Here is a 72,089-nt window from a genome sequence, read left to right on the forward strand (position 1 = left end):
CCATCTGGCCACTCCGCCAATCAGGCCTGTATGGTAGAGTGCTGCAGAGATGGTTGTTCTTCTGGAAGGTTCTCCTCTCTCCACAGAGGAACGCTGGAGCTCTTTCACAGTGACCATCGGGTGCTTGGTTACCTCCCTGGCTAAGGCCCTTCTCCCTCGATCACTCATTTTGGCCAGGCGGCCTGCTCTAGGAAGATTACTGATGGCTCCAAACTTTTTCCATTTACAGATGATGGAGGCCACTGTGCTCATTTGGGACCTTCAATGCTGCAGAAATTTTTCTGTACCCTTCCCCAGATCTGTGCCTTGATATAATCCTGCCTCCGGGGTCTACAGACAGTTCCTTGGATTTCATGGCTTTGTTTGTGCTCTGACATGCACGGTTAACTGTGGGACCTCATATAAACAGATTTATGCCTTTCCTAATAATGTCCAATCAACTTAATTTCGCACAGGTGGACTCCAATCAAGTTGTGGAAACCTCTCAAGGATGATCAATGGGAACAGAATGCACCAGAGCTCAATTTTGAGTGTCATGGCAAAGGCTGTGAATACTTATGTACGTTTTTTTTTTTTTTCGTTTTTTTATATTTAATAAATTGCAAAGATTTCAAAACAAAACTTCTTTCACATTGTCATTTTGGGGTATTGTTTGTAGAATGTTGAGAGAAAAAAATCAATTTAAACCAATTTTAAAATACAGTTGTAACATAACAAAATGTGGCAAAAGTTAAGCGCTGTGAATACTTTCTGGATGCACTGTAGATGCCCACAATCTTATTCCTGGCTGTGCTCTAGCATGGAATGGTACACTTAGTATTCATCCTAAAACAGTGAATGAGAGGCAATAGGATTGATTTACTAAAACTGGAGAGTACAAAATCTGGTGCAATTCTACATAGAGAGCAGCTTCCAGGTTTTAGTCCTCATGCACACTGGACATTTTGACAACGCTGGTAACGTTAGCTGTGTAAAGTCACATTAAAAATGTGAGGTTTTCAGTTTTTTGTTTTTTTTTTAGAATATTTGCATTAGCGTTTAGTAGAGTTTGTTTTATTTTTTTTTTTAGTTAAAAAAAAAAAAAAAAAAAAAAGCTATTTTTTTTACAAAAATAAATTAACATCCAAAAACACCAGTTTGTGGCATTTTACCACGTTTTTCAGCCTTAGAGCATTTTTACAGCTAAAAACACTCTAGAAACCCACTGGTCCTGGGTTTTTTTCCTGCCAAAAACAGTTAATTACAGTCTGTGTGTACATGGACACATAGGATAACATGATGGGGGGCTTACTAGCTGTAGAAAAAAAAACATCAAAAGCCAAAAACAGCAGCTGTAAAAACATCAAGTGTGCATGAGGACTTATTGTCAAAGTTTAATTGAACAAGCTGAAGTTAGAAGCTGATTGGGTACCATGCACAGCTGCACCAGATTTAGCAATCTCCAGTTTTAGTAAATTATTCAATGTCTCCTTAGACTGCATAGTAATGTTCCGTGGCTCCAAACACCTACATTCAGAACATGCATCTGCCAGAGTGGAGGCAAAACGGACATTTTTCCTGTCTCCTCATATCACCTAACATGGCCTAGTCAGGCACCTGTTTTGGCAGGAGGTATGAGGAAAGGAGAGTTGGGAGTACATATAAGCATTAGCGTTTCACAGCTCAGTATTCCTGCTGTTATGGTTTGTACTAGCATTTCAAGCAACTTGTCGGTCACACGCACACACAAATTTAGATTTGCAGGTCCCTGCAATAGAAGAGCTATTATACTCAACACTCTTTAGTGGCCTATGGTTCCCAACTTCCTCCTGTCAAAGCACTACAGCCTTTTTCAGATATTTCAGAATTCGATATTCAGATGCCGGTGTCCCCTGCCAACTGCTGTGGCTTCATTCTCCAACACCTAAATTACTGCCATGTCCTGTAGTGAGGTAAGGAATAAGAGGAATGGCAGGGGACACATGCACCTGACACTCTTGAAAGCGAGAATGTTGAAGTGTCTGATGGAGGCTGCATCTGGACAGAGTAGAATAGCTTTTCTATTACAAAAGCTGCCAGTCAGGATCATTTAAGGTAACAAACATGAAATAGGCAAACTGTACCATTAGGTTGGGTAAACTGATGTAATCAGAATGTGAAATGGCATGCATTAAAAAAAAAAAAAAAAAATCAGCCTGAGTGTCTTACAACATATAAAATTTACCAGTGAATGACAGGTAGGGTCAACTTTGCTGTTAAATGTCATTCATTAAATCATGCCCACTTTCTGACACCATGTGGCACCTTAGGGCATTCTCTGGTGGAACCAAGGTACTTCAAACACTGCTGCCACATGTAAGTCCCAGAAACCCATTTTTTTTTTCAAATAAGGGTACCAGCCCATTAAAGTTGCACTTATTCTTCCTTCAGTCAGTGTCTGCAGCCTGGTGTGGAAGAGCAAGACTTCATTCTCCACAGTAGAAAGCCCAAGGAATTTGTGGTGTTTCAGATATATGAAGGATGAGAAAATGTATCAGCTTTTCTAAAACCATTGAAACCAAATAGTTTTAGGAGAACTGACCCAGTGTGCAGTGTTACTCCAACTTAAGTAGCTATTAAACATACAGAAACAGTGAGATTTAGTTCCTGCTTATTTTTAAAGGCCACCAACACTGAACCTTTGTAAAATGTGAGTGGTTTCTTCTACGTTTTCAGACAGACACAAACACAATATCAGATTTTTTTTTTTATTTCATGAAAATTTTGGACCAAAATATACAGTAGAGAAAGTATCAAAGCTGACATGTCTTTTCTGCTTGTTCCACATGCTTGTATATATAAACCATAGCCCAGTTTTCAAGTACTATAAACAAGGGATTTTGAGATTTATTTAAATAGACCAAATTTGTGAATTAGACCTCAACTGATTCACCTGTGGCAGTGCATTTGGCAAGGATCTCAAGCCTCAAACAACTTACGCTGCATTGGCCCAGCTCTCCTGAACACCTGTCTCCTGGCAGGAGAAAAGCAGCATGAAAAACATGCCTAAAGCCAGGGGTGTATTTACCACAAGGCAAGCAAGGCATTTGCCTAGGGCGGCATTTTTCAGGGGGGGCAGAACCACTCCCCGAAAGAAGGGACAGAAGAAGGGACACACACGTGGCATGGGGACCAGGTGGGAGCCGAGAGAGGCTGCGGGCTGCTTGACGGTATATGCAGAGCCTGACTCTCATTCCAGGGGATGTCTGGAGCTGTGAAGGTGGATGTCTCTCTCTCTTGCTGGGGGAGGGGTGTGTGGCCGGTGTATGGAGGGTGGTGGTAGTGGAAGGCTTTCTTGGGTGGGGGGAGGGGGGGTTGTTGGTTGGTGTCAGGCTCTCTCCGGGAAGGGGGTGGGAGGGACCAGCTGATTTTTGTGTTGCCTAGGGCAGCACAAAACCTAAATACACCACTGCCTAAAGCCATGGTTTTGTAAATGCATTTTGGAATGTCAATCACTTGGGCATTATTTCACTGACTAGAATAAGAATTTACTCTAGCCATTGAAAATAATCAACGTTCAGGTGCATGACTAGTGTTTAAAGTCCGTTAAGACGCACCAAGTGGGTTTTCTGCTAAAACTGCACTAGCACGGTTTTTTTCCCCCACCTTACCTGGGATCTCTAGTGACTGGGAGGGGCCACATGCTCTGAATTGGACCAATTAGATTACAATATTCAATTTGAAAGCTTAAAGTGTTACTAAACCCAGGACCCTGCATTCACTCTATCTTGTCTCCCACAGTACACAGAACACGGAAGTGCAATTATTTCAGTAGATATAACCTGCTAAATACCTTTTCTCATCAGCAGTTAAAGCAGTCTTGTGACTTCTATCAGTGTTTGGCCGAGCACATATTAAAGCTTGTAGGAGGAGTTTGCTTTCTGCTCTAGAAGGATGCAGAACCCCTGAACTCTGTCTGGACAGTGCTGATTAGCCATGTGCTGATCACATGCACTCTCCCAAGAAAGAAAAAAAAAAAAAACACCTCTAGTAACACACACCAACCGGAGCATGAGCAGAGTAACTCCACAAAATATGTCTTATCAGGAGATGAGGGGGACACTGGAACAAAGGGAGGATCAGAGAAGTCAGGATTAAACCACATTTTTACACAGTGCAGAGGATTACCCCTTAGGTTCCACAGTGAGTATAACATGCATGCTTTACTGCATATACAGACTGATGTTACTGTTGTAGGTTTAGTAACACTAAGACAAAAAAACCCAAAAAAACCACAGGCCTTCAGGAGGCAGCAGGGTTGCCTCCTGAATGCCTGAGAGCGGCTTAGATGCATTCAAAAAGTGATCCACTGATCTGCTTTCTAATAATCAGCATGTGAATCTAGGCTGAGACCTGTGCCAAATACAGCCACTAGCAGTGGTGTTCATTGATCTGCTGTGTCCCCTGCATGGAGGAGGTCTGGAAAAAGTGTGCAGAGTATTACTTTTATTTTGGAAAAATGCTCTAGCAATTTTGGGTGAAGATGCAGGTGAAGTCCTACAATTTCATAGATTTTTATTTCTGTTTGTGACCCAATTGAAAAGAGATTTATTTCCACTTTCTCTTCCTGTGATTCAAAAGCAAAAAATGAGGGGTGAGGTAGACAATGGGACAGGGCAGCATAGGCGGAAATATAAACCTTGTCATAATCCTTCCCCACCCTACTAAAAATGTTTTATTGTTTACGTCTGTTAGACAAAACAAAAAAAAAAATCTCTCTTCCACTTCCGCCTTCCCCACTATACACAGTGCACAGTCTTGGCTCTCAGTTTACTCTTTGGATCTCTCTCTCTTATTGCCGAACAAAGAGCCATGAAAGCTAAATCATTTTTAAGGAGGAACTGGCTCTGCGTTGCAGGATTATCATTTGTAGGTATTTGTTTTGGGACATATTTTATTCAGAAGGTGGCAAAATACTCTGCCCAGGAAACAATGGCTATAAAAAAAGGACAGTAAGAACGGCAACTGAGCCCACTAAATGTTGTACTTTTTTTGGTTCCACCACAGGAACTCTCATCCCAAACACCATTTTCAGTTCTGATGTTGACACTCGCTGATCTGCAGTTGTGATGTTTTACATTTTGCCCATCCTCACATGAAATAAATAAAATTATTTGTTTTAAATTATAAAAACAGAAAAAAAAAAAGACAAAACAAAAAAATTGGCTGCAGTTATGCTTTGGGCTTCATACACATGACATATGTGCCTTTTCTGCATGGAACACTGGTTCCTGATGCAAGACCAAGCAGAAAATCTTGCATAAAATACTATTGTGTACACGTGTTTAGATGTGTACAATTCCTCTAATTAGGGCTCTGAAAACAGCTGTGTCCTACATTCTTGTGCACCAAATTTTCACTTGAAAATGCAGTTGTGCATATGGCCCCATTAATTCCTATTGTGCTGCGTTAAGATGCAAACAGAATGATACACTGTACTCCTCAAAACTCTGTTTTCGACATCCGTGCAAATTAGCCCTTTAGGTGGAAAAAATGCAATTACAATAGACCTGTTCTATAGATAAACAAGTCAGAGGATTTCCATTTACTCCAATCCAGATCCATGTTTCAGGGAATACACATCAGTGATTGTGCTGTAGCATAATCTGGGTATGAATTATTTTTGCCATCTGAGGATCTACAATTTATATGTATAAAATTTTAGAACTGGATTAAAAAAAAAAAAAAAAAAAAATGCACATCATTGCGTGAACATTACTTTTTGACAAAAAATAAAAAAAATACTTAATCAAAATGAAAACAAATATGGGGACCATAATTATTGCTCTAAGTATGCACTAAGCTATTCTGAAAATTAGTTTTAAAAGCAGGTCTGTATCTCTACACACAAAAGAGAAAAAAAAAAATTGTAATGTGAGTGCAAGTACAGCTGTAGATACAAAACACCACACGCATACATATTTACACATTAAAAAAAAAAAAAAAAACCCCACACATGCTTGCATTTGAGTACCAGTCAGCATCTGTGCAAATAAAAGTACGGTAATCAGTGCTAAAAGGAGCTCTCACTGAATCACTTCTGGCAAAAATTAAGTCTAACCACATTTTCACATTTCTTTATGTTTAGTGCCGGACGCCTATGTAAAATGTAATTAAATCCCTGAAAAATATCCTTTTTTGCTTTCTTCTACCTGGATGTGAAATGGTGGATTTCCCTGCTGCCCTTATGTTCATTAAGGGAGGGGTAGCAAAATAAATTCAGTCAGTCATTCATTATTAATATTTCTCACCAGGTCTTCAGCAACAGAGTGGGAGTACAAAAAAAAAAAATTAAAAATACACTCACACCCTGTTGCGACACACTGAGATTAAAAAGGCAGAAGCTGGCACCAATATTAACCTGAAATATGCAGCATCTCTTAAGATCAGGTTAGCCATTTCTTTGTGGAAAAAAATCCATAAAAAAAAAAAAAAAAAAAAACGCCAGTGCAATCACAAGTACTTCTTCTGGTCAGTAGATTTTTTTCAGACTTTTTAAAATCAGCAGACTCCTAATTCCAGGATACCAGAATGTGCTTCTTTTGTGCTTTTAAAAGAGGCAACTTCAAGGCCACATTATACAGATACTTGGTACAACCTGTAACTCACCAGCGACACAGTAATTCTTTAGTAAGGCATCTGGGCTCGATTGTCATGACACCTCTTTGAGAGGTTCATGGTTTTGAATAAATTAAAAAAAAAAAAAAAAAAAAAAAAAAAAAAAAGCTTTCAGCTTGGCTCTCTGCCAATGAGCACAGCAGTCCTGTAAACCTGCATTGCCTCTTCTTCTGACACACCCAAGGATAGGCAGCTTTCTGTTACACGTGCCTGATAGCTAGCCATATTCCAGAGTCTGGGTCCATCAGATCCAAAGTCATCCTCTGAACTCAGGTTTAAAAGATCTTCGGCGGAGAGACTAGCTCTCATGGATCGCATTTTTCGTCTTGGACGCTCCCTGTATCTGGTTGGAAAATCCAACAACTCAAATGACTCAGTGGAAAGGATACTCTCTTGGCTGACAGAAGATGGTACTTTCTCATGAGTAAGCATGCATATAGGTAACTTTTCATTTTTTAAAGAACAGTCAGCAGCATGAAAAGACAACTCAGGAGCTGCTCCAGCAGAAGAGAACTTGCCATTTCGCTTAAGAATACCTTTTCTGATTACTGGTTCTTTTGTGTCTGTACTGACAACTGGGGGAATACTTGCCTCAGTGGCAAAAAAAGAACAAGATTCATTATTTTCTTCACTCATCACTTCTCCCTCATTATGCTCTGGAGAAGAATAGTAACCAGATTCACGTTGTGGAGGCTTCTTTAAGATACCTTTTTTAGGAACTGGTGCCACAGAGGGGATTTTTTCCTGAGAAGTCTGTGTAGATATTATTTGGCTCATATTTTCCCTCTTCGAGCGCTTAAGTGAGCGCTGACGAGATAAAGCTGTCCCTGGAAGATGCTGGCGTAAGAAAGAGCGCATTTTAGAGCCATTATCCCACAGTGGACGAGATGATCTTCTAAACCATCCACCAACAATAGAAAACGGTGAATCAGATTCTTTTGTTTGCTCTGGTTCAGTTAACGGTTGTTGGTACCCCCAGTTGACCCACCAATGAGAAGCAACATCTGATAGTGTGGCTCTGCGCTCTGGATTCACCATCAGGAGCCAACGAATCAAGCCACATGCATCTGCAGAAAAAGAGTAAATTTGAAGTCAGCAGTGGTAAATAGACGGATTTAGATATAGATACAAATGTCTGCCAGTTGTTTGCTGTAGGAATGACTCACTGTTACAAAAATAACCTGACAGTGCGCGTCAGATACCAACAGGTTACTCACCAGATGGGTGGCTTGGCTCCTTGTAAGCTCCACAGGTGATTTGAGCTACCAGTTTCTTGTAATCCTGCCCATCAAAGGGCATACAGCCATGAACCAAAATGTAAAGAAGAACTCCCAACGACCAGCTATCCACCTACAAACACAGCATAAATGTTCTTTTACACACCTGGACACACTTCATGTATACATTTTCGGGTTTGCATGAATATTGCTTTAAACCCCAAATTATAAATTTTCATATTTTAGTATTTTCAGAAAGCAGAGGCCCTGTAGAATAAACCGGCTGTTGTACAAATATGCATAATAAAATTACAACTGTTTCTCAAATCCCTATTTGTAGGAAAAACACTGGAGGCCAGCAGTTCACATTTAGGATATCATAAAAAGTAGGGAAGAAGACACAATCTCACCTCAGGTCCTATATAAGGTCTACCATTGACAATTTCAGGAGATGCATAAAGGGGACTACCACAATATGTCTGCAGATAGCTACCCGAATGATAGATGTTAGAAAGTCCAAAATCAGCAATCTAAAAAAAAAAAAAAAAGAAACAAAAATATATATATTAATAAAATATAAAAGGAAATAAAGCTGCAAAAAGGAAATGAGCAAGGTGGCATAAGACTTAAACCGGTTAATATGATTCTGTAGAGCTGTACAGTATTTAGGATCCTGTAAATAACTGAACCAGAAACACCCTCCCTTCTGTATTTGCACAGATAGATAGTGGAACACTGCCAACATCAGACTTTTAAACATGTCTCCTACTGCAGGGTAAAGTTCACCAACGACAAAAAAACAGGGAGGATTGTACAGGACACATTACTGTGAAATCAGCACCTTAGAAAACATTTACCAAAGTACTTTGCTCTACCACTATAACCAAAATCCCTAAAGCTTGCAGTATTGTATCAACTTGTAGTACTGTATAAGCAAATTGGTTGGCATTTTTGCATTGTACATAATCTCTAGAGGCGAAAAAAACAACCATGCGAAGTAATGACTTTGACTTTACTTTTTTTTTTAATCAGTGACTAGTTGTCAAGATAAAAGTGAGCTAGCTATTCTAGTAGGGGAATTCCCAATCTCAGAATAATTCAGTTTTTACAGCTTTATGGCATCAATTGCATAGCAGGAAAAAAGATATTGCCAACATATGGCTCAGTTTCTGTCAGCAAATATACATCTCAATATACTTGAATCTTTACCCAAGGCATAATATTTAAAAGTAAATCATTGACAAAAATACTGAGTAAAGAAATGTGCGCAGAAGAAATTCTACCTTTGCAATATCAAACGAGGAAGGTAGGATTTTTTTCCCCTCCCACATACTAGTCTAAGGACATGTCAAGAACATAAAACTTTTGGTCCTGCCCAAAGCTCTTGGCATAATGTGCACATACAGACGTGGAGAAAATTTTTTTAATACCCTTCAAAGGAAAAAAAGAAGCACTCATTGTCTCTGAAATAACTGCCACAAGTAACCGACATAAATAAAATGACTTTTCTGATTTTTGGATTAAAAGAATATTTCAAATAATAAATCTAATGAAAATGGCATGTATAAAACTGGTGGGATCCTTGATCTAATATTTTTTGTCACACAACCCAGCAATTTCTGTAGCACTCAATGAAACTTTGGCACCTGCCAGCAGGTAGTCTGGCTCATTCTTATTGAGCAAACTGTTCTACCTGTCTAAGGGATTGTTTACACTTGCATTTGGGTGGCATAAAAACAGGTGGTTGAGCAGTTTTTACTACCCCTCCACACTGGGGGTACACGCATGCTGTGGCCACAATGCTTTAATTCGCAACCATAACAAAATTGACATTCTGCTGCATGGGGTCATGCCGTAACCAAGAGTAATGTATATGGTTGCGCAGCATTTACTGGGTTAGAGTAAGCAGTGACGAGGTGACATATCACCTTACTGCCTGTCAAATGCCTGTGAAAACCAATCCACCATAGATAGCTTTTCAGAGGTACAGCAAGGTTAGCCATACGTCTAAATGTAGTCCAAGGTTTAAAAAAAAAAAAAATTGCCTTCTCTGAATAGCATTTTTCAACTCTTTCCTCAGATGTTTGATAGGATTCAAGTCAGGCTTCAGGTGGACACTTCAGCCCAATTTTTTGTCCTTATCTGCTGGAGGGACCCATGACCTGCGACCTAGACTGAGAAGAAGTTTGTTTTTTTTTCCTTTTTTTATTTTTAATAAATTGCAAAGATTTCAAAACTAACATGTACATAAGTATTCACAGCCTTTGCTCAATACTTTGTTGAAGCACCTTTAGCACCAATTACAGCCTCAAGTCATTTTGAGTATGATGCTACAAGCTTGGCACACCTATTTTTGTGCAATTTCTCCCATTCTTCTTTGCAGTACCTCTAAAGCTCCATCAGATTGGATGGGGAGCGTTGGTGCACAGCCATTTTCAGATCTCTCCAGAGATGTTCAATCGGGTTCAAGTCTGAGCTCTGGCTGGGCCCTTCCAGGACATTCAGAGAGTTGATCCGTAGCCACTCCTTTTTTATGTGGGCTGCTTCGGGTCATTGTCCTGTTGAAAGATGAACCGCCGCCCCAGTCTATGGTCCAGAGCACTCTGGAACAGGTTTTCATCAAGGATGTTTCTGTACATTGCTGCATTCATCTTTTCTTCGATGCCGACTAGTCTCCCAGTTCCTGCTGCTGAAAAACATCCCCACAACATGATGCTGCAACCACCATGCTTCACTGTAGCGATGGTATTGGCCAGATGGTGAGCGGTGCCTGGTTTCCTCCAGACATGACGCTTGGACAAAGAGTTCAATCTTTGTTTCATCAGACTAGAGAGTTTTGTTTCTCATGGTCTGAATGTCCCTTAGGTGCCTTTTGGCAAACTCCAGGTGGGCTGCCATTTGCCTTTTACTGAGGAGTGGCTTCCGTATGGCCACTCTACCATACAGACCTGATTTGTGGAGTGCTGCAGAGATGGTTGTTCTTCTGGAAGGTTCTCCTCTCTCCACAGAGAAACGCTGGAGCTCTTTCAGAACGACCATCAGGTGCTTGGTTACCTCCCTGGCTAAGGCAATTCTCCCTCGACTGCTCATTTTGGCCAGGCAGCCCGCTCTAGGAAGATTCCTGGTGGTTCCAAACTTCTTCCATTTATGGATGGGACCTTCAATGCTGCAGAAATTTTTCTATACCCTTCCCCAGATCTGTGCCATGATACAATCCTCTCTCGGAGGTCTACGTACAATTCCTTGGACTTCATGGCTTGGTTTGTGCTCTGACATGCACTGTTAACTGTGGGACCTTGTATAGACAGGTTTATGCCTTTACTAATCATGTCCAATCAATTGAATTTCCCACAGGTGGACTCCAATCAAGTTTTGGAAACATCAAGGATTATGAGTGGGAACAGAATGCACCGGAGCTCAATGAGTGTCATGGCAAAGGGTGTGAATACTTATGCACATGTGTTTTTTTTCCGAATATATACATCTATAAATCACACATATACACACACACACACTATTTTTTCTTAATATATGAAAAAAGTTATGGTGAGTAAATACCCAACATGTCATGCTTTAAAATTGCACTGCAGCCATAATCCCGGTACAACCACTTCAACCTGAGGGCACACAAGTGTGCCCTTAGGGCATGAACTGGTTGCAGAATAAATTATCATCAATAAATTTACCCAATATTAAGGTATGCCAACTTAGTTTTATGCCTCTAGTTTCCAGGTAGTTTTTAGACCGGTTAGAACTGAACAGTCATTGTCCAATTTTTGCCTCCCTTAGATCATAGTATCCATGGGTGGCACAGTTTAGGGCACACAAGCGTTTGTGTCACAAGCTATCCTGTGATTAAAGTGGACAGAAATGCAGCTCATTTTCTTTTATGTGAAATGTTGCATTAAAAACAAAAATGCACAAAGAAGAAATACAGGAGAAAACTGTACCAAACTATGCAACAACCTGCTCACCTTCACATTTTTATTTTCATCCAAAAGTATATTCTCAAGCTTTAGATCCCGATGCACAATCCCATTCTGTCAAGAAAAATTTAATTTTTAGATCATGGTACACTGAAATAGTAAAACCGTGCAAACAGTAAAGTTCCCAATTGGAATTCATCTTGTACTGGTCTGGCTTCAGTAAAATGAAGGCCATTTACTATGGTTTATTGTACTCTTTGTGCTAGTAGCCTAATAAAGGCTGAAAGTACAGTCTATTTCATGCACCAGACTTAACAGAGTACTGAAATGCTTTGTTTACCAGCATATACCTACCGCATGACAATACTGGACAGCGGATACAATCTGCCGAAAGAATCTCCGTGCCTCTTGGTCACCGAGTCTCTGCCGTTCACTGATATAATCATACAAGTCACCTTGGCTTGCATATTCCATAACAATTACTATCTTGCTGCTGTTCTCAAACACTGTTGTAGAGGAAAGAATCAATTCAGTATGCAAAAATATAGGAACACATACATAAAGAAAAAGGACAAAAAAGGCCTTATTGATGTGAAAAAAGTTTGGGTACACTTAGTCAAACCATACAGCTGAGGATTTCTGTCAGTATAAGTAGTTAAAGGATAAGTTCACCTTTTTGAAAATAAATAAATGCAAATCTTTTTTGCAGGTAAAAAAATGTGCATTTATTATTTTTATCTGCAGGAGCCTGGAAAGGATTGCACCAGCGATCAGTAGATGGCTGATGTCATGCAGGTCTCCTGCAGACCTGTCCGAATATTTGCTTGCTGTACGGGATGTATGAGCAAACCAATATTCTAAAACGGAAGCTTCAATGAACTACAAGCAGACAGCCGCTAAGGCTTCCAGAACTTGTAGGCACTCATTCGCAGAACTCTGTGAATGACAGATGTGGCCTTGTGGCCGCTTGTCTTCAAATCTGATAGATAGTATGGGGAGAAGTTTCCCCATACTATCAGAAAGAGGGAGGGCGGCAGGAGCTATGGAAAAAAACGGGTGAAACATGTTCCCAAAAGGTTAACTTATCCTTTAACATTACCTCTGCAGAAAGCAAAACAAACATTAAACATGTCTGCAAGTCCTAATTTAACTAAATATAAAATGCAGGACTCTAATGTTCTCAGGCTGTCTTACGTGACGCACATTATTTTATTACAAATATGAAGTTATATGCCAAAGTTAACAAACAGCTATTGTGCAATAACATTAGCAAAAATCTGATCATTTAGATTTCTGTGACAAAATATTTTAGACCAATTTCTCTGTATAAAATTTAGGGTGCAATTAAACCCTGCAAACAAAAAAAAAAGTCGTCTTAGATGCATTTGTTTCTTTTTTTTTTCAGACTTTTTTTCCTTTTATTTTCACAAGCTAATCCTGTGAATAAGGCTTCCTGTCCCTTTATGTCAACACTTTCTTTCCTTCACTGTATTTATGGGGAAGCCATGACTGTTACACAGGATGAATTTCAGACAGGTCTGCATTTGTTCATCTCCATTACATAACGATCTTTGTGCTTTCTTTTAAGCTCACAGGAAGTGACAAACGACACTGCATATCGGACAAGATCAACCAGTGTTTTCTGTAGTAGTTGAAATGTAAAAAACAAATGCAGCTACCATATCCAAGGACCAGCAACCACCCACACAGAAAACATGGGACCCTCGGGTGGGTGTCATTAATCTTAATGGCACACATCCCGCACTGGAAATCGCACCTGCAATTTCTGAAAAGGTGTAGGGACCTTTTCCCTGCATTTTGCGAGGCAAAAATGGCAATAGTGTGAACCGAGGGTCATAAATTTTTGTTTTCAAGCTCATATACATTTTATAGATTTCACTGTGGGTCAAGATATATGGACAGCTGTGATGAGCTTGTATTTTAAATATACTTCTCTTTGTGAAAAGGAAAAGATATGATTGTGCCAGAAAGGTGCACTAAACACTTTGCATTACTGATTAGAAAGCTTATGTTACTTCCCAAATTAATCCAGTAGAACATGTCTCTTTGGACTTACTCTTCATGCAATTCTCAATACTTAGTTTAGTTCAGACTGTGGCCAACACATATATAAATAAAACCCATAATGCAAAGTATATTAAATTCCACTCCAGTGCTGGGAAATTGCCTTCTATGGAGTCCATAGATTTGCTCAACTTCCTCGGCATACTACACAGCTTTCTCCAAAACCATCTGTGTGAAAAAGGCAAAGCACTGGAGCTCACCCAGGTAATAGAATGTCACCAACCAGTGTATGCCAGGTGGCTGAGCTCTTTTATAACTTTATAGTCCTATGTTATCTTCCTTTACAGATAAGCATGACCCATGTTTGTTCTTTCTGTAGTATGCACTTTCGCTCTGAACCTGACTAGACAGCATAAACTGGCTTTCAACAGCTGCAATTTGCACATGTATAAGGAAGTAGTAAAAAAAAAAAAAAAAAAAAAAAAAAAAAGGTAAAAAACAAGCTTTAGCTGCTTAATATCCAGACTATGCACGATAATGTAACACATGAGTACAAAGGAAAGGTCTTATTAACGAGGATTACTACATTTGTCTCCTGTCTAAATTGACCCTAGTATGTGTATGAATGGGAGTTAAGGACCTTAAATTGTATGCTCCTTGAGGGTTAGGGACTGAAGTGAATGTACAATACATTGTTGCGGAAATGGACGGAACTATACAAGTACCTGTTATAAATAAACAATGGAAAAACTTATCTTTCTCAGCACAGGTTTCCTTTTTCCTGTTTTTTACCAAGTTATGAACCCTTTTAACATATTGGCTCTTTTTAACCAGTGCATGTGGGTGTATTACATATTTAAGCTGAAATGAGGTTAATTATTCACTTAGGTAATTTTGCCATGTGCTCTATGCCTCGAGGAAGTTTTTTTTTTTGTTTGTAAGAAAAAACATAAAGCAAGCAACCTTTATTAAGCTAGTGTGCGTCACACACAGATCTATTGTTCTGAATCAGACTAAGGGGCTGTGTCAGAACTGCAATTTTAAAACATGACTGATCTCAGTTTTCAGACAGTTCAGGAATTAAACTGGCTTGCTGGAGGAGAACTATACCTGCACAGCCATGTCCTGTATCCTGCAGCTTATCTACCTGTAAAAGCATGTCACTCTCTAATGTGTGCCGATTTCAAGAGGTGTGGCCTTATTACTAAAAATGGGAAAAAACATAACTCACAGCATCACTTATATAGTACAGTTAAAATGCTTCTAAAATGCAAAATCTGCATTAAAAAAAAAACAAAAAAAAAAAACAACTTTCAAAATAGCAGCTCTCTCAGCTACTCTCCTCTACCAAATACTTCCATTAGTCCAATCTCGATCCAGCAATGTCCTGTCTGCAGCAGTTTTCCCTTCCAATGTGAGGAGGGACGGGAGGGGGGGGGGGGGGGTCAGGGTCTCAGTTCTATAGATGAACACAGTCAAGGCCTGCAGAACAGCTTGCTTTGGGGGCATTCAGAGAAGAAGAGGAGCAGACAGCACCGCATAGGACCCCAGTAGAGGGGGTTTGGGGCTGCTCTATGCAAAACCACAAAGAGCATAACATGTTTTTAACTTTAAGGGAAAAAAAAAAAAACTGGTTTAGAACTGCTTTAATCAGCAAATGGCTCTTTTTGTCTGACAAACTTCAATAAAAAGTTTCTGTAAAAATAAATAATAAATTTAAAAATAAATAAAATCAGCAAACGGCTGTTAGCTACCGTTACGTTACAATTGATACATTATTTATGACTTATATAAAAGTAAAATTAATTGGTATTCTGAGCTACCGCGCTTTTCAATTCTTTCTGCTGAGTGCACTTCTTTACTGGACCTGTCACAGAAAAATCTGTTAATATTCTAAAATGGTTATCCTTACCTTCATATATTGATATAATATGAGGATGGCAAATGGAACTCATGATCTCAGTCTCTCTCCGAATGTGCAACATATCCTGTTCATCTTTTATACGATCTTTGCGGATTGACTTAATGGCAACCTAGAAACAAATGTATAAAAAATGATTATTGGTGTATTCATAAATGGTGGAATCCAGGTTTGGGCATTTTTATATAAAATAATGTCAACTACAGAACAACCACGCATCAAGGGTCAGTTTAGAAATTTTCATTTCCAAGGAATGGCAAAAGGGACAGGTTTACAAATGGAGACACCATACAGTAAAGAGAGTCTGTCAGACTGTATAACTAAAATTGTTGGCAATTACATTGTTTTCTACTTAAAAATAACATTTACAGCATATTTTTTTTATTGATTCACCCAGTCGTGCAAAATGGACTAAAGCACAAAAACTGAGCAAGTATTCCAGTACTATATCCAACACTTCACCTTATGTGATTTTAGAAAAAGTTAACAGTAGACTGTATCCAAAACAGATCCCAATTAAAGTAAAGCATTTCTAAGAAAAATGTGGAGGCTGTAGTTACTGCCTCCTAACATGTTTCCAAGCCACTGAACTGGAACACGTACACAAATCAGCACAAAGTCACAAGTCCTTATCTACACATTTATTTTGTGGTTTTGGATTAGGGGTTCAAAGTACTTAAGCCCCATAGAGTCAGCATAACTAGTGTTTGCAGAATAAGAACCAAGCAATGGCAGCTGACAGGAATGGTATCTTTAGTATCTTCAAATAATCCCATAGTGTCAAAACTGTCTTAAAGCCCAACTCTACTCTCAACACACTTTTTGTGTTCCTAGCTACCACACTGTTTACCAAAGAAAGAAGCAACTGGAAAGTATGGCAAAAGGTTCTCAAAAGCTTACATTGCACATGTGCTTCTTTGGATGCTCTAGTTCTTTACTAAAATTTTCATGACGCAGAAGACAGCCACCTCAGTAATTTTCATGGTCTGGGAGCCACAACCTTGTGTGACAGGAAATGGCACTCACCAGAAGAGCCAGGAATATGTGAGAAGTGCTTTCTCACACATTTTCATGACGCACACTTACCTCCTTAACCGCCTCCCGCCCGCCATAGAAGGAAATGACGTGCACAAGGCGGTTCTCTCGTCCTGGGAGGATGTCATATGATGTCCTCCCACTCTAACCGCGTGTGCGTGTCCCTAGCACATCAATCGGTGGTGCGCTGTGTCCCTGGGACACAGTGGATCAACGATCAATGGAAAGAGCCGATGACGTTGGCTCTGTCATGTGATCAGCTGTGTCCAATCACAGCTGATCGCATGTAAATAACGAAATGCTGGTTATTGGTATTCCTCTCCTTACGAGCTGTCACGCTGACAGCTTGTGAGGAGAGGAGAGCCGGTAATCGGCATTACTCAGAGTGGACATGTACACTGATCATCAGGGTACTGATGATCAGTGTAGCTCCATCAGTGCCGCCAGTCAGTGCCCATCAATGCCGCCAGTCAGTGCACATCAATGCCACAAGTGCTGCCTTTCAGTGCCCATAAGTGCCACCTACCAGTGCCTCCTCATTAGTGCAGGCTATCAGTGCCCATGTTAAGCAAAAAAAAAAAACCAACGCAGTGGTGATTAAATACCACCAAAAGAAAGCTCTGTCTCAAAAAAAAAAATGAAAAAAATTTCATACGAGTACAATGTTGCATGACCATGCAATTGTCATTTAAAGTGCGACTGCACTGAAAGCTGGCCTGTGCAGGAAGGGGGTATCCCCTGTAGGCAAGTGGTTAAAGACTCATCTTCAGTGGTTTCTCACACCACTCTTTGGATCTTAAAGGGATTGTAATTTTTTTAATTTTTTTTAAGAAACACAGTAAATAGGTTTATGCTTAACTGCTCTGTGCACAGAGCAGTCTCAGTCTCCTCTTCTTGGATCCCCCACTGGCTCTGCCTTTCTGGCTAATACCCCAATAAAAAAAATCTGCTTTCTATGGGAGGCACTTGTGCGGGCTTGCTCCTTAGCCCTGCAGTTTGCATCTACAGACACAGACAGTGGGACTCGACACTGCCCCCGCTCCCTCATCACTGACTTTGATTGAAAGCTAAGCCAGTGAGACCAGAAAGTGAGGGGAGAGAAGCGTTGTAGCTGGGTACAGCACTGGATTGAATGAGGGCTCCCACAAAGGGGGTGCCTAAACATTTTTTACCTTAATGCAAGGAATAATGAAATCATACCGCTGTGATGAAGGGTATCTTACTTCCCTCCATCCAGTTGCTAGCTCATCCTCACACTAGTGCAGGAAGGAATCTTCATCTGAAGGAGGCAAAAACGCAAGCAGCATGCTCTGTGTTTGGGCTAGTGGAGAAAAAAAAAAGCCCACAGGATTCACCCATCCACATCCAAGGTGGATGGAGGAATCATTCCTGCACCACCAATGTATTCTGAGAGAAGTACAACTCCACTGTCAGAGTACCATGATCAGCGCTGCAGCTGCTGATCGACAAAAGTTTTCCAACATTTGTTAGATCGAGTTCTGTCTAGTGGGAATGGCCATACATGGATCAATTCTTGTACCAAAAAAACCCCTTGTAGTCACATGGTGAAAATATAAGCTAAATTTTACTAAAAGCAATATTAATGTATCACTGTTCATCTCATGTGAGTATGTGGGACATATATATTTTGATTCTGAATTTATTACAGCTACAACCCAGCACATGACATTAAAGCTGGACTCCAGGCAAAAAACTAAATATGCAGTTGAAATGCATGCAAGAGTTGTTTTTCCTGTCGAAGCATTTGTATTTTGTGTCCATACAGTCCTGAGAGATTCAGCCCAGCCAGACAAAACAACCAGACAAATGACCTAACTTTTCTCAGCTTCAGTAATGCAGACTGGTGACTCACTCTCCTCCTGTTAGTAGTACACTGGTTTGACTCCGAGCACTGCCCCTCCTCTCTTCCTCCGACATTTTCTCTTAAGAATCTAGAATCAAATTCAGGTATTTTTATTAATTTAAAAATACCTGTAATGATTACATAGCTACATTAGCCTTATGGTTTTTTTCCAACTGCATTTGAATATCAATGAAAGTGGTAATCAACTGGCTAATTTGAAATCTCCTTAAACTGAATGGGACAGTGATGGGTGTGAACATTCGTAGATCCTGGGAGACAGCCTTTTTTCATAAAATTTCCTGACAAAGTCCCCAGAAAGTCAAAAAAAGTAATAAAGTATATGTTGTTGGTGGCTAGAATTACCATAGCCAAGTATTGGAAACTGTCAGTAATTCCACTTGACAATGTCAAGAATAAACTCAACTGGATTATGGTTAATGACAGACTCACCTGTATCCTCCGTAACAATACTAAAAAGTCTGATATCCTATGGAAGCTGTGGATTTGGTTTATTTCTGTTCCTTGAGGAGCCCTGGTTTGACCCTCCTTCCTTCCTCATCTATTACTCTAATATCACTACCCTTCTCTTTTTCTGGTCATACCTTTGTTGGTTGTACGATGTTCTTAATGCCTTAGATGACAATGACTTTATAGTCTCAAACTAGTGACCAGTGGTTTTTCCCTTTATCCTAATGTCTCCTACCTCTTCCCTCCTGGTTCCCCTCCCTTTTCCCAATCCCACCACTGTGCTGTGGATTTTTTTAGATTGGGTTTGCCTTCTTCCCACTATAAGGTGCTCCGGTCTTCGGTCACCTGGTTCTCATTACTAAGCACCCTTTTGTTTAGTTTAGGATGGCATTTTTGAGTGTGTGTAAGTGATGTACTCTGCTTTTTGGCAGGGTTTAAGAATTGCCTGTAAAGTTTTGTGTTCAACCCATGTTCTCTTTATCGCATTGAGACTACATATTGTGTCACGACTTTTGTTCAACTGTTGTCTGTTAATTTATAAAAAATCTTTTTCAATAAACATTGAAATATAAACTGAACGGGAGAGGAAAAAAAAAAAAAAAAAAGAAGCAGAATCTCTCTACAATATACAGACGTTCTCCAATGTTTTGTCTCTGTAAATACACAGGTACTGACAAATACCTGTTGATCCTGCTAGAAATCTTGCAAGCTACTAAAGCTGATCCCTGCCGCACATCACACTCCCCCCACCTTTTTTATGTTCAAACTTTACTGTCACAAGTGGCATTTCAGTAGCTTAAATTCAAACTGTAATGTTGGGATGTGTCTTGTGAACGAACACAAAATTTCTATGTCTTTGCATTGGGACTGTGCAGGTGTGAATGAAGCCCTATTCATGCATACTGACAACACCTTTAGATTGTAAGTTTCTTGAGCAGAGCTATCCTATATTGTAATTGTACGGTCCCCTTTTATATTGTAAAGCACTGTGTAAACTGTTGGCACTATATAAATCCTGTATAATAATAATAATCATACTGGAGTGCATGGTGATAATGTTTCAGCACAGTGCATGTTAGCTAAAAAAGTATTGTCTTTAAAAATAAAACAAAAAACAAAAAAACACAACAAACCGCCCCCACCAACACAAGAACATACAGCAGCACATACAAAAAACACACAACACATTAGGGAATGTCAATGCACACATTTTGCAGTTGCACATGTTTTCTTTGCCAAGTGGACCAGATTTAGCAGGTTTTATTGTGGTGCTGTGTGATGACGTCTAGAGAGTGTGTAAATGGCTCCATCTCTTCCCCCTTCTCCTTATTATGTAAAACACAAATAACAAAGAAAACAATGCTAAGAGCAGGAATGCAGAAGTAATTGAGTTTCACAAAAGAGAAATCTTGACTATCACCACTATGTTAAAGAAGCAGTTTGTGAAACCAAACCAAACTGAACCACTCAGAGAGCAACTGGTTACATAAGATGTGTAAGGGGCATGACAACAACCAGCACAAAAATGGACAGTGTTATTTCAGGTGGGTGGAAGGAGGGTGTGTTCTAGAGGAAATTCTATTACATCATTCATAGGATTCAATACCAGTTTTCCTATTTACATGTCAGTTATGTAGATATTTATTTTTGTTACATTTTATTTAGAAACACTCCGAAAAAAAAAACACCATAATGGGGACTGGCCCAGTCCTGAATGCTACATCACACAACCGATCACGGAGCAGCATCAAAAAAATCTCAAATGTTTCTGACACTATAAAAAATGAATGGCAGTCAATAGAAGGTCTGTGTCACAATGACTACAGCAAATTAAAACTCAAAAAGTATTCACTTTCAGCAAAAATTGCAAGCACACTACAAAATCCAACAGCTTCAGAAGACTTACTAAGCTTAGCCATATGACAGCAGCAACATAACAGCACGTACACAAACGATCTACAGCCAGCTAAGAAAATCAGATTTTTGTCATAATCATCATTGAAAGATGCATAACCTTGTACAGTATCTTCATACAGCATAGATCCCATCATTTGTCAAGAGAGACTGTGAAGCAGACCAGAGGGAAGTATACCAGTACTAAAAGACATATTTGATGTTTACACTATTAGAACGGCAAATTGCTGCAGAAATTTCAGTTCTGACTGGCATTATGACCAGCGGTTCATTGGGCTTCTGGACCCCAAACCATTGTTTTATTTTTTTCTACTTTATTGAAATGTCAGCATGACAATTCATTCATTTCTATGTACCACAGCTGAGCGGGTAGAAATGCAGACAGAAGCAGAGCTACGGGTGAGCTGTGGTGAGGAACATCAAAATGAACATACTGTATGTCATTTATTCATTTATGTTCTTTTTTCCCCACAAATGGAGATTTCTTTTTCTTTGATCGCCACTGCGGTTTTTTTTTTTTGCGCTATAAACAGAAAAAAAAAAAAAAAGGCCAACAATTGAGAAAAAAACATATTTTTGCCTTTTTGCTAATAAATATGTCCAGAAAAAAACCCCAAACATTTCATCATAAATGTTGTCCAAAATGTATTCTGCTACATGTCGTTGCTGAAAAAAATCCCAATACCTGTAAATTATTGATTTACGTGAAAGTTATAGTGTTTTCAAATATATATATACTGGATTTTTTTTTTTACTCTAGTAAAAAAAAAAAAAAAAAAAAAAAGATATCACTTTAGTCAACGGACTTTGTCGAGGACATTTTGCAGTAAATATACTAATATGTTTGTTCTTGGACTTAGGTACACTTTAAAGACATGTTCACTTTTTAAAATAAAATGCACTTTTTTTTTTTTGCAGGCAAAAACAAAAAAAAAGCAAAAAAAAAAAAAGCATTTTTTTTTTCAAAAAGGAGCCTGGAAAGCTTGGCACCCGCGATCAGCGCTTAAAAGTGCCTCGTAGATCATTGAGAACTACAAAATGACAGCTGCAAAGGCTGACGGTACTTGTAGTTTCCCATTCACTGAACTCTGTGATTGAACGCTCAGCAGCAGGATTTTTTTTTTGTTTTTTTGTTTTTTTAATTGTGACAGCGAGTGGGGGAGAAGAACCCGCATATGGATGTAACATGTAACGATAGGTGAACTTATCCTTTAAGGCTCTGCAACAAGCATTTTTGTTCTAAAACTTGTTAAATGAACTTTGGTTTAAAAGCAGTAAAAGCAGGCAACTGTAGAACATAAACTCTACACACACATCCCACACTCATTTTTAGCAAGCGTGGTTTACCTCTAAAAGTTAGAGAAGTTTCCCTGGGAATGTATCATTCTGTTTACATAGACAACTGTATGGGGGAATTTCAGAGGGATGACCATGACACATAAGGGGCATGTGACAAAAGAGTTTCTGTAAACAAAGGATATCCTTATAAAGTCTCCACATGCACAGTTGCACACATAATTCTAAGTCCCTGCCAAATTCTTCACAGGAAAGTACAAAGCAGTATAAAAAGACATTTACCAATAAACAATCTAATCCTTCCATTTGAAGCAACACTAGCTTTAGCATTTTGTTACTTCAGAAAAGGTGCCTTCTGGAATTGTTAGGTATGGGTTAAAAGCAGACAGCATGTGACTGTAGGCCAGGACACAGCCTGGAATTTGCTTTATAAAGGAAGCAGAGCTTTTATCCAGAGATTACCGGCTACTGCAAATGTTTGCAAGCTAATTGTGGGTAACCGTGCAACAGGAGAGCAAATGCTAAAAGGAATCCTATTCTTGCCCCTCCCTATGCCACCATCAGACCTGGACAAAGTAGACTTAGCATCCCTTTACAGTGTGAGATCAGTAATCAAGCCTCATGTACAAACAGACAAGTAACAAGTATCTTACAATATTATCATCACAAAAAAACCAATGAAAGAGAATATAAAGGGAAACTCTAGTGATTTTGTACATATTTAATTTATTATGGCAAATTATAATTTTTTCAGATCAGGAAACATAGATTACAGCATCATTTGTTTAATTGTCATGCCCCCCCCAAAAAAAGGGACAGTGGTCAGCGAAGTGAATGTGCAGGGGCTTCCCTTATCTCGAATACCACTTTAGATTTTTGAATTTTTAAGCCAGCGAATGAAGTTTAAAAAAAAAAAAAATTTAAAAATCAACTTTGTTCATAAATTTAGGCCAATATGTATTCTGCTACATATTTTTGGTAAAAAGAAATCCCAATAAGCGTATATTGATTGGTTTGCGCAAAAGTTATAGCATCTACAAACGATGGGATTTATACTGGTTTTTAATTTTCTTTTTTTTTTTTTTTAAATACTAGTAATGGTGGCAATCAGCAACTTATATCGGGACTGTGGGAACCACTGACACCAATACAGTGAGCAGTGCTAAAAATACGCAACACTGTACTAATGACACTGGCTGGGAAGGGGTTAAACATCTAGTGAGATCAAAGTGTTAACTGTGTGCCTAGCTTTGTGTTTTGTGTACTGTGTTAGGTGCTTTTACTAAGGGAAGTGATGGACCTTATTCCCAGCTTAGCAGGAACACAAGATCCATCATTTCCCCTGTTAAATCAGAGTTCTGTCTTGTTTACATAGGCCAAGCTCCATTCTGTGTCTCTGCCCGACAATCTGCTGGTGGGGTGCCAGTGGATCCATTGCCTGGCACCTGCAGATCGGTTTCTACTGTGAATTATCACAGCCAAAGCGGCCTGCCGGCAACGCGGTGGAAATGCAGAATCACATTTATATGTGCAATTTTGCACAGGAGGGCCGCCTTGTAGCAGTATATCTGCTATGGGATGGTCCTAAAGTGGTTAGAGTGGAACTCTAAGAAATGTTTGCATTGCATCGGTCCAGTGTAAGTATCCATACAATATACCTGATGGATTGTTGGGGAAGTATATAGTAGTCTGTGATCTTCTGGGTCCTGCTCAGGTTCTAAGTGAGCGGCTTCCCCTCTGCACATTGACCACAGGGTTCACTCACTCAACATCGCTGCCATTCACAGGATGCCTATTTTTTTCGTGGCACAATCATAGTATGAGATTCCATATTCTCCATTTGATTTATCTACTTGCAGCAAGGGCCTTACAAAACAACTAACCTACTTAATCCATATAGGGATGTCTTTATAACCCTAGGTTCACGTTGTGTGAAAAACCCACAATCTGTGCATGTTTCTGGCAAACAAAATAGCAGAAAACGCGACACCCAAAAATGGTTCTGGAACCTTTTTTGGGCTTTGTGCGTCTCGTGATTTTGTTTGTGCGACTGTGGTAAGTTTGTCATGTTGAAAAATAAGCTGTGAACATAACAAACCCCCCCCCCCCGGGAATTTTCACAAGCCATCAAAATGAATGTCACCTAAACACGCGTTTTCAAATCTCAGGCAGATTCGTGGCGATTCCGCCCATGGTTTGAAATGCCCTAGTGTGAATGGAGTCTTAAAGTTTGATGACTACTCATGGGTTGTAGGCAAGTCAAAACTGAACAAAGGAGGAGATGAAATTACAAATGTTATGAAACTTTATGACCACAACGTAAAATATACCAAAAGTTAAAAAAATATACTTAACATACAATTAAATCCTTTTGTTATTCCATTTTTGAATAAAGTATTGAAGAGTTAAAACTTCTGACAGTTTGCTTTTTCTTTTTATCAGTCTCCTGCTGGAAGCATTTTACTTTACCTGCCCTGGAGACAAAATCTCCCCAAAGCAAGCAGAATTTCTTTCTTGGATAGCTGTCAATGGAACAGGAGGTCTCAACTGGATGGCTTCCCATCACTTCTTCTGGGGAAAAATGAGTTCACTTTCCTGCTAACAACGGTCATCAGTACAAATTGAGAGTGAAATCTTCCCAGTAGGTCACAGACATGCTATTAAAACATGGTGCTGTGTAAACACACACACAACTTAAAATAATTTGTTCAAAGGAGACCTTCACTCTATGTAGTTGCTAGTTAAATACGTTAGGCCTTCTTCGCATGGGGCGATTATAGCAGCAAGAAACAACAGCTTTTTGCACCTGGGATCACAGCTCTATGTGAGCAGCTGCAGCAATGATATGGGTAGCCATTGCCCTTTATATGTATCTGCACAACCAGAGGTTACTGGCAGTTAAAGGATAAGTTCACCTCTATAAAAAAAAATAAAATATGAGAGCACATTGTCCGTGTGCTTGTATCTCGAAAGAAAGAGGCAATGAACTGTGAGAATTACAAGCTGACAGCCGCAAAGACTGTTAGGAGTTGTAATTTTCCATTCACCAAATTCTGTGAATGAATGACGCAGCCAGGCGGACAGCTAGCAGGGAGAGAAGATCCCTCACTAGCTGTCACTAGATGCAGTGGAGCGGGCAGTGGCTATGGCAATGGGAACATGTTGCACGTTCCACCCACAAAACGGGAACATGTAACATGTTCCCAAAGGTGAACTTATCCTTTAACGAAAGATGAGCAACCCTGGAGGCAGACAGATGCTTAGATATCCACTCCTACAAAGTGAGCAGTGATAGCTCTTTTCAGCCTGTCATTGGTTTGTATGAGCTGAGCAGCTGCAGCTGTTTGCATACACCTGTTATCCCAGCCTCAGGAACCTGCTGAGAGACTGCAGATGCTGAATTGGTACATGTCCCTCCCTAAAAATGGGTGCACCATGTAAAATGTTCCAAACTTGAACTTAGCCTTTACAGGCTATTGCACACTGCCTACTGGGGCCATACACTGCCTAGATCAGTGTATTTCTGTGGTGGGTATGGACAGCTGCAAGCAGAAAGAAGACTGTACAAATGAATGACAGGCTGACTCTGTCCATAGCTGTTCACATGGAATGGCACATGGAACGATTACCAAACATTTAGGGATGGATATGTGCCCCTGGATGCAGATAGGAGTGCACATCTGCCCCAACCACAGTTAATTCCTCTGTGTTAAATTACATGCCAACAGCTACAAGCAGTGTCAGCACCACAGAAATACACTGATCTAGTCGGCTGTGTGCATGAGCTCAAAAACATTCTACTTTCCCATGCCGATGATCATCGCTCTCTTCCAGAGCTCACCTTTGATCTACAATTGAGCATTTTGTGGCTTGAAGCTTTAAGTGGTTGTAACCCCTTACACATACCCAGTAAAAGTGACTGGCCTCAGGTGATACATAGAGATGAAACAAATCCTCCTACATAGGTTGTAGCTGTTTATTTGCAATCTTTTTTTCTCTACATCCATTCAAAGTGCTGAATTTTAAAGCTTACCAGAGTTCTGCAAAAAAAAAAGAAGGGCAGAGAGCTGAAATTACACTCTGCAGAGGAGAGCTAATTGAAGGGAAGAGACACATCGCCCTTCCACACTGCTCGCAGGAACAGAGCTGAGGCTGTCAATCTGCTGGTGGTCCCTCCCGTCACCATTTTTCTCTTGGTGTCAGAAATGATTTATGCTGATAGAGCAGTGGTTCTCAACCTTCCTTATGCCGCGACCCTTTAATACAGTTCCTCATGTTGTGGTGACCCCCAACCATAAAATTATTTTTGTTGCTACTTCATAACTGTAATTTTGCTACTATTATGAATCGTAATGTAAATATCTTACCTCCAATACTGCTGCTTTCAAACACAGCAGCTGCTTTCTACACAGTCGCTGCTCTTTACACATGTGACTGGTCCACATAAGTACATTATGAAAAGAGCAGGGCCCTTGACTCCCTCGTGTTTTGTTACTGTATTGTAACATGTTCTGTCCCCCACTATAATGTACAGCGCTGAGCAAACCTTTTAGAGCTATATAAATACTGTATAATAATAATAATTATGGCGCCAACCCTGTCACATACACCTCTACTTGTACAGGGTGTATGTGATGGGGTTGGCGCAATGATGTCATCATGCCGGGTACTCGTATGTGGGCGTATCTGCATGTGGGCGGACCCGCCTGGAGACGGATAGAGGAGCGGTGTCTCGGTTCCTAAGACCATCTGAAATATGTTTTTACCGATGGTCTTAGGCGACCCCTGTGAAAGGGTCGTTTGACCCCCAAGTTGTCGCGACCCACAGGTTGAGAACCACTGGGATAGAGGAATGAAGCAGCAAAAAGAAATTACACTTCATGCTCTGGATAGAGAAAAGTACACACTATAGAGCGATATGCTTTTTTTCACATTTCATGTCTGAGGTTTACCACCACTTAGAGTAGAACTACAGGCAAACTTTTTTTTTTCTTTAATTCATGTTGGATAGAGTGTGGGAGGGTTATAACCACTGTCGGTTTATTTTTTTGCCATCTGAGTCCTATTGAGGAGATTAACCTTCACTTTCAGTCCCATTGCCAAACAGGAAGTGAGAAAATCTCTGCAAATCAGGAAAATTCCTTGGAGACCCACAGGTTAACAGAACTAGTGTCACCATTGAAAAACTTCCCCTCTTACTTTTCTGGGAGGGACAGCCAAAATTTAGGATTTTCTTTTACTTTCGGTTTTGATAATGGTAAACAGGACAAATAGAGAGGGTGAATCTCCTTAAATGGGGGCACACACAGCAATAAAAACCTGACAGGGGATCTTATCCACATCCGCACTATCCAAAACTAAAAACGGTTTTGCCTTTAGTAATATATTACCAGTTCCCACCCGCCTCTAGTAAAATGATGGCTGGGCAAGACTTTCATTGATCAGGGCGGACTTTGTATGATGTCTTCCTGAATTTCTGCCTCATGCGCAGCTGTGCTGTGTCAAGATCTGTCACTGGCTGTATCCAGTGGACACAGTCGATGATTGATCTGGGTACTGGCAACAGACCGGTACAATGTGATGGCTGTGACCAATCACAGCAGGTCATGTGACAATTGTAAACAATTTATGGCTTCCTTTCATGCCATCCTTTGTATATAATTGTGTTGTTGTGATTGGTCACAGTGATCACATGGTACAGACTGGGCAAATCAAAGCCCATCTGTGTCATGTGATTATTTGTGGTCAATCACAGCTAATCACAACAAAAACTGAATGAATCGATTTCATCCAGTAAAATGCTTGCTTATAGCAATGAAATTCATTTCTATAAGCAATGTGTAAAAAAGTAAAAAAAAATACTAATCACTTCCCCAGAGTAGTACAATGTTACTATGGCAATATTATATTACTCTGTTCACAGTGGGTAAAAAAAAACAAAAAAAAAAAAAAAACATACTGTCACAAGTCAGTGTCCCTGATCACCACCACTGGTAACAGTATGTTAATTTCATTTTTTTTTTCATTTTCCAATAAATTACCATATTTTTCGCTCCATAAGACGCACTTTTTTCCCCCAAAAAAAGGGGGGAAAATGTCAGTGCGTCTTATGGATCGAATATGGAGCGGCCGGTCCGGTATTTCCACTGCCGCCGTGTCAGAATACCGGGCCGGCAGCTCAGCTCTACAGCCGGACCTTATAGAGATGAGTGCTGACCTTTGGGGAGGGAGGGGGAGCGGGTACCTGAATTTGACAGGTACCCGCTCCCACTTCCGTGGAGTTGTCCTTTCATCTAACCCGTTCCTCTATCCAGCGGCGCGGTCTTCCCGGCTTCTGTAGTGTGGGCATGACAGCCGGTTGCCAAGTGCGCATGCGCAAGAAGCGGTGCTTTTTGTGAATGGTAAGGCGGCACCTGGGACACATGACAGATCCCAGAAGCCGCCGGACCAATCACAAAGCGCAAGTGCTTCTCGCTCATGCGCACTGGGCACCCGGCTGTCATGCCGAGAGCCATTACAGAAGCCGGGAAGACAGCGCGCGGCTGGATAGAGGAACAGGTAAGATGAAAGGACAACTCCGCGGAAGTGGGAGCGGGTACCTGTCAAATTCAGGTACCCGCTCCCCCCCTCCCCAAAGGTCAGCAGCCATCCCCTGTACTATCCACAGTCTCTGGTCATCCCTCTACTGTGTCCGCAGTCTCTGGTCATCTCCTGTACTGTGTCCGCAGTCTCTGGTCATCTCCTGTACTGTGTCCGCAGTCTCTGGTCATCTCCTGTACTGTGTCCGCAGTCTCTGGTCATCTCCTGTACTGTGTCCGCAGTCTCTGGTCATCTCCTGTACTGTGTCCGCAGTCTCTGGTCATCTCCTGTACTGTGTCCGCAGTCTCTGGTCATCTCCTGTACTGTGTCCGCAGTCTCTGGTCATCTCCTGTACTGTGTCCGCAGTCTCTGGTCATCCCCTGTACTGTGTCCGCAGTCTCTGGTCATCCCCTGTACTATGTCTGCAGTCCATTAGTTCAGAATTTTTTTTCCCTGTTTTCTGCCTCTAAAACCTAGGTGCGTCTTATGGTCAGGTGCGTCTTATGGAGCGAAAAATACGGTACAACTTCAAAAAACTTGCCATGCCTCTTACTAAATACCTCAGACTGTCTACTTTCCAAAAAGGGGTCATTTGGGGGATATCTGTACTGTCCTGGTGTATTTGAACCTCATGAAATGAGATAGACTGTTAGAATCACTATTAATATACAAAATTTATATAGTGCCAACAGTTTATGCAGTGCTTTCCAATGTAATTACAATACAGTTCAATACGGAAAGAATAGAAGGGCCACCAAAGAAATGTAGCAGAATATATTTTGGCTTAAATCTATGAAGAACAATTATTAATTTCGAAAATGTTATAACAGAAACAACAAATTTATTTTTTCGTTTATTTAGCAAAAAATAAAAAAACAAACAGTGGTGATTAAATGCCAATTAGCCCTCATGCACACTTTACATTTTTACAGCTGCTGTTTTTGGCATTTGATGTTTTTTTCTACAGCCAATAAACTCCCCAGCACGTTATCCTATGTGTCCATGCACACATAGGCTATAATCAACGTTTTTTTTGGCTGGGACGTTTTTTGGCTGGAAAAATACCCCAAAACACTAGAGGAGTTTTTCAGCAGTAAAAACACTCGAATGCTGAAAAACACATCAAAACGCTGCAAACTGGCAGTTTTTTTTTTACCCCAAAAATTTTTTTTGGTCAAAAAAAAAAAAAAAAAGCTAAAAAACACAAACGTGGAAAAACGCTGCTAAACGCTAATGCAAAAACACTACAAAAAGGTGAAAACTCAAATTTTTAACGTTTCTATACACAGCTAACGTTACCAGCGTTATCAAAAAGGTCAAGTGCACATGAGAGCTAAAAGAAAGCTCTAGTTGTGTGAACAAACTGATAAAAATGTATTTTGGGTACAGTGTTGCATGACCGTGCAATTGTCAAAGTGTGATAGTGTGGAAAGCTGAAAATTGGCCTGGGCAGGAAGAGGGTAAAAGTGTCCAGTATTAAAGTGGTGAAAGCTCCACAACCCAATCCCATTCTATTAAATTCTGTCTGGTCACATAGGCGTGCTCAGGCACAAGTAGCGTAATGCCCGAATCTCAAAAACGAGTGACTTTGGAGGCAGGATGGGGCGATTTTGGCAGCTGACATGAAAACGCTTGCAATAAAGCATTTTTCAAACCTACACAACCATTCAACTTCCCAGTAGCAGTCGCTAAGGCTGCATTCACACTTCAACATTTCGTAGCATGAAACTCGAAGCTCCAAAAAAGCTCAAACTGAAATCATTTGTTCTCTATCATTCCTGTTTGCACCTGATCACACGAGCAAGCACCATACAGAACAATTGATTTTTTAAGTTTGAGCAGTTTTTGGAACTTGGAGCTTAAGCCTGGGTTCACACTGATGCGGTGTGGAATGCAGGTGTGTACGTTAAGTTAACAACACCCTGAAACCGGTCCGCAAAACGCGGTGTGATGTGCAGAATCGGATCACATGGGTGTGAGTCCAATTCTAGTGCGGACTAAAAAAAGGGTCCTGCACCTTTTTTGGTGCAGATGCAGTGCGATTTGAGCCAAAATGTATGGCTCAAATCGCAATGCACAGAATTTGCATGAAATTTGCACAGGAATGCGGTGTGGTTCCTGTGCAAATCACATGTGATATGCCGTACCACACACCCAGGATCAACCTACAAAACACTCAAGTGTGAATGCAGCCTAAATGAAAGACGCTTAAGCCTGAATACACCAGAAAAAAAAAAGTTTTCCCTATCTAAGCACTGATTCTGCGCCTTGCAGTGATGTATGGGTCAGTGGAAGGAATCACAGGGATTCAGAGGGGGGGGATCCAACACACCTGGAATTTTCTGGGATGGAGAGGATTCTCCAGACACCAGGACTCTTGAGATCACAGATCAGAAGAACGTGCAAGATAGGTAAACAGATTGTGAGGGGAAATTAGACTGAAACAGCTGGACATGGTAACCAATCAGCTTCTAGCTTTTATTTTGAAAGATTATGTGAACAAGCTGAAGCTAGAAGCTGATTGGCTACTACACACAGCTGCTCCAGTCTTAGTAAATTTCTTTCCTCCATGAAAAAAATATAAAACAAATTGTAAAATATATATATATCCTATTAACAGAACAGGGTGGCAGTAAACACAGCCCTGAGGCTATTCATCCAGCAAGCAGGAACATTTGCACACAACGCAGCCAGTAAGCCCAGCACATCGAACACGAGCGCTTTTCACCTCTTTCCCCTGCTTGTCCCGGGCTCTCTTCACCGTGCCGTACGTCCCCTTCCCCAGCGTCTCCAGGAACTCATAGCGGTGCTTTAAATTATGTTTATGTAAATGTCTCTTCACCGCCTGCCGCCGCAGCCCGGCTTCCCTCAACTCCATGTATACAGTACCAATACCTCCGCCCTCCTCTACGTCCCTGAGAAATACTGCAAGGTAACACAAACAGCGATACCGCTGCACACCTCCGCCCCGCCCATGAGGCAGCGATTGGTTCTTCCAGTCACCTATGTGCGGAGCTCCTCCTCCAGTCACTGCTTACTGGTTCCCAGACAGCATTTACGGGAAAGCACCAGGTGAAAGACGAGGGCGGGGCTTTCCTGCGGCGCACATTTCCTGCTGGAGGAGTGAGGGCGGGAGTGTAATGTTGGAGACGTCACCTCTGTGAGAGGAGGACAGGTGTGTTGGCACTGGGGGTTTTCTAAGCAGGAAGAACGGCGCTAATGGCTTTTTATCTTTCTCTGCAGCGCCAAAAGCACAGACATTTCCAGAGTTTCTGGAGATAACAATGGTTTGAGGGAGCGTGTTAAGGAAATATTAGGAAACAGTGACCTCCTGTATTTACATATTTGACCAGTCAGGCCCCGTTGTAGCTGGAAGCTATAGAAGGCCATTGTTTTAAATGGTACCTGTTTTGGTGAAATTCACACCTGTGGGCTGTATTCACACTGTAGTGGTTTGTGAATGAGCATGTTTCTGGAATGTGCATAAAACACAGGTCAAGCCATTCATTGGTAATGGCACCCTAAGTGTGAAAAAATATAGTAAGCTCAGAAAGGTGTATGAGCTACTTTGTTGTGTGTAGGGCAGCACATTGAACTGAGTGGGAAGTGCCCTATGTGTGTAGCACAAAAAAGTGCATAGTAATAGGATTGTGATTCATGGGCTGCCAGACCCCCGGTACCATTTGTTTGAATATATTATTATTGTTATACAGGCCTTGTATAGCTCCAACAGTTTGCTCAGTGCTTTACAATATAATGGAAGACAATACAGTTCAATACAAGAGGGTTAGGAGGGCCCTGGTTCTTGGAGCTTACAATCTAAGTGGTACAAAAGGTAATAACTGTGGCAGATGGATATATAAAAACAATGCATGATACTCAAAACTGTCAAATCTGAAAACCACTTGGCTGTGTGGGGCTCCGCCCACATGGCTGCATCATTCATTCATGGACTTCCGTGAATAATTGAACTTCAAATCCCGCAGCCTTAGCGGCTGTGGGCTTGTAGTTGTCATTGAACTACCACTCTGCTGTGGAGCGCTTTGGTAGCTCATTGAAGCTTCCTGCCAGAATATCTGCTTGCTCGTACATCCCGTATGGCAGATATTCTGAGTACTGCAGGAGACCTGCATGGCATCAGCAGTCTACTGATCGCTGGTGCCATGCTTTCCAGGCTCCTGTAGACAAATAATAAATGCACATTTTTACTTGCACAAGTGCATTTATTATTTGTCTGAAAGGTAAACTGGAACTTCACTATCTCAATCAACATGGACTATTTTTAACCACTTGCCCTTCTGAGGATTTACCCCTCTTCCTGACCAGGTGTTTTTTTTTGCATTATGGGGCTGCATTACTTTAACTGACAATTGCGTAGTCATGCAACACTGCACCCAAATTAAATTTACATCCTTTTTTTTTTTTTTTTTTTTCCCCATAATCGCCTGTGCGTTCTTTATTTTTTTGTGCTATAAAAAAAAAAAAATCAACAATTTTGAGGAAAAAAAACTATATTTTTGACTTTTTGCTATTAAACCTGTCCAGTAAAAAACATTTTAAAATCAAATTTCGGTGAGCAGCACATGGAATGGCTGCCTGACCTCTGCGCTCCTCCACCGCCGGGCACATTTCCTAGTTGATCGGACTCCAGGGGAGCTGATTCTGTCCCCCACCTTTGTCCTCACCCTCCCCCCCCCCCCTCTGTTATGGGGAAAAAAACCACGGCCTCCAGCGCTCGGCTGCAGAGCTGACCCGCCGATGCGGCCTACTCCTCAGCAGAAGCCGCTGCCTCAATTTTGGCCCATCCCCGCCGCTGTCCTCAGGCTGCCTGGACGCCTCTTCGGACCTGGAGAGCCTGACTGACTACCCTGTCGACCTCCAACAGCCCACCATGCAGGGCACCAAGCCCCCACAGCCCTCCTTGTGGGCCACGGACCATACAGGCCACAGGTCACCCACAGCCCTCCACGCGGGCCGTAGACCACCCACAGCCCTCCACGCGGGCCGTAGACCACCCACAGCCCTCCACGCGGGCCGTAGACCACCCACAGCCCTCCACGCGGGCCGTAGACCACCCACAGCCCTCCACGCGGGCCGTAGACCACCCACAGCCCTCCACGCGGGCCGTAGACCACCCACAGCCCTCCACGCGGGCCGTAGACCACCCACAGCCCTCCACGCGGGCCGTAGACCACCCACAGCCCTCCACGCGGGCCGTAGACCACCCACAGCCCTCCACGCGGGCCGTAGACCACCCACAGCCCTCCACGCGGGCCGTAGACCACCCACAGCCCTCCACGCGGGCCGTAGACCACCCACAGCCCTCCACGCGGGCCGTAGACCACCCACAGCCCTGCCCTACGAACCCCACGGACAGGTCAGGTGCTGGGACAGCCTGAGTGGGTCCCCCCTGGCTCTTCTGATGGTCCTGAGGACCACGTCAAGCCCCTATAAAATCCCTGCAAGGCCTGGAGACCTGGTATAGTGGGGAGGTGGTCCTGGATAGGGGGAAGGCTCCTTCTTTCAGCCCCCTTCCCAAAAGAGTGATTTAGGGGAACCGGAGGCACCACTTGGCTGGCTCTCCAGATGTCGGTGCACCTGGCCTGGCTGTCATAGCCACCCACATTTCACTGGCTGTGGAGGTACTGGGGCTCACGCCTGCTTCGGCTGCGATTGTACCCTTTATTGGCGTGTTACAATAATGGATCTTATGTGAATGCATCCCCACCGGGGGACACGTACACGCGTCAGGGGAGGATGGCTACGTGATCTCCCTGGGCTGTGCCTCCGAAATATTTACCTCGGCAATTGGGCTTCTACAGCCTAGTGTATTACTCCAATAGATTGAAGGCGTTTGGAACTCTCTGGACTTCTCTTAACAATGCATCGCACTCCAAGTACCAAACCTAAACATCGGGCCCAACAGCAATCCCCTCTGCAGGGCCATGTCGCTAAGCTAACACTTAGCCCTCCTGAGCCTGATGACAACACTCAGTTTCCAGGAGACCCTGAGTCAGATGGCGATAGTCAGTGGCAATTCCCGTCGGGGATGGCTGACCCTCCTGAACAAAACCCTGAAGCCTTATTACACAAATTCTGTGCTATCGTGCGAGGGGAGATTACAGTTGCCTCCCGTAAATTATCTTCTGGTCTGGTAGAGGGCTTAAAAGAACTGGGCCTTCGTGCTCATCAATTGGAACAACGTATGGATCTAGCGACCACGGTCTTGGAAGGTCATGAACAGGAGGTGGAGGATCTACATGTTGAGCTGGACACTTTAAAAGATAAATTGGAAGACTCTGAGAATAGAGCCCGCAGATAATCCCCGAGGTAATCACCGACCTACAGGGTACTGCTACTGCTCTTTTTCCAGGAGTTGGCCCCTGAACTCCCCCTGGAGCGTTTGGAGTTGGACCGTATCCACAGAGCTTTAGCTCCTAAGCCCACGGAGGGTCCTCCCAGCGACATTATTATTAAATTCCACTTTTACCGCACTAAAGAGCTTCTGTTGCAGGCGGCTCGGAGCCGTCCGGATTTGGAGTTTCAGGGACACTCAATTCATCTGTTTGCGGATTTGTACCCAGTTACGATTGTCAAACGTTGCACTCTGAGACCCTATCTTCAAATTCTTCAATCAGCTGATATCAAGTACAGATGGGGTTTCCCTTTCAAGCTCTTATTCTCCTTCCAAGGTCGTCAATTCCAGGCTTCTTCCCCAGCAGATCTTCGCCGTCACTTTCGGGAGCTTAATTTGGAGTTGCCACACTCTGAGTGAAGGAGGCTACAATTTATACACGCCCTCGGAATTCCCAATCTTCGCGTAAATCTTCTCCAAGTCAGAGTGGCTCTCAGGCCCTTCAATCTCTACAGGCCCAGCGTTTCCAGGAAGTCTCTGTGACTTGATATTTACTGACTGACCGTCAGTATACAGCTTCAATACATGTGGATATTTTCCATAGCCTTCACGTGATTTATCTCTTCCAAGCCAAAGTGGATCTTGAGCTCCTCCCCATTTTTTTTTTTTTTTTTCTCTCTTCTCCTCCCCAGTTGAGATTTTCATCGTCTTACGAGTTTCTTATTGACCACTCATTCACAGGTGTATTGGCCTAAGTTGTTTGCATATAAATTCTCTGTTCTTTTTTCATTAATGCCGAGTTGTTCCGGTGGATTATTGTGTCCCCCTCTGAGCTGGCTAGCGGTCTGGTTTTTCGTTCCGCCCGCTACCCAGCCTCTATGTGGGTATTTTACCCACAGTTGACTATTACGATGTTTATTAATCTTTCTGTTTCACGTATATAGTGCTTGTATATCGGATGTCTCCTTGTTTCTTTCTTTCTTCTCCATCTCCTTCTTTTTGTCCCTTGTCATGTGTGTTTTTTGTGTATTTTTTTTTTTTTTTTTTTTTCCGGGGCTCCCGGGAATCACGGCGGATCTGACCTTTTTTCCCTCCGATCTCTGTCGTTGAACTGGTTATCTCTGAATGTGCAAGGGATGAACTCTCCGCAGAAACAAGTAAAGATATTTAAGTTTCTTCGGGCTCGTCGCGTTGATATTGCTTGTCTGCAGGAAACTCCTTTTTCAACTACTTCTGCCCCAAAATATTTTGATGCATGCTACCCTCAGATATTTCAGGCTACTGGCCCCACTAAACAGAGAGAGGTGCTAGTTGCCTTCCATAGCAAAACTCTGTTTGTCTGCGTGAAGCGTATTGCTGATCCAAATGGTAGATGCCTTCTGCTACAGGGCACGATACAAGGTATAGAAGTTACCATAATGTCCTACTATGCTCCCAATGTTAATCCTGGACCTTTTTTATCACACCTCTGTTCCCTCTTGGCTATACATCAGCTGGGTACTCTCTTGATGGCAGGGGACTCCAATTTAGTGTTAAATCCTGCACTAGATAAATACCCGGCAGAGCATCCTGTCCCTTCCGCATCAGCTAAGTCCTTTGTACGTACGTTAAATACCCATGACCTGGTAGATCTATGGCGTGAATTTCACCCCCAGGGGAAAGACTATACCCATTATTCTCACCCTCATCATTCTCATTCCAGAATAGATCATGCTTTTGTATCACGTAAACATCTCCCTTTGGTTCGCTCTGTCTCTATCCTTACGGTTCCATGGTCTGATCATGATTGGTGGTCTGTCGATCTCTTCTCTGTAAGCCGGCCTATTCTTCATGGATAATGAATGACTCCCTGCTTTCGCTGAAGGAGATTCAGGCAGAACTACAGCGCAAATCTCAGGATTATTTCCAGCTAAGCTCGGTCTCTTTTTCGGTGACACTATGGAAAGCTTACAAGGCTGTTCTTAGGGGACATATCCAGATAACTTCCAGACGAAAGAAGGATAGGCAGCTTAAACAGTGTCAGCTGGAATCAAAGCTAGCTTTCGCATCAGCTCAATTTAAACCGTTACCTACCCCTTTGAACCTTAGATTGTTAGATAAGGCTCGCCTAGAATTGGACCTTTGCTTGACGGATGAGGCTGAGCGCTCCTTGCGCTGGACATGCCAGAAGTGGCATAGTAAAGCAAACAAACCAGACTCCATGTTGGCTCGTAGATTACATTCTTTTACACATCGCCCCAAACCGCATTCTTTACGCACTTGTTACAATACTCACAAGTAATCCTGTAGCGGTTTTGGAGGAACTCCTGCTCATAAGGACTTAATGGACCGTGATATCCAAATATCGTAGGTTTTGCGATGTATAGCAGACCTGAAGATGGGCAAACGCCCAGGTCCAGATGGATACACGGCGCTATATTACAAGAAATTAGCTGATGTGCTTACCCCTCACCTTGCCGCCATGTTTAACGCGATGAAAGGAGGTTCGAACTTTTCTCTGGACTCTTTGACCGCAAATGTAGTTATGATCCCTAAACCGGATCGAGGTCTTTCTTCCTGGGTAAATTATAGGCCTATTTCTCTTATTAACATTGATATGAAAATCCTTACCAAAATTTTGGCCACTCGACTGAATTCTTTCCTTTCTCGTCTGATAAAAGGGGACCAGGTGGGATTTGTCCCTCAGACAAGCTGGAGATGCCATCAGACGCATTTTACAATTACAACATTTAGCTCATACTCGCAAAATTGATATGATGCTCTTATCTTTAGATATCAACAAGGCCTTCGACGCTTTATCCTGGCCTTATCTTTTATCGGTCCTTAACCGCTTCGGCTTTGGCCCCTAGTTCATACAATGGATCTCTTCGCTATATACATCCCCTCAAGCAAAACTTAAATATTATGGAATTGAGTCCTCCACGTTCTCGATTGCTAGGGGTACTAGACAAGGTTGTCCGCTTTCCCCCATACTTTTTATTTTAGCCTTGGCAGAAGCCATTTGCATGCATCCTGATATTAAGGGGATTGATGTGGCCGGCTCCCAGCATAAGTTGTCTCTGGTGTCCGTTTGTGAACCAGCGGTAATAGATCGCTGCTCAGTTCTCCGGCATTCTCGGAGAACTTAGTTCTCCTGTGAATGCAGTTTATGAAGCAGTTCTCCAAACGAAGGGAGAACGGTCTCCAAACGCTGGAGAACGGTCTACAAACTCTGAAAAACGGCTCTTTTTACTATAATCTCTCGAGATTATAGTAAAAGATCAGTTTACTAAACAGAGGTAAACTATCTCTGCTTAGTTTTCGGTCCCTCTGATTCTCCAGCTCTGGGCTGGAGAATCTGGAGGGAGAACACAGATCTCCAGCGAAGGGCTGACATGATCTCCTGAGTGTCATAAACTGTGAATGACCAGAGAATAGCTGAGATCTGTTGAATCGCAGCTATTCTCTGTGTCATAAACGGACACCTCTGTTCGCAGACGATATATTGTCCATTATGAACCCAAGGGTTACTTTGCCGAATTTACTTGCGGTTCTGAATTCCTTTGCAATTCTGTCGGGTCTTCATGTCAATCCTGCCAAATCAAAAGCCATGTCAATTACTCTCTCATCACTTTTGACTACTTTAAAACATTCGTTCCCTTTTCACTGGCTCTTGGCTCTACCATATCTAGGAATTAAGCTCACCCCGACATATGACGGACTGTACCGGGCTAATTTCCCCACTGTCTTCCAAGAGCTGACCGACTTGTTGTCCTCCTGGTCTCATTACCCGCTGTCAGGAATGGACTCACCAATAGTGGTGGGACTCACCTGCCTTGTGGGTTGCAGTACCAGGACTGGCCAGCGGGTGCTCTCAGCAACCAGAGGCTCACTCCAGCAATTAGCCACCACCTGGGGCTGATTGCAGGTGGTGTATTGAAGGGATGGCCAGACCTGTAGTCTGTGCCTTGTTGTACTGTTTGCTTGGCCTTGGTTTCCTGATCCTGTTACTTCTGTCCTGACTCTGCTTGAACTCTGCCTGTACTGACCTCGGCTAGTCCTGACCACTCTCCCGCCTGCTCCTGGTACTCCGTTTGCTACCGACCCGGCCTGCCTGACTACTCTTGTATTGTATGTTTGTTATCTGTTGGAGGTTTGGTTCAGTTTGTTTGCACTGTGTTTATGTTTAGTTTTGCTACAAATATATGTTGCGCTCCTAAATACTTCTCAATAAATAATAATTAAATTATTACCATTAAATTAATTCAAATAATGATACAAATAACTAATAAAAGTGTATAAATACCAAAAAATATTTAAATAGAAAATTTCAACTAATCAATCTCCTCCAAATAAATGTCAAAATAATTCCACATAAAATGCTCCTCTAAAAAAATATTTTACCAAGTGCTCATAAATCATCTAGTGACATGATGTACTTACTAATACCCTCAATTTCATTTATATTCATAATACCCTCATTTAATATAACAAAAATAATAAACCAACTAATAACACTCAACTAAAACGCATTTAAATGATCCCCATAAACAAAAATAACCAAATGCTCATAAATAACCAGTAGTGACCAGTATGAATCCAAACATCATCAAAACAATAGTCCCATTGAATAAATAATTGTTTGTATATAGTGACTTGGTGCTTGTTGTTCTTCAATTTGTGACTTTTGTGAATCCTTCAAATAGTGAAGATGTGCGCTCACCTCCTTTGATGCCTGCAATTAGGCTATACATGCTTTCGGTTCACTTTCCCTGGAACCTGCTGGACATATACTTTTGCTGGTAAAATTGGGAGATCCTTCCTTTTAGGAGTAATGGATGTATCCTCTGGTGGCTGATTATCCCCTCAGGGATTACACACTCCTTTTGTTATCTCAGACCTCTTAATTATCCTCTCCTTGTATTACTCCGCATGCAGGAAGAAATAGAGGACATAGTGCTTTACCTTTTAAAACTTTTTGATCCCGCCATCCAAGTATTAAACTCACATTAGACAGGTTTAAATAACGCAATATCCCATTGGAAATCCTCTACTGGCCTCTGAGTCATACACCTGCCGTCTATCGTGTTGTGCAGCTCCATAAAAATACTTTATTTCCGCCAGGCCTAGAACATCCCTCTTCTTTCTCTTGGTGGACCTCCCATGGCTTTGTTATTGTATAAGATTTTCTGAGAACTTGTACGCTTCCATCTTGGGAGTCTCTTCTATAATCCAGGGGGGTCCCGCTGCGGGAATATTATCGGTATTTGCAATTGCGCCACTGGGTCCTATCCCTCCGTCGTACCTCTACATATCCTTACTGAAAAACATGTTTGTCAGCATTCCCCAGGATCCCCTGGCCTTATTTCTGTAATATATGCCTCCCTTAACAGTAGGTCTTCCTCATCGCCTGTCTTATGTTTCTCAGTGGGAGCAAGATCTTGGTGTTTCGATTGCGGTGGAGGATTGGCGTAAGGCCTGGGGTACGGTGGCGAAATGTTTATTTAATACAGTCACTCTTGAGGCAGCCTATAAAGTTCTACTTCGGTGGTACTGGGTCCCGGCTCGGACTGCTCACTTTAATCCGACTGGCGGAGATAGGTGTTTCCCGAACTGTGGTCTACGTGGGGACGTCTTGCACATTTGGTGGTCGTGCCCACGATTTATTGGCTTCTGGTCTAGGGTTTTCGGTTTGCTTCAAACGCTATTTCATATTCCGGTCCATAGGGATGCAAGGGTGGCCCTCCTGCATTGCCAAATTTTGGGTCTGTCTAGGTCTCAACAGAAATTGGCATGCTACCTATTCATTTCGGCCAAACATACGTCTCAAGCTTGGAGAACCCCTTCGGTAGTCTTCCAAGGGGTGAGGACTCGGATGAATGCTATGTTGTTCAATGAGCAGATGTCTAGCATTCTTCATGATTCTCATCCGAGATTCCTTAAGGTTTGGGAACCTTGGATATGCTATTCCTTACCATCCCTACCTCCTACTAGTTACGGCCTCTTGTAGTCTCTGCTGGTGCTAGCCCCGGATCCATGATTCCTTTAATTTCCCTTCTTTCATGTTTTTTTTCTTTCTGATTCCCTTTTTTGTTTTATTTTCTTTCTCTTTTCTTCTAATTTCTTTACTTTTTCCCTTTTTTTTTTTTTTCCCAATATAATGTTGGATTACTGCTGCTCTTTGGCTCGGCTGTTTGCCGTCCCTTTTTTGATGTCTTCGGACTTTTTTGTTATTGCAAGGCAGCAGGATGTTCTTGTCTATATGTTATTGTTCTGCTCTGCCCCTGCAAGGGCGTGTTTTGAGCTTGATATGTTCTTAAAAATCAAACCCTTCCTAATAAAAATATTGAAACAGAAGAAGAAAAAAATCTAATTTCTTCATAAATTTAGGCCAAAATGTATTCTGCTACATGTCTTTACTAAACAAAAAATCCCAAAACATGTAAATTGGTTTACGTGAAAGTTATAGCGTTTACAAATGGCGGTATAGATACTGGAATTTTTTTTTTTTCATTTTTACTAGTAGTGGCAGGGATCAGCGACTTATAGTGGGACTGCAGCAGGCATTCTGACACTGGGGGAACTGACTTGGTGTCGCTGACATCCCCAATGACACCAATACAGTGATCAGTGCTAAAAAAAAGCACTAATGGCACTAAGCACTACTAATGGCACTGGGCAGGAAGGGGTTAACATAAGGGTTAACTGTGTGCTGGAAGTGTATTACGTAGGGGGCCGTATCAGTGTTTCACTGTAAGTACACTGCTTTGGATGGCTGTGCTGTACACAGCCATCCAAAGCAGTGTGCCCGAGCTGACAGGGAGAACTGTTAGTAAACTAAACAGTTCTCCTCCCCGTCGTAAATCACCGGGCGCCGGCGAGTGATCACCAGCCGGGACCTGGTGATTGACAACTGCGGGCGCAAATGGCGGTGAGGGCAGGGTGCGCACGCCCCCTACCAGGAAATGCGAAATCATGTGTATATATACAGTATTTCTGCTATAGGGAGGACGGGAAGTGGTTGATCCTTATGCTCCTAGAATTAGTAAATAGGGAAGTATATCATATTGACTTGTGTTAAACTTTTTTTTATTTTACAATTCATTTACTTCCTGGTTTCCATGCCTAGGCACATTCCAGGAGTCTTCAGGAGGGGAGGGAGGTTTCTCAGCGCAGCCAATGCCTGCACTAAGGGCAGATGGATTCCAGGAAGTAAATGCTGCATGAATCCTCTGGACTTACTCAAGATGGCCACTGGCAGAAATGCCAGGGTGTGTTTTTTCAAAATGACTTCCCAGCAAAATAAAGCATGGAGACATCGATGGATGGTGATTTTGCTTTGAAAATTAACAATGAACTAAGTAGCTTTTTTTTTTTTTTGTTGTTTTTTTTTCTGTTTGTGGTGCTGATATTCAGTGTAGTTCCACTGTAAATACATAATGTTAAACAAACTCCCAACAAGAGTCTCCATCCACAGTTCCAGGTAAGCATTTGCAGCATCACAAAGCAGAACCAGCCACTGTGTGTTTAGGGGTAGCTTTAAAGAAGAGGGTATAACCCTTGAAATATGTAAGCTAGTGGTGCACCTGTCACGGATCGCAAGATCGCCGCCACCAACATGCGACAATCCCACGATCGCAACATCCAATATGTCACGATCGCGGCGTCAGACCCCAGACCTTCTCACCAAACTCGTGACCGAAGGACTGGCCGATCTAAAACCGCGATGTGACATGCGTAACAATGCCATACCCAGCTGGACCCTGCACAATGATTTTCCAGCTAATGGACCACAATCTATGTACCGGCAGCCTGAATGCGCTTGATACCAGGTCAGGTTAATTACGCAATTAACCCCTTCACACTGCCACCACCTCCTTTTTGATCGGAGAAAGAGGAAACTCGCAATATCGCTATAACGCTATAATTGAAATAGTCGTCCGCATAACCCGGTCATTGACACAGGCCGGTTATGCAAAGAGTTAAACAGTAGTGTCTGTTTAACCACCTTCCAAGGCGGTTCTCTCGTTCTGATAGGACGTCATATGACGTCCTACCATTCTCACTGCACATGCGCGGCTCAGGGAGCGCGCAGCGTGGCGATCACCGGTGCTCTGTGTCCCTCGGACACAGCGGATCACGGAAAGAGCCAAAGATGTCGGCTCAGTCATGTGATCAGCTGTGTCCAATCACAGCTGATCACATGTAAACACGGAAATGCCGGTTATCGGCATTTCTCTCCTCTTGAGCTGTCACGCTGACAGCTCGAGAGGAGAGGAGAGCCGGTAATCGGCTTTCCGTGGAGGGGACATGTACACTGATCATCAGGGCACTGATGATCAGTGTGGCCCTAGAAGTGCCACCTGTCGGTGCCACATGCCAGTGCCCGTCAGTGCCACATCAATGCCACATATCCGTGCCTACCAGTGCACAGCAATGCCACATATCAGTGCCCATCTGAGCTGCCTTTCAATGTCACCCATCAGTGCCAGTCAGTGTCGCCCATCAGTGCTGCCTTTCAGTGCCCATCAGTGATGCCTGTCAATGCCCATCAGTGCAACCTACCAGTGCCACCTATCAGTGTCCAGACTTTCTTTTTTTCAAAATTTTCAGTGGTTTTTGGTTTGTTTAAGAAAAAATAAAAATCCCAGAGGTGATTAAATACCACCAAAGGAAAGCTCTATCTGTCTCAAAAAAATGATAAAAATTTCATATGGGTACAGTGTTGCATGACCGTGCAATTGTCGTCATTCAAAGTGTGACAGCGCTGAAAGCTGGAAATTGGCCTGGGCAGGAAGGGGGGTATAAGTGCCCTGTAGGCTAGTGGTTAAAGGCAGGGTTTCATAAATTGCAATTAAGAGTTATAGAAACCATTCAGCACTTTCAGAAAGAGAGATTTATTACAAAAAGGGTCAAACGGGTGCAATAAAAAATATTTACAGAGAAGATGTAACTAAGGATAGATAGATATATAGATATTTTACAGGAAACCGCGAGGTAACAGAAGTTAAAGGGTTAAGTTACTTGCCAGTAAGCCTTTCATGTAACCAGATCCAAGTTTTTAGAGCAGAATGGTGCTTTGATCTCCTGCTGTTACGATGGAAAAATGGGAGATGTCTTCAATTCTACTCTCTTAGGCTTGACAGCCGGTTTTAAAGTTTCTTGGCAGGGGGTCATTCTGAAGTAACAAACCAATCCCTTGTGCAGGGAGGGTTCGGCAGGCGGGACCCTAAACTGGGGCCAACATCTTTCATAATTCATATTCTGTTCCATAACGTTCCAGCTGCACAAGCGACAGTCTACCCGCGGGTATTTTATTATGCAGATAAGCCTGATTATTTAGATATGAATTATGAAATTACGTGGCACGGTTCGCGAGTTCTATGTTCCGGCTTCCCTGATGGCCCGAGATAAATGAGTGACCCATTAAACTGTTTGTCTGCTCATTGGCCATCTAACGAGGGGTCCGATTTTTATGTAGGTCTCTAATATTCCAAGATATGAGACATAGGGGAAAAATTGATTTGAGAAGTGTTTATCTAATTCTGTCACCTATGCTGAGTTAAGTTTAGTAGCCCAGAGTCCCTTTCAACTCCTGGGAAGGCTCTGTTATCTTTTCACGAGGTGTGAAATTACACATGTTCTCCCACCATGTTCTCCCTGCTGGGATCTGTCCTGTGACACTTTTAACACACACATCTGTCACTGTGCCTCTCAGGAAGGGAGGGGGGAATGAGAATGAGGGAATAACCTATATCAGGAGGGTCAATTCCTCCGCCAAGATGGAGGTTGAAGCCAAAATGGTTGAACCGCGTCCATCTCTGATGCGCACATTTGCGACAGCACCGAAATGAAAATTTTGGGGCCGAGACCAAACTGAAAATTCAGGATGCACTTGACCAAAAACCGAAATGGGCAGTTTTTAAAAATTAATATATCTTTTTGGAAAAAATACACTTTTAATGATAAAAAAAAATATACCCTAATTTATTTCTAAAATATGAAAGAGGATGTTACGGCGAGTAAATAGGTACCCAACATGTCATGCGTTAAAATTGCGCACACTCGTGGAAAGTCGTCAAGCTATGGTACTTTAAACATTTCTATAGGTTAGCAGTGTAACGTTAGAGGAGTTCTAGTGCTAGAATTATTGCTCTTGCTCTGACGTTCATGGTGATACCTCACAAGTGTGGTTTGAATTCCAATAAAACGTGAAAGCTTAGCGAACGCTTACTGGATAGCAGCTATATGCACAAAAAAAAAAAAGGAACCACAAAACCTTCTCAACAGATACAAGAAATAAGAATAGTGCAGCGCTAGAACAAGGTGCAATGCGTAAGCACGATAGATAGCAATATGCACTGTGATGTAAATTATAAGATGTTCTATCGGTCCACATAGGATATTCTTAATGGGCGATTAGCATAATAATCGTCCCATAGAAAGTGCAGAGTAAGCAGTAATAATAACACAATAAAAATGGGAGTAAATAAATTTTGTAAACAGTTCTCCAATTCTAATAAATCTGTGTGGCCCCAGTGTGAGAAATAATCCAGTGGCGTGCGGTATATGGAGAAATGGCATCACCCCTTTTGATAACGTATTGGCATACGGAATGCGTCGGAGCCTAGCCACGCCGTGACGTCACGCCGCCGGATCACGGAGGTCTGACGGCCATCTTTCTTTGGACCCCAGGTGTGTCTCTCCAGCCCAGAGGAAGGATCCTATTGGTGACCAGACCCATACGCAGCAGACCCCTATTGAGTGACCTCTGACATCAATAGTGCCCAGAACGACAGAGGAGGTGAACTGACACCAGGCTGTACCTTTTTATAGATGGGAGAACCTCTGGCTGAATGATACGATTAATGCGCATTAAGATTGCGCTTCTGGTGAGTTTGCAATCTTACCATATACCGCACGCCACCAGATTTTCTCACACTGCGGCCACACAGATTTATTAGAATTGGAGAACTGTTTATATAATTTATTTACTCCCATTTTTATTGTTATTGTTTACTTTGCACTTTCTATGGGACGATTATTATGCTAATCACCCATTAAGAATATCCTATGTGGACTGATAGAACGATATAACATCTTATCCATTTACATCACAGTGCATATTGCTATCTATCGTGCTTACGCATTGCACCTTGTTGTAACGTTGCACTATTTTGATTGCTATTTATTATAATTGCACATTGTACTTTATTTTAGCGCTGCACCATTCTTATTTCTTGTATGGTTTGAATACCGTTTTTACATATTTGGGCATGGCCTATGTATTAAATTCACCACTACATGCGAGCAAGGGGGGGCGGGGGCATTTTAAACACTGTCCCTTTTTAAAAAAAAAAAAAAAAAAAGTTTAGCACTTTTAGTCCTATCACAAGGAATGCATGCATCCCTTGTGATAGAAATAATTAGTGACCGGTCCTCTTTATAGAGGGATATGGGGTTAATAAGACCTCACATCTCTCCTACAATGGAAATAATTAGATCAAAAAAAGCATTGATCTAGTGCTTTAACCATTTCCATACCGAGCACTTTTACCCCCTTCCTGCCCAGGCCATTTTTCAGGTTTCAGCGCTCTCACACTTTAAATGAAAATTGCGCAGTCATACAACATTGTACCCAAACTAAACTTTTATTATTTTCTTCACACAACTGGAGCTTTCTTTTGGTGATATTTTTCACCGTCGGTTTTTTTTTTGCTAAATTAACAAAAAAAAGACCGAAAATTTTGAAAAAAAACCCACGTTTTTCTTTGTTTCTGTTATAAAAGTTTGCAAATAAATAATTGTTCTTCATAAATTTAGGCCAAGATGTATTCTACTACATGTCTTTGGTGAAAATAACCCAAATTAGGATGTATTTTTTAGTTTGTGGGAAAGTTATAGTGTTCACAAACTATGGTATAGATCTAAGCAGTAAAAATAATAATTAACGAGCGCTCGGAGATGGATAGTAGGCAGCTAGCATGAAAGGCACAAACCCCAAACCTTCATACTATAAATAATAACACATGCAGCGCTATGAAAAGAATAATATATACAAATGAGTGATAAGCTACTGGTGCTTAAAGTGATTATGAAACGTCCTCATATCATAATTCAATAGTCCCAATAAACAGTGCAAAGGTGGTCCACTCCGTGCTGAAAGGTATATAATATTATGCACTCACCAGAAAGCGCATAATATGCGCATTTGAGTTGTCAGACCACTCCTGGTCCTAGAAAGCTGAAGCAGTGCAGATCATCTAGCAGGCTGTCACTCTGGTAGGATACACCTTTCCTTAACCAGCAGAGGGATTCCAGACATCAGGAAATACTTGGTATACCTAATCCAGACTCCCTCAACCAGGGCATTCATAAAAGATATCCACCTTGAGAGAGGGGGGGGCTTGGCCAAACAGCCCACCCCAAAAAACACTGATAGTGTAGTACGTTCAAAAAAATCTTTATTTGCAGAGTAAAGGTAACTGACTCACAAGGTATCCCAGAAGCAAAGATGGCCGTCGGCCTCCACGAGGTACGGAACGGCGTGACGTCACCGGCTAGGCTCCACACTGACGCGTTTCGTGCAGACGAGCACGTTGTCAAAGGGAGCGAGCACTAGCCGGACAGTGATCTATATATAGTAATTTCCGCGCATGCGCGGTAAACAAAAAGAAGCCGGTGACGCCATCTTGGCCCGCTCGCGCAATGCATACAACAGCGGCCATTTTCTTGGTTATCGCGGCTCAGGATAGGTAATCGTCATGTATGTTGGTGAATTAATCTCGTTTTTACTACGTAATAGAAACCAGTATTCGGGAAGCCCAAAACTTCCATATTGGAGTGGATACTGGCCCTCAATCATATTGCTCATATTATTGCAATATCCCTGACTCCATTAAAGTGGAGTCTAATACGGGTACAGACAGATTTATCATTCCCAAATTAATGCACAATAAGTGCAAGTTTGAATGTAATCTATTTAGAAAGCAATTGACCGATTAAATATATTCATAGGTAATATCATAACCAAGAATGAATACATATAAAAATACAAATATATAAAAACATTCATAAATAATAGAATCATGCCTAAAAACTCCCACCTGAGCCAGGATAACCTACATTCCAAATGGTATATAACAACATATAAATATGAAACATATATAACCCACATAATACACATGTAAATAAAATCCATGTAATAAAATCATAAACAACCTTATTGTGCTCTCCAATCCCAAACCCCATAACTGATAAAGACGACCTATATATTGGGGTTATCCTCATAATCCATATAATGTATACATGATAAAGATAGAATCCATAAATGCATAAAATATATATAAAAATAATGGGGGGAAGGGAACCCCATTAGAAAGAAAGGAAGCCCTGTAAATCATAAAAATGGGCTAAAATGTATCAACTTGTATCAATGAAGCAATTAATGTCAAGGTCTATATTCAGACCTTGAGGAAAAAAGGGCTGAAGCTCATAAATCCACTTGGTTTCCAATCTAGCAACCGATCTCTTTTTGTAAATACCCCTCCAATGCGGTTTAATGATGTCTATAGCAGCAAATTTCAAGCATTTGGGATTGTTGTTGTGGCACAGCCGGTAATGTAAAGATAATGAATGATCCTTGAAACCTTTTTTAATATTTTTTAGGTGCTCACGCAATCTATCCCGTAGCCTTCTTGTCGTCCTCCCAACATATTGTTTCCCACAGCCACACTCTAGTAGGTAAACAACGTGTGTACTATTGCAAGTGATGGTGTCTTTAATTTCATAGGTCCTGTTGGTGGTATTAGATGCAAAAGTCTTCACCGGTCTCTTGTGTATACCATTATCAATACAAATCATGCACCTATTACAAGGATAAAAACCCTTGTGTCCAAAATTGAATTTTAAAGTTTTTGGGGGATCCACTATGTTGGGGGCTAAAGATAACCTAAGGGGGGGTGCTCTCTGGAAAATGATCTCAGGACGGTTAGGTAGTACTTTTCCCAATACTGGGTCATTAAGAAGGATGGACCAATTTTTCTTAATGATTTTGGAGACATCTTTATATTGGGTATTGAAATTTGTAATAAAAGGACAGATAATATTATTATTATTAGCAGCTGTAGTGGGCTTAAGTAATTCATTTCTATCTATGTTTTGTACTTCCTCTATTACTTTGGTCAAAAAAGGTTCATCGTACCCTTTTTCCAAAAACCTCTCTTTTAAAATTATGGATTGTCTATGGAAATCCTCAATATTAACACAGTTAATATGGTATAGATCTGAATATTGATCAATCCTGAAGTACTGACAGCCAATCTAATTTCTTGAGGTCCAAGAATGTCAGAACAGTACAGATATCCCCCAAATGACCACTTTTTGCAGAGTAGACAGTCCGACGTACTTCATAAGAGGCATGGTGAGTTTTTTTGAAGTTGTATTTATTTTTTTTTGTCATTTTTCAGAAAATGAAAAAATTAAATTTTTTTTTTACACAATTTGCTTATAGCAAAGAATTACTTTGCTATAAGCAAGCATTTACCTGAATGATATCGATTTTCATTCAGGGTTTTTTTTTTTTTTTGTGCTTAGCTGTGATTTGGCCACAGCTAATCACATGACATGTGCATGTGATCGCTGTGACCAGTCACAGCTAGACACTAGTATACAATGGATGGTATGAATGAAGCCATCCATTGTATACAACTGTTATGTGACCTGCTGTGATTGGTCACAGCAGGTCACATGGTACCGGCAACGGGGGCTGGTGCTCAGATCTGTCTTCGGCCGTGTCCGAGGTATACGGCCGATGACAGATCGCTGCGCGGCTCTGCAAGTGCGAAAACTGCGCATGCCTGGGAGGACGGAAATCTACAGCATTTTGCCGGCCACCAAATGGCTATTGGCCGGCCGGCTATTGGTTAAAAAAAAAATATGGCCTTGTTTACAAGGCGACGGAACCGGACGTGACATTGCTCCGGTCCTCCAAGGGCATAGAGATGAGTGCAGGCCATCTTTCCTTTACTAATCTCTATGCCCAGCGCCAGGATCATTCGGTGGTTTCTCATGTAAGCCCTCGCTACCAAGTGGTGGCGAGGGGGCGGGGTTATTTTCAGCACCTGTATAGGTGCTTTTTTATTTTTATAACGGCCGATCAAGGGGTTAAACGGGATTACTAGTGCACTAGCAGGCAAACTGGCGCTATCTGGGAGGGGTGCTAACACTATTTGAAGTTGCCAGCGACACTGATACAGTGATCAGTAAAAATCTGTTCACTGATCAATGACACTGGTGACAGGGCAGTGAAGGGGTTAACTGGGGGGGCGATCAGGGGGTTAAATGTGTCCTAACTGTCTGTGTAGTGCTTTTGTACTCAGTTTTTCTGTGTCTTCTTTCTCTGGGACGAATGTGCCCAGGCAGAGAAGAATGACATCATATCCTGTCCTGTGTAAATGTCAACATAGGACAGGGACTGGTCATCATCTGATTTCAGCCGGACATCACAGGCTGAAACCAGATGATTGATCCCTCCGAGATCAAATTGTGACAACCGTGGGTCGGCGGGAGTGCGCGTCGCGCCTCCTGCCTGCGAAAACCTCGGGAGTGCAGAGCACGGTTTAAAACGTGCTTTTGCGCAGCCGTGCCGCCCTGCCACCATTTTTAATGCATTGGCTGGGTGGCAAGAGGTTAAATAACATGTTATACTTACCTGCTCTGTGCAATGGTTTTACATAGAGGATCCTCCCACCTGCTGAGTGCCCCAGTGCAAGCTGCTTGCTTTGGGGGCATGTGCATGCACACTCCCGAGCCGCCTGTGTGTTCAAAGGACACACAGCACAGCTGGGACCTGCTCCCTTCATACTGGCTGCGATTGAGCCAGTGGCTCCCACTGTTGTGTGTCAGCCAATGAGGGAGAGATCTGGAAGATCTGTTGTTCTTGTGCCCATCACTTGATCGAAATGGGGCTCAGGTAAACATTGAGGGGGGGAGCTACATACTGAAGGTTTTTTACTTTCATGCATAGACTGCATGAGGGTAAAAAAACCTTCCACCTTTAGAACCACTTTAAGCCTAATACCCACCTGGATTACCATATATTGCTGAAGCTAACAGGAAAGCCTGTCATCTTTTGTTTTTTCTTATCTAAGTTGACACATTTTCATCTAAATTTACAATCTAGAGTGCAGAAAAGTGGGTTATTGTGTGTTTGGATGACCTTTTGAAGCCAGGTGGCTGAGCCCACCAGGAAGCTATTATCTGTAATAGCCAGCTTACCTGTAGGCAAGACATCAATGCTGCCCCATGTATACACTTCCTTGTATATGTATGGGGCTGGGAACACCCTAACCACAGATGATCGGTCCATTACAGGTGATGGTTCTTGGTGGGCTCTGCCACATAAGTTTGGAAGATCATCTGAACATACCTGAGCTCATCTCTAAAATCATTTGATGCAAGGATCAGTCTACCATTAGAGTGGAGTGTACAGATGGTCTTCACTTTTCTGAGGGGGTGTTCCAAACAAGTCCAAAGAAGCCTTTATAAATTTGAAACCTGGGCACTCTGTACCATTTCCCAGTTTTGCCTCCTTAGGCCTCTTTCATAAGAGCTTTCCAATCAAGTCTACTTGTCAGTTTTTCAGGCAGACCTGATCAAATGCTTCATGCAGGTCTATGAGCACCTACTTATGAGTTTATCTCGTTTCAGACCTAAACATGACAGATTGGAGGTAGCCTGATGTAATTGGACACAAACCTACATCCAGCAGCTAATAGAACCATTTTGGGTATGCCATAGTCTATCAAAATGTGGATAAAAACTGAGCAGGCACAGATGTCACAAAACTGACATTCCTCCTGTTGAGTTTTGATTCAGCAGGGGATCTGCTCAAAGATCCCCTTGAGAACTGAGCAGAGCATTCCTACAGTGCATCCAGAAAGTATTCACAGCCCTTAACTTTTGCCACATTTTGTTATGTTATAGCCTTATCTCAAAATGGATTAAATTCATTTTTTCCCTCAATATTCTACAACCAATACCCCATAATGACAATGTGAAAGAAGTTCGTTTTGAAATCTTTGTAATTTATTAAAAATAAAAAACAAAAAAAGCATGTGCATAAGCATTCACAACCTTTTCCATGACACTCAAAATTGAGCTCTGGTGCATCCTGTTCCCACTGATCACCCTTGAGATGTTTCCACAGCTTGATTGGAGTCCACCTGTGGGGAAATTCAATTGATTGGACATGAGGAAAGACATAAACCTGTCTATATAAGGTCCCACAGTTAACAGTGTGATGTCCAAGGAATTGTCCATAGACCTCCGAGACAGGATTGTATCAAGGCACAGATCTGGGGTAGAGTACAGTTAATTTCTGCAGCATTGAAGGTCCCAATGAGCACAGTGGCCTCCATCTGTAAATGGAAGAAGTTTGGAATCACTAGGGATCTTCCTAGAGCGGGCTGCTCGGCCAAAATGAGCAATTGAGGGAGAAGGGCCTTAGCAAGGGAGGTAACCAAGCACCCCATCGTCACTGTGAAAGAGCTCCAGCATTTCTCTGGGGAGAGAGAGGAGAACCTTCCAGAAGAAAAACCATCTCTGCAGCAGTCCACCAATTAGGCCTGTGACGATTGCGGCCTCGTGACCGAAGGACTAGCCAATCTAAAATGGTGATGTCACGTGCGTAACAATGCCACACCCAGCTGCACCCTGCACAACGATTTTCCAGCTCATGGACCGGCAGCCTGGGAGCGATTGTTACTGGGTCAGGTTAATTACGCAATTAACCCTTCACACTGCCACCACCTCCTTCTTGTACAGATAGGAAACTCGGCAATATCAGCAATAACACTATGATGGTTGAGATAATCGTCTGTATAGCACTGTCACCGCAGACAGGTTATACAGAGGGTTAAACACACAGTAGTGCTCTTTTAGAGGCAGGAATTCGTAAATTGCATTAAGGAGCTTTAGAAACAGTTCAACACTTTCAGCAAGAAAGATTTATTACTAAAAAGGTCAAAAGGGTGCAATAAAAATATTTACAGAAAAAAGATGTAACCTATATAAACATACAGAGAACAGCACAGCAAAGAGGTAACAGAAATGAGGTTAAAGGGTTAAAGTACTTGCCAATCGGCCTTGGATTAAGCAGATCAAGTTTCAGAGCAAAAGGGCTCTCAAGTTGGTTCTGATGTTAAACGGGAGAATTCTTCAACTTCCACTCTTAGGCCTGACAGCCTATTTTGAAGTCCCCCAGCAGGGGGGTGCCTCGGAAGCCAAGGACCAATGCCTCATTTGGGGAGGAAATGTCTGGGCGGAGACCTAAACTAGAACCAAAATCTCTCCTAGTTCATATTTTGGCTCATAACTTTTCCTAGGCACCAGTACCATTCCACCGGTGGGTAGATTAATATGCAGATGCATCTGAGGAACGGTTAGATATGAAATACATTATTGAAGGGTTCCAGAGATGTAATTTTCTGCTTTCCTAGGTATTCCAGTCAGGGAGTGTGACCTATCAAACTGTTTGTGTTCTCGTGGCCAATCCTGAAGATATACCTGGTTTTTATGCAAGTCTCCTTATATTCCAAGATATGAGACATAGGGGAAAAACGGATTTTAAAAGTGTTATCTAGTGTCTGAAAGGTGACTCCTCTGGAATGTCTTTGAACTCAGGGAAAGGCTTGGGTTATCTTTTTACGAGGTGCCAGATTGCTCAGCTTACCAGCCCGCCCGACACTTAGCTCAGAGATGCTTTATAGCTGTGCCCTGGCCTGCCATGACTCTTCCAACACACACACCAACCAAATGTCCCTGTGACTCGGGGGGGGGGGGGGGGGGGGGATATGATTGTAGAAGATGGATGATCCTTTGCCAAGATGGAGGTTGGAGCTAAAATGGTTGAACCGTGTCCATCTCTGTGGGCATGATTGCTACAAGGCCTGTATGGTAGAGTGGCCAGAAGGAAGCCACTCCTCAGTAAAAGGCAAATGGCAGCCCGCCTGGAGTTTGCCAAAAGGCACCTGAGGGACTCTCTGGTCTGATGAAACAAAGATTGAACTCTTTGGCCAGAATGCCAAGTGTCATGTCTGGAGGAAACCATGCACCGCTCACCACCTGGCCAATACCATCCCTACAGTGAAGCATGGTGGTGGCAGCATCATTCTGTGAGGATGTTTTTCAGCGACAGCAACTGGGAGACTAGTCAAGATCAAAGGAAAGATGAATGCAGCAATGTACAAAGACATCCTTGATGAAAACCTGTTCCAGAGCACTCTGGACCTTTAGGCTGGGACGATGATTCATCTTTCAACAGGACAACGACCCTAAGCACACAGCCCACATAACAAAGGAGTGGCTACGGGCCAACTCTGTGAATGTCCTGGAGTGGCCCAGCCTTGAACCTGATTGAACATCTCTGGAGAGATCTGAAAATGACTGCACCAACGCTCTCCATCCAACCTGATGGAGCTTGAGAGGTACTGCAAAGAAGAATGGGATAAATTGCCCAAAAATAGGTGTGCCAAGCTTGTAGCATACTCAAAACGGCTTGAGGCTGTAATTGGTGCTATAGGTGCTTCAGCAAACTGTTGAGCAAAGGCGTGATACTTGTTTACATGTGTTTTTTTTTTTTTTTTTTGTTTTTAATAAATTGCAAAGATTTCAAAACTAACTTCACGTTGTCCTTCTGGGGTATTGTTTGTAGAATGTTGAGGAAATAATTGAATTGAATCCATTTTGGAATAAGGCTGTAACATAACAAAATGTGGCAAAAGTTAAGCGCTGAGAATACTTTCTGGATGTACTGTATCTGAAAGGTGACTTAATTTCTTTTACAGTGGCAATAAAAGGTTCCAGCCAAAACTTGACTGTCCCCCTAGTTGACATAGGGGATGAGCAATATGGCATTGTACCTCCTGAATATAAATAGGTCTATGATTCTGATGATAGTATGATGCTGCAGCTGTAGCGCCCCCCAGCTCTAAGCCCAAACACTGAAAAATCACATGATCACCAATCGCTCTGTTTTCAGTTGGCTTTGAGCAGGGAGTACTTTAAAGTATCAGTTCCATCTCAGTCTGTCAGAAGTACTTAGATTAGCTTGCCAGAGTTGAAGCCTGTGAGTCCCTGGAGAATTTTGTACAGCTGGCCATCCAGTTCGATCACTGTCTACGGGAGTGCTGGCCAGAACAGAGCAACTCCTACTGGCCCACATGGATGTTATCAACAGCATCGTCATCTGAGGGAGAAATTATGCAGATGGACTTCTTTGTCCAGTCCTGAGTCCTAAAGATAAGTTGAGACAACATCAAGCCAACCTTTGCCTCAACTGTGGGGAAGCTGGCCATTTCCTCTGCAACTGCCGTCCTATGCCGAGTAAGTCTACCCCAAGATGCCCTACATACTTCAGTGGGTCTGGGACTTTGTCCACTCATGTCAGGGGCATGCCGCTACTTCCTGGATATCTGTACATCGCAAAAGAGCAACAAATCTCCCTCACCTTAAAGAAACAAACACTTAATGTATACTTGGAAGATGGTACTTTCCCGAGGTTGGGGCCCATCACACAAGAAACTCTTCCGATCTTGGTTACGACTGATTTAGGCCATCAAGAATTCCTTCTTTTTGACATTTTGAGTTTATCCATCTTCCCAGTCACCCTTGGAATCCATGACTGCAAACCCATAATCTGCAGAAAATCGTTGAAAAGAAAGATCACTTGCTCAGACCATGCATTGACTATCAAGAACTCAACAAAATCACCATTAAAAACTGCTTATATATAAATCGTGACTAAAAAAAGTACACATAAACAGCGCTATGTCAAAACACAATGTCCAATTGATATAAAAAGAGGAAAGAAAAAAACTTCCACCAAAACAAAAATTATAAAATAAGATTATAATGTGAAAAGTTCAATTCAGTCCAGTGGTGTCTCTTTAAGATAAAGTGATCCACCATTCATGTGATCCTGCAGTGATTAACACCCCATTGGATTCAACACTCACCAGAAGCTGGCGAGTAACCAGCAGTGGAAAATTGGTAGGAATTCAATCAATCTCCTTAATAAATGGTTGTGAAATCTCAAATTTGATAATCCAGCCAGCAGCCCAAAAGAACCTCCAATGGATTATTAGTATCTCATACTCCGATTTCCTCCTCATTCAGATTGAGAAATATCAATTGGGCAACATAAAACAGCCACATAACGTGATACCATAAAAACAATTTATTGCCATAGAAAACCCCCCCTTAAGAAAAGCACTCACATTGAGTAACATGGTAATGAACGTTGTATATATACTTCCAATAAAATGACCGCAGACGACAGTAGCTAGTGACAGTCTCACCGCACACTGGTAACTAAAATCTTAACACAACGTTCACGTGGTCCTGGCGTACGTGCTGATGTCACGGATGGTCACGCCCTGACGTGTTTCGTCATAACCGATTTTCTCAGAGTGTCTAGAACTGTTTCACAATACTTTAAAGCAGCAATTCCACCTAAAAGAAACCTAAGAAATTTATTTGGTTTCTTTTAGATGGTCTAGAACTGTTGCCTACTTACACTAGTCCCAGAGCTCTTCCAAAGGTTCCACACCGCTTGAATCTTTACCAAGTTGGATTTATGGGGTGCCTACAACTTATTCCCTCTCCGGGAAGGAGACAAGTGGAAAACTGCCTTCCTAACATATTTTGGGCACTTTGAGTACCTCGTAATGCCATTTGGACTCTGTAATGCCCCCATCACAGTTTTAGAGAATCTGTATCTTTTCCTAATCGTGTATTTGGATGATATTCTAATCTTTTAGCCTTGTTAGAATTGCACCAGCTACACGTAAAGAAAGTGTTAGTCATGCAGAGAATGCACGATGCAAAGGTAGAAAAATGCGAGTGCAAGAGCAGTCCGATTTTTGGAACTAATAATCTCTATTGATGGAATCACTATGGACCCTCAAAATTTCTCCACTATCCTTGAATGGCTTGCACACACTGTAAGGAAGGGCGTACCCCTGAGGACGTGTTGCATGAAACGCGTTGGGTGAAGCCTCATTGCTGACGTCACGCCACCGCTATTGAGAAGCGGTGGCCAACTTGATGCATGATTTTATTCATTTTTCCTTGTTTTGTTTTTACTCCACGTGGATGATTTTTTTCATGTCTGATATATGATTTGAAATAAATACTACACTATATATAAAGCACTTTTTGGCTGCTGTGGCTGAGCTGATTCCCCCCCAGGATCACAGGAGACCTGTCCCAATGGACGGAGCTACAACAATAGATCCAGAGCTATCGGTAGACCACTGCACCCCCAGATGTGTGATTTAAACAAATGCGTATTAACATTTTTCTGTCTGTTGAGTGTACATCCATCCCAAGTGGTGGATTCCTTTCATGAATTTTCACATGTCTGCACATCATGAGTAACTGCACGTTTGCACTTGCACTAATTATCCTTCCATAAAGGACATTATTAGATTTTATTGCCAGTTGAATTATTGTAACAGTCATCATGGACACATATTGATGCACCGAGTTGCACTTTTCATGCACTTCTCTGCACTTTATTATTCTATTTATGTTACGTTTATAGTGCTGCACTTATACCTTTTTGAAGTTGAGTTTGAGATCATTGTCGATATCCAGATTGCTAATAACTATTTTCAGAGCATTAATTTGCCTTGTATGCTTTGTAATACCTAACGCTTACCTACACAATATCTGGATATATGTGATACACTGAGTAATTGATGATATAAATGGATTGCTACATATATATACATCACAGCACTTATATCATTTTGCTAGTTCTCTATATATGATCATAAAGAGCCCCACAGAGTGTTAATCCAATCTCCAGCATTGTTCCTTCCACACCAAAGCACAAAAGGCATGAAGGTAAAAAGCCTTTAGCATTTAGAACCACTTTTAAGGGACAGAAGCTTTAATCCTAGAGGGGCTTCCTCCAGGATTGCAATACTAGCCTCAAAGAGACTTGTGACATTATATGGAGAAAAAAAATGTTCTGCTGGACTGTGTTGGGTTCAAAGACCAGAAATGGCTGTAATACCATTCCAGAGTTTTCAATAAAAGATTTAATCTACGTGCGGCCTCTGTGTGCAATTATTCCAGCTTCACAGTAGATATGGAGAGAGCTCAAGAGTTGTCAATGATGTCACCTGGCTCTTGAGCCATAAGAGGATGAGTGCCAGCGTCTGGCTACCCGTGGGAGTGAGGGAGGTAGTCACGCAGCCAGGAGGGTGCAAAGGGGGGTCTGATCTTGGGCCACTACTCACATCAGGAGCAAGTTATGGAGCTAGACTCCAGGTTCCCCAGAAGGTCAGTCTTTGTTGGTATTGCTTCGGCTGCCTGCTATGGTCACGATTTGGCAGACCGTCACTCGCTAACATATATGAGCTTGTTTTCTGTCTATTTTTATAAAGAACATGAGTTTTAAAATCCTCTGGTATTTGAGAAGAAATCGGCAGTGATGAAGGCATTTGGACTCTAGATACACTGTTTCTATCCTCTCCAGTCCTATTTGACAAAATCCATCAATTCCAGTGAGTTTTAACTATCACGTTAAGGATCATTGTCTTACTGGGTGAACATAGCTGGAGTGACAGTATCAAGAACACAGCAGTAAAAACCTGATAGCCGTTCTCACCCCACACTACTGCATCCAAAAAGAAAAAAGTTGGCACTTTTTAAAGCCAGATAAACTAATAATTGCACGGTTTATACAGTGCTCAGCATAAATGAGTACACTCCAACATATTTGTCAGAAAACATTTCTTCTCCTTTTCAGTATCAACATTTTTATATGGAACACTATACTACAAAATGCTCCTACACACGCGGGCCATTGATTGCAAACAAGATTTGTTAATTTGCACACACAAAGTATTTTACCTAACAAATTCATTCAAGACCATGTTGCAAAAATGAATACACCCCAATGAAAGGCTTAGGAGCAAAGCTAAATTTTAGACAACGAAATCCTAATTAACAAGAATTCAACTACAGGTGAGTCTAATTATTAAACAGGTGTCCAGCAGCCAGTTGATTGACATGGAAGAGAAATGTCACAAGGCCTGAGGAAGAAAATAGTTTCTTTATACAAGAAAGGTGAAGGCTTCAAGAACATCAGCCAGTCTTTACTTTATTAGTCAGAATACTGTAGCAAAAGTGATACAAAAATTTTACAAAGATGGGACTGCATCCCGCCATCTCACAGTCATCCAGGCCATCCATGGAAGTTAACCCCTCAACAGGAGTGTCTTCTGATAAACAGAGTTGAAGAAAATCCCTATGCAAGTTCACTGCAGTTAGCTAAAGAAGTAGAAAGCCAAACTGGGGTGATTGTTTCCTGTAACGCAATATGGCGTACACTGCGGAGGAATGGCATGCATGGGTGTCGTCCCCGAAGGAAGCCTCTCCAAAAGCCCATGCAGAAAAAAGCCTGTCTAGAATTTGCCAGGGCCCTTGAAAAAGAAGACTATTGGGATTCTGGAATGATGAAACCAAGATGAATGTTTTTGGAACTGATGGATTCAAAACTGTATGACGTTGCAAAGGTGAGAAGTACAAAGAAAATTGCATGGAGCCTACAGTGAAACATGATGGTGGTAATGTCCTTCTGTGGGGCTGCATGAGTGCTGCTGGTGTCGGGGAGCTGCGTTTCATTGATGGTATCATGAATTTACAGATGTACTGCTCTATATTGAAAGAGAATATGCTACCATCACTCGGTGCCCTTGGCCGTCGTGCAATTTTCCAACATGACAATGATCCAAAACACACAGCTAAGGCCACTGTTGTATATCTGAAAAAGAACAGGGTGAAAGTGATCCAGTGGCCAAGGATGTCTCCTGATCTGAACCCAATCGAACACCTATGGGGAATTTCGAAGAGACAAGTTGAGCATCACTTTCCGTCCAGCATCCAGGCTCGAAGGGCCAGTTCACACTATAAAAACGCAGTCCAGATGCATTCTGGATGTGTTTCTGTATGCACAGTTACATAGTCTGGCTAAACAAAAAAAATTAATACTATACCCACAGCTGAGCCAGAGGAAGGCAAAAAAACCAGCAAAGCATGATCCAATTTGTTCCTGTAGAGGAAAAAATTTCCTTCCTGGTTCCCATCTGATATTCCCTGGATCAACTTTGCTTATAAATGTTAGTATCCAGTTCTATTATATGTAGCAGTTGTATTATCATGAGCAGGTGAAGAACGGATATAGACTTTTTTGCAGCAGAAAACCTTTCACAGACTGATGAGCCGCTCCGTTTGCTCCTGGCAATAGCAAGCAAATTAACAGAAGAAGTTTCACTGACATTAGCAGATGAATCATGAATATAGTCTCTTACACCAGCCACCTGTAGAGTAGCAGGAAGACTTTTGGATGGCTCGGTATGGTTGCTGTGGGGATGACCGCATTAGCAATGGTACTTGACTTGCAGCAACAGTCATAATTCCAGTAGTACAGCACAACTCCACTTTCCTGCTTGGCACCGTGACACTTTACAACATCCGAATACTTTCTGGCTCATTGGTTGCTAGGGGCAAGCTGCTATAGGGCAGTCCCAGAATACGAGCCCCCACATGTAGCACTACCCCCTTAGGAGTTGCTGAGTTTTGAGTACAGCTCTGCACAGTCGGGCAACGTGCATTTTTCCACATTTTGCATTCAGAGACAGTAAGCAGTCCTTGAGCTTGGTTTTGTGATTGTTATGAAGGGGTTAACAATTTGAATGGGATCTAGGGGTATATGGGATGCCCAAGGGAACTTTAAAGTTGACGACAACTTTTCTTCCAACTATGTACAAAATGCAGATAGCAACAGTATCTCTTTGGTGTACCTCTGGGCAAGGGGGCCCAAGAACTGTAGACTTAAAACAGTCTTGGATGAAACTAGTTGGGTATTGCACCCGCCTGCCCTCTTCCCTTATCTGGCCCAGGGGGTGAAGAAGTACCCTCTCTGTCTTTCCCTGTTTGCTTGCTGGGTTGGTGGCTGCCTTCAGGCCCTATGCTGGGCTGGCTCCTTCCCTGCTTCACAGGCCATCCTCCCAAGGCGACAATGGGACAGAAGTTATTCTCCCTGCCAGAACCCTGCCTGTGGCCCCCTTCCAGGCTTGTCCATCCTGCACCCCTCCTCCAGAATGCTCTCAGGTTTCTGGAGAGGTGGAAGGGCTCCAGATGCCCTGACCAGATAGACTCACTCCCCAGGCTGCTATTTACCCTCTGTCTAAAAACTATCAAACTAACCTGGGGAACGTTACATGTGCATTAATACAATTTTCAGATGCTCTTCACTTTTTTTTTTTTTTTATGTTGCAGCCTGATGCAGTTGTTTAAGTGTATTTTTTTTTTTTTGCCCCCCCCTTATTTATCTACACTCAATACCCCATGATGACAGTGAAAACACAATTTTAGGAATGTTTGCAAAGGTATGAAAAAGAAAAAATTGAAATATCACATTGGCATAAGTATTTAGACCCTTTGCAACGACACTTGAAATTAGACACAGCAGAAATATTTTTGTCTCATTTTTCGTTTAATCTATTAATTGAAGACATTTGTTTGAAGAATTTGTTTTCATAATACTTGTTCTGTTTGAACAGATTCAATTTTGGGATTTGTTTTGAATCTTCATTTTTATTGGAAGGATTCAATATTTTTTTAGTTCAGTCTGAATTAATTGTGATGACTAGCTGCCACATCCTTAACCATGACTCATCTGCTGTCAGTGGAATTCCCTGCTGACAGCAGAAAGTAAACAAAAAATAAGAATGTAAGAAAATTTAAAAAACAGCATAGGGGTCCCCTCTCAATCCATACCAGACCTGGGATTTTAAGGGGGACCCCACGGCTAATTATTTTTCTTTAAAATGGTTTGGGGTCCTTCCCAAAACTATCACTTGCTTGCCTCCCACCCACCTTTTTCTGGCCTGTCGGGCTGCATGCTCAGATTAGGGTCTGGTGTGGATTTTGGGGAGGGGCGCTCACCCTTTTTTTTTTTTTTTTTTTAAATGTTCCTCTGCACTTCTTTTGGGGATCCGCTAACAGATAAGTCATGGTAAAAGATGTGGTGGGTGGTAGGCCGCCTGCTCCTGAACAACCAGCCATTATTGCCTCAATTTGGATCATTTTGTTATTTTGGATGTTTTAAACAAATACATTTTTGTTATTTATTTTGGATTTGTTGAAATTTTTTTTTCTTTTTCTTTTTTTCTTTGGACTGGGATAAATCTGAATCACAGAATAATTTAAATTTCATACGAATTTAGATTTGCAATGAAACGAAGCACACGTCTACTTCCAATTTCAGCTCAGGTGTCTCCCATTTCTCTTGATTATTGCTGAGCTGTTTCTACACCTTGATTGGAGTCTACCTATGGTAAATTAAATTGATTGGATATGATTTGGAAAGATACATACCTCCTATAAAAGGCCCACATCTGACAATGCATACTGTATCAGAGCAAAAGCCATTAGATCAAAGGAACTGCCTGCAGAGCTTAGAGACAGGATTATTGCAAGGCACAAATCTGGGGAAGGCTACTAAAAATTTCTGCTGCACTGAAGGTTCCCAAAGGCACAGTGTCCTCCATAAATCTCAAATGGAAGACGTTTGGCACAACCCAGGACTCTTCCAAGAGCTGGTCACCTGGCTAAACAGAGCAAACGGAAAAGGGCCTTGGTAAGAGAGGTGACCAAGAACCTGATGGTCACTCTGACTGAGCTCCAGGGATCCTCTGTGAAGATGGGTTCCAGAAGGACATCCATCACTGAAGCCCTGCACAGATCTGGGCTTTATGGCAGAGTGGCTAAATGGAAGCCTCTGATTAACGTAAAGAGAGCATGCTTGGAGTTTGCAAAAAAAGCACCTGAAGGACTCAGACTGTAACAAGATCAGGTCTGATAAAACCAATATAGAACTGTTTGGCCTCAATTCTAAATGTTATATCTGGAGAAAACCAGGCACTGCTCAGTACCTGTCCAATACCATCCCAACAGTGAAGCATTGGTGCTGGTCGCATCATGTTTTGGGGGTGTTTTTATTTTTTTTTTTCTCTGTAGCAGGGCCTGGGAGACTGGTCAGGGTTGAGGGAAAGCTGAATGGAGCAAAGTACAGAGATATCCTCAATGAAAACCTGTTCCACAATGCTCAGGACCTTAGACTGGGCCAAAGGTTCACCTTTCAACATAGCTATCCTAAGCACACAGCCAAGACAACACAGGAGTGGCTAATGGACAACTTTGTGAATGTTTTAGAGTTGCCCAGCTTGAGCCCTGACATGAACCCCATTGAGGAGACCTGAAAATGGCTGTTCACTGTATGTCCCCATCCAACCTGACTGCGCTTGAGGGGATTTGCAAAGAAGAATGGCAGAAAAATCCCCCAAGCCAGGTGTACAAAGCTTGTCACATCAAAAAAGACCTGAGGCTGTGATTGCTAAAGTGCTTCAACAAAGTACTGAGGAAAGGGTCTGACTACTTAAGTACATGTGACATTGTTTTTTTCTTTTTAATAAATTAACAGACATTTCTAAAATTCTGTTTTTATTCTGGGGTAAAAAAAATCAAAGGGGGTTTGAATACTTTATGAATGCTTTGTATATATAAAAAAATCAATACAGGTAGCTGCTACCCCTTAGTGATGAATTGCCTAATAGACCATGACCCATACATCCCTCAAATACAAGGAATGACAGTGCTTTCCAAACTAATAAACAGTGAACCAAATGTGATAAAATAAGTAATCCACAAATCAAAGTTCACAATATGAAATAATCCACGAGTGTATGTTCTCAGTGTTCATAACAATTTACTCTCCTTTCTGTGCAAAATGAGTGCTGGTAGTGTAAAGAAATCCCAAGCTGGATAGATCCAAGCAGAGGAAAAATCCTAAAGATAGAGGTAACACACCAAACACACCGGATTCTATTGCCTTGTAGCTCTTCTCTTTAAATAGCCTCCACAACTTCCACACTGGTAGTGTATGATCCAACCATATTCTCAACAAGTTGCATGAGTTAGGGAAGAAAAGACAGCTTCATATAGTGAAAGCATAATTTATTAAACCATAAGAATGTATAAAAGCTGCACTTGCACAATAAACAGCATCAATAGCCTTGTACATATACCAAGCCTGATTCAAGATGGCCACCATAGCTAACCAACAGGAACCAGACGTGACGTCACAGGAAGTTACTACCCAAGATGTTTCATCATCATAATGCAACATCCTCAGGAGCTGTTCTTTATAGGTAGAGCTTCCTCTGCTTATAAGAAGCAGATCAAACAGATTTGTTGGTTCAGCCGCTTCCCTGTATGTAAAGGCCAGTTAGACAGAAACTGGAAGTGATTAAATCCTCTTCGCTTCTGGCTTCCATCTACTCTGCGGGCAGCCTGTCCGACCACTTGCCCCCATTTCCTATCTTGCTTCAAAGACTGCTGATGTTGTAGCTAGCATCTGTTAGGTGGGTATCTGGACTAGCAGCCTTGTCATGCAAAGAACCATTTTTAAAGGACATTATGAGACGTAGGTATTCCTTTTGAAGGTGGTATTAGTAAGGTCCTCAGTAAGGATATTTGTCTTTTTTTTTTTTTTTTTTGCCACCAAAAGGAAATTTCCCTTTTTATTGTGGTCCAACCTGTCTGTGTCTCTCTTGCAGCTATGGCTACCTTCAAAAAAGTGTTTCACTGTTTCTCATCTCAGGATGGCCCAAGGAGGGCACCTCAGCTTCTATTTCCATAATTTCTAGATGGATTTGTCTGATCATTGATCAAGCTTATGGTGTAAAGATAGGGCCCCCTCCTTTCTTGTGAAAGCTCACTGCACTAGGGCTATGAGTCATTTTTTGGCATTTCAGCATCAGGCTGTTTCCCAGGTCTGTAAGGCTATCACCTGGTCCTCTTTTTTTCACACTTTCTCAAAGTTTTACCAGGTAAATGCTTCAGCCGCTGCCAATGATAGTTTTGGATGCAGAGTGTTGTAGGCAGCCCCTCAATTTGCCTTTTCCCTGTTTTTTGTTATGCCTGGTAGCCAGCATAACATGCCCTTATGTTGGACTGCTTCAGATACCCATATTCCTAGGCTTAATTTTTTTTTTTTTTTTTATCTTCTACAGTGGGGGAAATAATTTGATGCCCTGCCGATTTTGTAAGGTTGCCCACTTACAAAGAAATGAAGGTTCTGTAATTTTTATCATAGTCTGTCTCTATCATTTACAATACACCGATCAACCAAAAATCCAGAAAAAACACGATACAAATGGTATAAATTGACTTCAGTGCGTAAAATAAAACAAGTATTTGATCCCCTACCAACCAACAATAATTCTGGTTTCCACAGACTGGCCCATATGGTACACAGATTAGTTCTGTCAATTTAGGAAGGTGCTTCTAATGACAACTTGTTATGTGTATAAAAGACACCTATCCACAGAATCTCTTTCTTTGATTTAAACCTAACAGCTTTGGGCAAGATCAAAGAGCTGTCAAAGGTCATCAGGGACATAATTGTAGACCTGCTCAAGGCTATAATGGGCTACAAGACCATCAGAAATAACCTTGGTGAGGAGACAACTGGTGGAGTGAGCAAATAGAAGAAATACAAAAAAAACATCAATCAGCCTTGGTCTGGAGCTCTGTCCAAGACTTTGCCTCATGGGGTAAGGATGATCATGAGCAAAGTGAGGGATCAGCGCAGAACTACACAGGAGGAGCTTGTGAATGATCTCAAGGCAGCTGGGACTATAGTCACCAAACAAACCATTGGCAACATAATACCCTGCCATGCAGCGCCTGCAAGGTTCTCCATAAGAAGACACATGTATAGGCCCATCTGAAGTTTGCCAATTAACATCTAAACGATTCAGAGAAAGTGCTGTGGTCAAATGAGACCAAAATTGAGCTCTTTGTCATTAACTCGACTGGCCGTGTTTTGAGGAAGAAAAATGCTGACTATGACTGATATCATCACCACCATACCATGCATATTTTCCCCAATCACTGCCACCCACTCAGTGTCGCTAATCACCGCCACATCACTCAAAGTCCCTGATCACCATCACACCAGTCATATGGTCCCTGATTACCGCCACACCAGTCATGTTGTTCCTGATCACTGCCACACTAATTAACCATTTGCCTCTCAAGCCTATTCTGACACTTCATATATGTAAAAATCTGCTTTTTTTTTTTTTTCCTTCTTACTAGGCAATTTGTTACAACCCCCCAAACATTGTTTTCTGGAAGCAAAGGCCCAAGGAAAAAAAATATTGGTTGTTGCAATTTATGTCACGCGATATTTGTGCAGCTATTTTTCAAACACAATTTTTTATTTAAACTACACTTTAATTTCACTGTACAAAAACACAATATAATACCCTATTGCAGATTTTCTCAATCTTTTGAACACAGAGGAACCCTTGAAAAATGACTATCTCTACAGCTCATGATACATTAGTGTGATGGTCATTGGGAAGAATGCTCCTTACAGATAGCTAAGAAGATCAATGCTGTCAGTGAGAACTTATCCAAGAGACAAAAATTGCTCAGGGAACCCCTAACAACCTCTGGAGGAACCCTACTATTCCATGGAACTCTGGTTTAGAAACTCTGCCCTATTTATTAAAATATAAAAGATGATACGTCAAGCAATTAGATACCTAAAATATCACACTTTAAAATTACGCATACCCGTGGAATGGTGATATACTATGGTACTTAACATTCTCCATAGACAATGCTTTAAAAGCCTTTACAGGTTACCAGTTTAGAGTTACACAGGAGGTCTGGTGCTAGAATTGTTACTCTCGCTCAGACATTCACGGTGATGCCTCACGTCTGGTATGATCACCATTTACATATGTGCGTGGGGCCAGCTTATGCATTTGCATTTGTGAGTGAGCACGGGGACAGGGGCACTTTCACCTGTTCAGTTGCTTGGTAACACAAATTGCTAATCAATCAATCACACAGCAGCAACTCAAAGCATTAAGGCATCTAGAAGTGGTGAAGACGACTTGCTGAAGTTCAAACCGAGCATCAGAATGGGGAAGAAAGGAGATTTAAGTGACTTTCAACGTGGCATGGTTGTTGGTGCCAGACAGGCTGGTTTGAGTATTTCAAAAGCGATTTTCACGCACAACCATCTAGGGTTTACAGAGAATGGGCCAAAAAAAAGAAAATATCCAGTGAGTGGCAGTTGTGTGGACAAAAATGCCTTTTTGATATCAGAAGAGAATGGGCAGACTGTTCTGAGATGATAGAAGGGCAATTGTAACTCATGCCAATATGGAATAAAATCTCTGAGAAATATTTCCAACACCTTGTTGAATCTATGCCATGAAGAATTAAAATGCTACCAAAACCCAGGACCCTGCATTCACTATAGCTGGTCTTCCACAGTACACTGAACACGGAAGTGCAATTATTTTAGTAAATATAAACTGCTAAATATCTTTTCTCATCAGCAGTTAGAGCAGTCTTGAGACTTCTATCCATGTCCAGCTGGGCACTGGTTAAAGCTTGGAGGAGTTTTAATTTTGCTCTAGGAGGATGCAGAACCCCTGACCTCTTTCTGGACAATGCTGATTGGCTCTGTGCTGATCACATGCGCTCTCCCAAGAAAAAAAAAAACTCTCTCTCTAGCAATTCTCTCTAAACAGCATGTGCAAGGTGACTCTACACAATATGTCTTATCAGGAGATAAGAGGGGGACACTGGAAGAAGGGGAGTTCAGAGAAGACAGGATCAAACATCATCTTTACACAATGCAGAGGATTAATCCCTTAGGTTATACAGTGAGTATAACAAGCATGATTTACTGCATATATAGACTGATTTTACTGTTGTGGGTTTAGTAATACTTTAAGGCAGTCCTGAAGGCAAAAGGGGGTCAAACCCAGTACTAGCAAGGTGAACCTAATAAAGGGGACAGGGTGTGTGTGTGATATATAATTTGCAGGGGCCCTAGAGAATAAAATGGTGATCGTTGCAATTTTTTGTCACATGGTATTTGCGCACCGGTGTTCCAAACAATTAAAATAAAACAAACACTTTTAATGAATTTTAATGCAAAAACACTAAAGCCCAATTCTTTGGTAAAATGGAAAAGATGTTATGCTGAGTAAATAGATTCCTAACATGTCACGCTTTAAAATTGAGCATGCTTGTGGAATGGCAACAAACTACGATACCAAAAAATCTCCATAGGTAGCGCTTTATTAACTTTTACAGGTTACAAGTTAAGAGTTACAAAGGAGGTCTACAGCTAAAATTATTGCTCTCACTATAACGTTTGCAGCAATACCTCACGTGTTGTGCAAACACTGTTTAAATATGCATGCATGACCTAGGTGTATGTTCTCCCTTTTTATTTATTTTTTTTAACACTTTTTATTGCTGTCACAAGAAATGTAAACTTCCCTTGTGATAGCAATAACGCATGACAGGTCTTCTTATGTAGATATCTGGGGTCTATAAGACATGTTTACATTCTTTCTAACCTGAAGTGAAAAAATACTCCTTGCTCCGGTCTCATAGACCATAGAGATGATGGGTGATGTTCGGTCCCCGAATTTCCTCTCTACTGTTTCCCATTGCTTTAGGATTCATTCACATGAGCGGCAAAATCAGGCAGTTGAGCAATGGTTTTAATTACCCCCCTCCCAAATTAGGGTATGCGGTTGCTGGCGGCTGTACACATGGCACACCACATATTAACCCCTTTGCCGACTGTATGTAAATTTGTTGCCCCGCTGGACTGGGCTTTATACCGTGGGACCGCATATTTGCATACCTGTCTTTGTGCTGGGAGTGTGCCGCACAGACCGGATCTCAGTGAGAGCCTAGGGTCCCATGGTAACAATCGGGACTTGGAACCCCCGATTCCACGTCACCTGAATGCTGTGATAGCCTCTGATTGGCTGTTTTCTCTCTCTGAATGGAGGAGAAAGATACATTGTATCTAGAGATGAGCGAAGTATTCAAAAATTCGATTCGACTGATTCGGCGAATTCGTGTACAATATTCGATTCGAGTCTAATATATTCGCTGTGAATTTAACTTAAAAAAGGGTGTTTCTAGGCTTCAGAGAGACTTAATATTAGTGCAGAACACTGTACCTTTAATTTAAATGCCCTTGGAGTCTGCTGGGGAAGAGAAATAATACTGTCAGTCAGTATGACATGCAGATGACTGCCGTCGATCTTAGAATCACTGCACACTTCACTCATTTGGCCAGTCACGGGGCCAAAACCAGTGTTTGGAGCCACAGTGTGGCGGTGGAGGCAGCAGCAATGGGAGGCCATACAGCAACCTGTGACAAAATGGAAACCAGCAGGAGTGTGAGGAGACCTCAAAGTGGCACATGGCAGAGTGGGAGCAATGGGAGGCGGTACAGGGACCCATGTCACACTGTGGACCCAGCAGCAGCGTGACGAGGCGGTACGGGGGCCCATGGCAGATTTGGGGCCTGGCAGCACCTATGGGAGGCCTGTAATCTGCCAGCAACCTATGACAAAATGGAAAACAGCAGGAGTGTGAGGAGACCTCAAAGTGGCACATGGCAGAGTGGGAGCAATGGGAGGCGGTACACGGACCCATGTCACACTGTGGACCCAGCAGCAGCGTGACCAGGCGGTACGGTGGCCCATGGCAGATTACAGGCCTGGCAGCAGCAATGGGAGGCCCGTAATCTGCCAGCACCCTATGTCAAAAAATTCAACACACCAGCAGTGTGAGGAGACCTGAAAGTGGCACATGGCACAGTGTGGCGATGGAGACAGCAGCAATGGGAGGCCGTACAGGGACCCATGACAGACTCTGGACTTGGCAGCAGCATGAGGAGGCGGTATAGGAGCCCATGGCAGATTAGGGGCCTGGCAGCAGCTATGGGAGGCCCGTAATCTGCCAGCACCCTATGTCAAAAAATTCAACACACCAGCAGTGTGTGAGGAGACCTGAAAGTGGCACATGGCAGAGTGTGGCGATGGAGACAGCAGCAATGGGAGGCCGTACAGGGACCCATGAGAGACTCTGGACCTGGCAGCAGCATGAGGAGGCGGTATATAGGGGCCTATGGCAGATTAGGGGCCTGGCAGCAGCTATAGGAGGCCCGTAATCTGCCAGCACCTTATGTCAAAAAATTCAACACACCAGCAGTGTGTGAGGAGACCTGAAAGTGGCACATGGCAGAGTGTGGCGATGGAGACAGCAGCAATGGGAGGCCGTACAGGGACCCATGAGAGACTCTGGACCTGGCAGCAGCATGAGGAGGCGGTATATAGGGGCCTATGGCAGATTAGGGGCCTGGCAGCAGCTATAGGAGGCCTGTAATCTGCCAGCACCCTATGTCAAAAAATTCAACACACCAGCAGTGTGTGAGGAGACCTGAAAGTGGCACATGGCAGAGTGTGGCGATGGAGACAGCAGCAATGGGAGGCCGTACAGGGACCCATGAGAGACTCTGGACCTGGCAGCAGCATGAGGAGGCGGTATATAGGGGCCCATGGCAGATTAGGGGCCTGGCAGCAGCTATGGGAGGCCCGTAATCTGCCAGCACCCTATGTCAAAAAATTGAACACACCAGCAGTGTGAGGAGACCTGAAATTGGCACATGGCATAAGAGACTGTGGACCTGGCAGCAGCATGAGGAGGCGGTATAGGGGCCCATGGCAGATTAGGGGCCTGGCAGCAGCTATGGGAGGCCCGTAATCTGCCAGCACCCTATGTCAAAAAATTCAACACACCAGCAGTGTGAAGAGACCTGAATATGGCACATGGCAGAGTGTAGCGATGGAGACAGCAGCAATGGGAGGCCGTACAGGGACCCATGAGAGACTCTGGACCTGGCAGCAGCATGAGGAAGCGGTATAGGGGCCCATGGCAGATTTGGGGCCTGGCAGCAGCTATAGGAGGCCCGTAATCTGCCAGCACCCTATGTCAAAAAATTCAACACACCAGCAGTGTGAGGAGACCTGAAAGTGGCACATGGCATGAGACACTGTGGACCTGGCAGCAGCATGAGGAGGCGGTACAGGGGCCCATGGCAGATTAGGGGCCTGGCAACAGCTATGGGAGGCCCGTAATCTGCCAGCACCCTATGTTAAAAAATTCAACACACCAGCAGTGTGAAGAGACCTGAATGTGGCACATGGCAGAGTGTGGCGATGGAGACAGCAGCAATGGGAGGCCGTACAGGGACCCATGAGAGACTCTGGACCTGGCAGCAGCATGAGGAGGCGGTATATAGGGGCTTATGGCAGATTAGGGGCCTGGCAGCAGCTATAGGAGGCCCGTAATCTGCCAGCACCCTATGTCAAAAAATTCAACACACCAGCAGTGTGAAGAGACCTGAATATGGCACATGGCAGAGTGTAGCGATGGAGACAGCAGCAATGGGAGGCCGTACAGGGACCCATGAGAGACTCTGGACCTGGCAGCAGCATGAGGAAGCGGTATAGGGGCCCATGGCAGATTTGGGGCCTGGCAGCAGCTATAGGAGGCCCGTAATCTGCCAGCACCCTATGTCAAAAAATTCAACACACCAGCAGTGTGAGGAGACCTGAAAGTGGCACATGGCATGAGACACTGTGGACCTGGCAGCAGCATGAGGAGGCGGTACAGGGGCCCATGGCAGATTAGGGGCCTGGCAACAGCTATGGGAGGCCCGTAATCTGCCAGCACCCTATGTCAAAAAATTCAACACACCAGCAGTGTGAAGAGACCTGAATGTGGCACATGGCAGAGTGTGGCGATGGAGACAGCAGCAATGGGAGGCCGTACAGGGACCCATGAGAGACTCTGGACCTGGCAGCAGCATGAGGAGGCGGTATATAGGGGC

General features: G+C 42.4%; 1 protein-coding gene across 1 annotated transcript; it reads right to left on the reverse strand.

Annotated features, from left to right (window-relative positions):
- Positions 1-6,717: 6,717 nt before the first annotated feature.
- On the reverse strand, positions 6,718-31,912 carry NUAK2 (NUAK family kinase 2). Its single transcript, XM_089686350.1, has 7 exons — positions 31,610-31,912; positions 15,717-15,837; positions 12,134-12,285; positions 11,828-11,893; positions 8,264-8,383; positions 7,854-7,986; positions 6,718-7,703 (listed from the first exon to the last, which is right to left on the reverse strand). Exons 1-7 carry the CDS (start codon positions 31,757-31,759, stop codon positions 6,748-6,750), a joined length of 1,698 nt encoding a protein of 565 aa, XP_089542476.1. The 5' UTR covers positions 31,760-31,912; the 3' UTR covers positions 6,718-6,747.
- Positions 31,913-72,089: the final 40,177 nt, after the last annotated feature.

Source organism: Staurois parvus, unplaced genomic scaffold, assembly GCF_062004578.1.
Source record: "Staurois parvus isolate SC_StPar_1 unplaced genomic scaffold, SC_StPar_1.0 ptg000395l, whole genome shotgun sequence".
NCBI lineage: Eukaryota > Metazoa > Chordata > Amphibia > Anura > Ranidae > Staurois > Staurois parvus.

Bases quoted from the DNA above. Each gene is read 5' to 3' on its own strand.
- NUAK2 (XM_089686350.1), bottom strand. From the start codon at position 31,759: ATGGAGTTGAGGGAAGCCGGGCTGCGGCGGCAGGCGGTGAAGAGACAT. The intron at 15,838-31,609 runs GTGAAAAGCGCT...ATTTGTTTCTAG, and splicing joins GGGACAAGCAGGGGAAAGAG to GTTGCCATTAAGTCAATCCG. The intron at 8,384-11,827 runs GTGAGCAGGTTG...TTTTTTTTTTAG, and splicing joins ATGAAAATAAAAATGTGAAG to ATTGCTGATTTTGGACTTTC.